The sequence below is a fragment of the Rhea pennata genome, chromosome 7 (genome assembly GCF_028389875.1).
Source record: "Rhea pennata isolate bPtePen1 chromosome 7, bPtePen1.pri, whole genome shotgun sequence".
NCBI lineage: Eukaryota > Metazoa > Chordata > Aves > Rheiformes > Rheidae > Rhea > Rhea pennata.
This window is the reverse complement of record NC_084669.1, coordinates 35,472,812-35,527,884: the sequence shown is the minus strand read 5'-3', so window position 1 is coordinate 35,527,884 and position 55,073 is coordinate 35,472,812. Positions and strand designations below refer to the sequence as shown.

The 55,073-nt window shown below is 37.7% G+C and overlaps 1 protein-coding gene across 10 annotated transcripts; it reads left to right on the top strand.

The window, feature by feature from the left end:
- Nucleotides 1-12,464: 12,464 nt before the first annotated feature.
- On the top strand, nucleotides 12,465-50,622 carry HERC4 (HECT and RLD domain containing E3 ubiquitin protein ligase 4). Of its 10 annotated transcripts, XM_062580041.1 has the most exons (27): nucleotides 12,466-12,610; nucleotides 13,452-13,557; nucleotides 14,878-15,167; nucleotides 17,992-18,151; nucleotides 19,607-19,683; nucleotides 21,877-22,098; nucleotides 23,560-23,651; nucleotides 26,044-26,174; nucleotides 27,121-27,281; nucleotides 27,671-27,747; nucleotides 29,279-29,403; nucleotides 29,925-29,984; nucleotides 30,504-30,615; nucleotides 31,103-31,292; nucleotides 32,780-32,952; nucleotides 35,144-35,260; nucleotides 38,225-38,248; nucleotides 38,734-38,832; nucleotides 40,649-40,816; nucleotides 40,943-41,086; nucleotides 42,040-42,206; nucleotides 43,090-43,156; nucleotides 43,392-43,474; nucleotides 45,784-45,967; nucleotides 46,710-46,812; nucleotides 49,339-49,488; nucleotides 50,305-50,622. In XM_062580041.1, the coding sequence occupies exons 3-27, from the start codon at nucleotides 14,942-14,944 to the stop codon at nucleotides 50,373-50,375; spliced, it is 3,183 nt and encodes a 1,060-aa protein (XP_062436025.1). In that variant the 5' UTR covers nucleotides 12,466-12,610; nucleotides 13,452-13,557; nucleotides 14,878-14,941; the 3' UTR covers nucleotides 50,376-50,622. The 10 variants fall into 10 exon arrangements, with proteins under 10 accessions (XP_062436029.1, XP_062436025.1, XP_062436020.1 ...); XM_062580036.1 differs by lacking the exon at nucleotides 50,305-50,622 and having other exon boundaries at nucleotides 13,452-13,524; nucleotides 49,339-49,614; XM_062580035.1 differs by lacking the exon at nucleotides 50,305-50,622 and having other exon boundaries at nucleotides 49,339-49,614.
- The last annotated feature ends 4,451 nt before the right edge of the window (nucleotides 50,623-55,073 follow it).

The window sequence follows — 55,073 nt, the reverse complement described above, 5'->3', positions numbered from 1 at the left end:
ATTGAGATACATCCCTAATTAGAATGTCTTAGCTAACGGCTTGTTGCTGGAAAAGAATAAGGAGAGATCATTCATGGACAGTCAACATTTTTTAACAATGTCTTGAGCACACTCAGATCTTTGTCAATGATGTTTATGGCAGTCAGTTCAGCTCTGGACTTGTGTTAATCGGATCTCCTTAGCTAGGCAGGCCTGGGATAAAGAGTTTGGAGGACAGCAATGTAATTGTTCAGAGTGAGGTGGCTGGAACAACTAACTAAGGAGGAGAGCCTGAGATGCAGGAGAGGATGGTAAGCTCCAAGGACAGTAAACTCCAAGGCAAGGAGAGGGTACAATGTAGTACAATGGTGCAGTAGGGTGGCAGCACCACATTGCCTGGCTGTAGCTAGGGGGAAGTGTGTGTTTTCCCAGCTTTAGGTAGTCTGAATTCTGCAAAATACTAGTTAGTGAGATTTTAAGTAGAAGCATGTATTTAGACTGACTGTTAGGGGTTTAAAAAGGTAAGCAACGCTAAAATCTAAGGAAAAAATGGGGTATCAATTAAAGAGTGTCTGAGACTGGCAAGTTTGAGCTGGATGATGTCTGCTGAGTTCAGGTACTCTGACGAACCATTTAGAAATAGAACAGTCAAGTGAACTAGAATAGATTGGGGAACTTTTCTAGCCGTTATAATACAAGGAATTTTCAGTTGTCCCTATATTATAATTTCTACCACTTCTATATCCTATATACCAGATAGAAGTTTTTTATATCAAGAGGGGCAGCAGGGAAAGCTAGTTACAAGGTTTAGTTGGAGCAGATAAAGGTGTTTTACAGGAGATAGTACTTTGCAGACATATCTTTTCTATACAAGGTGAAGGTATTTGATTTTCACTGTCATCCTCCAAGTACATCCCAAATGAGTTTATAGGCAGTACTAGCTGCTATTAATTTGACCCTAGGTGCATTCAGAAAGCACAGACTTTGCCCTGCTCTCTGATTGTACGGGCAAGGCAAGAGAACAACTTCTGCAGCTCTATGGCTTTTAAAATATTCCTCCTCTATATTAAAACAGTGCCACTGTTCAGTCTAGCTGTTTTTGGCATCATTCTCAAACTCTGTATCTCTTTAGCTGACTGGTCTGAGAAACTGAATGTTTCACCAGCACTTTGCTGTGACACTTTATTATAGTCGCTTCCCCTGAGTTCAGTTTACCAGCCCCTCCCAGTGATTCTGGCACTCTCACTCATGCTGCCTCATCTGTCTGGAACTCCTTCCCTCAGGCTACTGAGTCACCTTCCCACTTTAAATGCTCCTTTTTTTCATTGCAATTTTAACCTGACTTCATTGGAATATGATTTGTGAAAATTTATTTGGAGATACACTGCAAAAATGATTTCTGTATAGTTACTGCTGAAGCTTCAGAGAGAACCTGATTTTTTTTAACTTTTCTTTACTCACAGAACTAAAAGAACAAGCATTATTCAGGTAATGTAAACTTACTCACCAAAGTAAGGATCATGAAACAGAAGGTGAAGCAAGAACATGAGGTACTAGCCATCCTGTCTGTATGGACTAGCAATGCAAATTGTTAACTGGGCCAAATGTGATTTTTGCATAAGAATATAAGAGAGAGGGAGAGAGAGAGGGAGAGAGAGAGAAGGCTGTAGCTTTTCTATTAGGTAACTAAATAAGACCTTTAAGTCATTTCAAATGAATCACCTACTAATCAAAAGATGTTTATAACTACTTTCCCAAGCCACATTTAAGCCAGTGGTTTTGTTCACACAGTTGTCAGTATCCTGAACTATCTAGTTTCTAAACACTCAAAGTATCAGTTCACCCAATGGAAGGAGTCAAAAGATGTATCACAGGATTTAAAATATATTCTGATCTGATAAACCATGCATATTACAAGCCAAGTTTAGACCAACTAGTACATCTGTGACATATAGTAACACCATGTACTATCACACAAGTTATAAAAAGGAATTTTCTTTCTGCCTAGGGTGCCTTGGAAGATGCTTTTTTAAATATCTCACTTCTTTATGCTTTACAAAAGGAAGAGGAAGACTCCAAACTGTGACACTAACTAAATATTATGGTAAGTATTTCTCATTTAATCTAATGAGTAAAGGCCTTTCAAAACACACACAAAAAAATATGATATACTTACCTGTGTGTGTGTGTGTGCATGTGTATGGAAACTCAATGCTTGAACTAAGTTTTAGAAATGTGTATTTAATGTTAAATCAAGAAAACATAGTAAATTGATAAAACATTCATTTATACAGAAATATTTTATAGTTTGTAAGTTCAAAAATAGGACATGAAGACAAAGCCTATGGCATTGTTAAATAATTAGAAACACATAAAAACATACTTTTAAATTCCATACAGATTTGTTGAAAAGCTAAGGGACTACCTGTGTTGATCCATTTGTTTATTCTCATTTGGTATGTTTGTATAACTTCATATTGGCCAAGATTTTGAAAACTGATTGACTAGAGGCTTTTTCCTAAGTCTAGACTCAGTTTTTTGAAAGTCAAACTACATGTATTTAAGAGACTTGCTTTGGAAAGTCTCAACCATAGTGTTTATAACCCATGCATATCATATATGCAAACTATTACTCCTGTATGGAGAAGATCTCTTTTGTTGTGTATTGAGCTATTGAATAAGATTTAAGGTGTTTTGACTGAATACAGAAGTTTAAGTGGGGGCTAGAGCAGGAAAGGGAGCCAAAACTCTGCTGTCATCATGCTGTGACAGATACAGTTTACAGAAACGCATTTCAGTTTGCTGACTGTACTGCACAAAAGGAGTATAAATATGTATTTTTTCATACTTGACATATTCAGTTGTGTTTCTGTTAAACTGTGATATAAACCCATCAAGACAGGTAGTTTAAATTGGCATTAGTTCCACTGGCTTCCATTGAGAAACAATTAAGCGGAGCTCAAGGCTTGACCTAGAGGCAGAGGAGGCAGGGAAAATGACAGCTTTGACTTACTGGCTGGGGGGGAGCAAAAGAGAAAGAACTCAGTGGGAAGAACTTCCTGAGTTTTCCCAGCTTTATACAAGATCATGAAGTTTAAAATCTTTGAACATTTTGACTTCCAAAATAAGGCCTCTAATAATAATCTCCACCTTGCAGAAATAGCTAACTTTCTGTGCCCTCCCAAGGGCTCCTTTTGATTGTACCATTGAAATTTATTAAAGAGGGATAGCAGTGCTCCAAGTGGTATTGTTTTCTTTCCTGGATTTGAAAAGCTCAAGAAAGAAACACTCCACTTAACTGTACTCTTCCTAATCCTGAAACACTTGTTCTCCATTCACATGGAGCAAAAGAAAACCTTCAGTTCATTTGCAGAGGTATGAAGACAATCATTCAGAAAAGACCTCTCTAGTCTAGATTCTGAGATGCAGAATTTGATGCAACCAAATATCTATGCCAGAAAAGATGTGACAATGAACATGTTATTAGTTTCAGATGTTCTTCTTTTTATGTTGATCACTATATGTGCAAAGAAATTATGCCAGAGGCAAGCTTGGTTTTTGGATCTTTGAATTTTCAAATATTTAAAAAATGATAATATTCCTTGAAATATAAACATAACTTTATTTGGTAATTTATTGAGTTTTTAAATCTCAGTTTAAAATATGTAAGTTTAATTTTTTAAAAACATTTAAAATCTATTTATTGAACATTATTTCTTTTAGCTTGCTGTGGTTTTGTTTGAAAACATCAGAAAAATTAAAATAATCAACAGACTCTATTTTATAGTTATTAGGGCAAATAATGAGATCTGTATGCAGTCAAAATAAACTGTAAAGCTAATGATAAAGAAAGGACTGTAAAAGTGAAGACTTTAAAATTGTATTTATTACAGTTAAATTTTCCAGACTAAGTTTTATCCAAAAGATAGCAATTCTCATAAGCTTGACATGACAACGTGCAAACACCGTAACCCAAACACTAGATGATGAAGAGATCATAGCTGATATAACTCATTGGAAATTATGATTATCTGCAATGGTTTCAAACAAGACGCTTCTAGGTTCAAGTCCGTTATAAATTCTGCAGGGAAGCCAGTAGGGATTGTTCTAGTTATAAACAGACTATTTTAATGCTTACGGCTATTATAAACTCAGAAGTGAAGCCAAGTAGGTTTATAATGGTGATGAACTATTTAGAGGCTCAAACTTGAAGAACAAGCCAGGAAAAATTACAAAGATCACATCATACGCTTCTCAGGAAAAATTATTTTTAATGCTCATGCTATTTATTACAAAACAACCACATGAAAATATCAGGCCAAATAAGCATTATTTTCAGTCACTTTTAAAATAAATTTAAGTTATACTGGAAGGAATTTGATTTGTAATATTTATATAGGTTGTTAAAGGGTATGTGCCTGGCTGAGTATGCCACAAGCTTATCAGCATACAGTGCTGTTTCTGTTGTTCATATTTGCGAAAGTTTTGGCCACATTGGGCCCCATATTTTTTGCAAGTCTGCTGGCTAAAAAAATGTTGTGGACCAGTTTGTGGTAAAACTCGATTTTCAAGCTAATTTGAAATAGCTACCTTGATAGCTGGCAATCTCTCTGATTGTGGATGCCTCCACTGGTTTGTTTGGTGCATAGATGCTGCTACATCTCAGTTTAACATTAGGAAAATGCCGTTTTCCTCAGATGTTTTTAAGAGCAGTCTCTCTTCAATCTCCAGGGATCCAAGCCCTAGGACTACTCTCAGATTTATATATATGTATGTTTAAGGGTCATTTTTCTGCTCTAGAATCCTGTCTAGAAGCAGAAAACAGCCCTGTATTGTTCTTTTGTAAGAGTAAGTAAATACATGCGTGTTAAGGGGGACTATCCAGTGCCCCTCAAACAATCATTTCTGACTAGGATCAGAGATCATACTTAGTGATGTCTTAGTGGCTTGCTGACATTAATGACAAGAAAGCCTTCATCAGTCCACTATGAATCACTGACACCTCTCTCCCTGTCCAAGGGAAAAATGTCAGCTAAATGCAATGGAGGTTTGGCACAGGTGCCTACTGTAGAGTATTTCTGTTTGAAGGTGCTATATAGTTGCTTTGGCTTCCCCTTTACAAGCCTGAAGCTTTACATTTAAACAAATTTTGTATGATGATAGTCATAGAATCATTGAATCATAGAATCACTAAGGTTGGAAGGGACCTCTGGAGATCATCTAGTCCAACCTCCCCGCTCAGCAGGGTCACCTAGAGCATAGTAGACAGGGCTGCATCCGGGCGGGCCTTGAATATCTCTAAAGAAGGGGACTCCACAACCTCTCTGGGCAACGTGTCCCAGTGCTCCGTCACTCTCACAGGGAAGAAATTCCCCCTCACGGTCAGGCGGAACTTCCTGTGCTTCAATTTCTGCCCATTGCCTCTTGTCCTGTCACACGGGGCAACTGAAAAGAGTTTTTCCCCGTCCCCCTGACACCCTCCCTTCAGGTACTTGTACACATTGATAAGATCCCCCCTCAGTCTTCTCTTCCCCAGGCAGAAGAGGCCCAGCTCTCACAGCCTTTTCTCATAGGGCAGGTGCTCCAGTCCTCTGATCATCTTTGTAGCCCTGCTGGACTCTCTCCAGTAGCTCCATGTCTCTCTTGTACTGGGGAGCCCAGAACTGGACTCAGTACTCGAGATGAGGCCTCAACAGGGCTGAGTAGAGGGGCAGAATCACCTTCCTCGACCTGCTGGCAACAGCCTTCCTAATGCACCCCAGGAGACCATTGGCTTTCTTGGCCACAAGGGGACATTGCTGGCTCATGGTCAACTTGTTGTCCGCCAGCACTCCCAGGTCCTTCTCTGCAGAGCTGCTCTCCAGAAGGTCAGCCCCCAGCCTGGACTGGTGCCTAGGGTTATTTTTCCCTTGGTGCAGGACTCTGCACTTGCCCTTGTTGAACCTCATGAGGTTCCTCTCCGCCCAGCTCTCCAGCCTGTCCAGGACTCTCTGAATGGCAGCACAGCCCTCAGGTGTGTCAGCCACTCCTCCCAGCTTGGTATCCTCAGCACACTTGCTGAGGAGGCACTCTGTCCCCTCATCCAGGTCATTGATGAAAAAAGTTGAACAGGATGGGACCCAGTACTGAGCCCTGGGGGACACCACTAGCCACAGGCCTCCAACTAGACTCCACGCCACTGATCACAACCCTCAGCTCTGCCTTTCAGCCAGAGCTCAATCCACCTCACTGTCCACTCATCTAACCCACACTTCCTGATAAAGAAGCAAAGGTATCCACAAAACATTGTCCCAAAATTTTCTGGAGAAAAATAAGGAGCTCTAAATCATTTGTATTAAAAAATAGCAACAAAATTGTCAATACTTGTGCAGAACTCCCATGTCAATAAACAGAAACATAAGATCAATAGCTTGCGACCATTTTACTCTCCTAAATGGGATCTTAGTAAGTATTGAGAGGGAAGATCTCCAAGAACATCAGGAGTCAATAGGTTAATGTACATATGAATTGTGCACTTGGTAGCAGCTGTGATTGCATTTCTCACACAGTTTTGAGGATTAGATTGCTGTTCTCACACAGCTTATTTTCCTTCTCTCTCCAAAATCATACCAAAGTTTTTGAATTCTTCTATTCCAAAGATTGAGACTTACATCATAGGAAATCCAGAGTTACAGTCCTCCAAGGACTCCAACCTTTGCCTGCTCACATACAATATTTGTGGAGGAGCCTTTACAAGAAAAATGTCATTTTCCTTCTGCCTGAGAGTCTTCATCCACTGTTACTATTTAATCCATTTTTTGAGCAGAGGTCTCCTGTTCTGAAGCTGATACACGTGGCACAGATTCACTGCCTCATTGACACTAACATCTCAGTCCATGCTACACGAAGTATCTATCAGTTGCTAACTGCACCAAGGTAGATCTTACAGTATCACGCCCCTCTGGGTTTCAGTAATGTATGTGAAGTCATGAGTCTTATCCTGAATTAAATCATGAAAAGTGCAAAAGCATTATCCAACAATTTTTATCTAATCAGAAATATCTTGGTTACAAAATATTCCCATATTTTTGAGACATAACTACCAGCAGAAAGAACAGAATGTAGTCTGAACTTATTGGTTACAGTTATGCCTCAGCACTAATTATTTTTTCCCATCTATTCTTCTGCAGCCTCCTGTAACAGGAAAGGAGAAATCAGTAAGTCCTGACAATCATCTAGGCATGGGCACCCAGGCCATGACAGCTAATGGATGGCTGAGCCCTCTGCTTCTTGAAAAGCACTCTGTGTCTTCTTCCCTAGAAGAAGTCTGCCCTAACAGTCATTTCTTGTTATGCCTGTTACGCTCTCTGATACACAAATGTTTCCTCACAGTCTTTTTCCTCCTCATCTGCAAGTTTTATTCTAGTCTAGCACTTTTTCCTGCACTGTTTCTGTTCCCACACCCAAACACATCCATGCCTATCTTCCCACCTGCCTTGAGGTTTTTTTCTCTCAAAATCCTACTTGTTGTAAAACCAAGGGCTTTATCACCTAAAAATGGAGGTAGAGAGAGAGCTGGATGTCAATATATATTTAGTCTGGCTTAACAGAGAGCAAGGGTTTTATCATGGTGTCTCTGGTTTCCATGCCAATACTATTTTTTTCCTCCATTCCCATTTCTGTTCCCTTAATGCAAAGCTTTAATCTGTGAATTAATACCAGCCCCTACCCCACCTCTGAGTAAACAGACCATCTCTCTTGTTTTCACAGCCAGATTTCCCCCCCTGCTGTCTCCCAAGCCCCCTGAGAGAACAGCTCCCTTCCTCTTCCATTTATACCAGTACCATCCTTCCTGCTTTTGCAATCAGGTCACTCTGCACTTGGGGTAAGAAATTACAGGAAACAGTCCAACATGGAAATTTGCAAAGAAGCCAACAGTGCTCACCATGAAGTAGCGTGACCTGCCTGTGTCCTGGTGCTGTCCTCTGCCTCTTTGTTCTCCTTGGTGCAGGCTGCTACCTTTCTGCTTGCTCTTTACAGAGTAGTAAGAAGGCTAATTTTAGGGTGCTTCATCATCCTGCCATGCAAAGACACAGTGTCATGTCAGAATCAGCAGCATGTGGCACCACTTGGAGCTGCTATTTTATAAGCCGAGGTTCAGTGTGTTCTCAAATTGGTCTTTGCAGGGCAGAACTGGCTCAAGTATTGGTATTATATTACTGTAGAAGTGCACTATAAAAATCAAAGATCAGTATTTCTGCCTGACCAAAAGCATTGTTTTATGACATGGGGATGTCTTAGCATCCAACGCTTAAACAAACTCCCTGTGAACAGAGTGGCATGACAAAAAATAGAAGTGTACCTGGGAATATCCTGGTGCTGCTAAATAGTTTAACAGAAGAATTCATGTAATGCAAGAAAGGGCTCCATTCCTAGCTTTTTTTGTGGGATGCTGGAAAACGTTCAGCATCTTCAGCTCCAACCGAGGGTGCCCAGGCACTTGCTGTGTGGCTCCTGCCATAGTGCTAGGACATGGGGTGGTTGCTCTGACACCAGCTGCTCTTCTTGTGGATTTGGGGATATTGGATCCATGCAGAAGTTTGTGAGCACAAGAGCTGCATACCCAATGCAAAGGTCAGCTTGTTCCCCACATTGTGGTCTTCCTGTTCAAAGTTCATGGTTGTCCTTCACTGCTCTTCTATTTTCTCTACATCCATCATCCTATGAATAGCATCCTTTTGGCTACCTCAGCTATATTTTGTGCCCTGGGAGGATGAGTGCAATGGGTGCTGCAAATTTTTGTTCTTGGTAATCTTAGTTGAAGGTATGAATGCTCAGCTTCTCCTTAAACAGATCTCTTAATAAGGTCTCTTGAGTTAGACACAGAAGTTGGAATATTTTAGATTTAGCATTTATATAGTGAGTTACCGTCACAAATAGGTCAAAAAATGTTCATTTTTTGACCATATCCCCCTCAAATAATAAATAATTGGCCTTACTAGTAGGCACATTTACATTTGAACCAGACAGAATCACTACTATGAGCAGGATGGGCAGACAGAGAACTAAAACATGGTTTTATCTATAAAATAATAGAGCGAATAAAACAGACATACTCTCTATATATGTGTTAGTATGCCTGTCTACATAGGTACTCTCAGTAAATCACCAATATCCAAATATTGGTACTGTGAAGAATATAGGATGAAATGGAAAGCTGAAATGGCATAAAAAGGTGTGTTCCTACCTTGTTTGTAAGGTTATTTGCATTCTAAAGCCTTTCCTTTGTCTTAGTCAAGGAGAATCTTCCACACAAAGGCTTTTCATCACAACTAGCAATTTCTCACAGCAAAACGTTGACATCTCTAATTTCACAGTATCAGCTGTTTTGCACACCCATTTCTATTTTCTGTAGACTGTGACACATCAGAGTATAAAACAAAGAGGTTTGAAATGAGGAATTAGTGTTTAAAAAGTGTGTACTGACTGTTGCCAGGAGAAAGTAGAAGGAGAGAGCAAACAGTCCACGAACTTTTGTGTTTCCCTGTATTAATTATACAGAAAGTTTTATTGCATAATACAAAAACCTTCTGAAACAAAGATGTTCTCTCAAAATAAAGCATAAAGTATACATTAATTAACACTATATATGACTTTTTTGTTTTTGTATTGTCTGAACAGGTGATTAACTGAGATACAATTTACAAAGACAATTGTGCTGACAGCAATCACTGGGCAGTAGCCAGGCATTGCTATTTTAATAATGACAATACAACTGAAAATAGCTTCCTACTTGTTATGTCCATTAATAAGAAGGCTGTGCAATTGTAACAGGAAGCCCTCTGTGCTAAGGTACTTAGAAGGGATAAATCCCTTTGCTGAAGATTTAGGCTTCCTTTTTTCACTCTCAGTGCAAAATACTATTTTTTTTTCAAGCACTAGAATGGGCATTGGAAATCCTGAGGCATCCAGACCCATCTATTAAACTGTACATACACAAAAATGAAATTATTTTGATGAGTCAGTCAAAATTGATAAAGCATTGGTAGAAATCCAGAAAACAGTAAACTCAGTGAGGTTGCCATTGTAAAATTCCTACCGTATTTCTCACAGGGTAAGACATGGACTGTCCCCCCTCAGTGGAGTGAATAAAAGTCTCTGGGATGCTGGAGGTCTGCTGCGAGGCTGGGCCAGGCTGCGGGGATCCCGTACCCTCCTGCTGTCCTACCTTGCCCCTGCTCTCCCAGCTTCTTTCTGGCAGCACAGTTGGCACAAGACTGCTTGCTCCCATGGCGCTGTTGCCCACTGCAACTGCAGAGCTGCATTGGGGCAGAGATTTAATGCTGGGTGCAGCAGCCGTCACACTGAGGAGCAGCGACTCTGAGGCGTGCTGTGCCGTCGGGGTACGTACTCCTGTCCTGCCGCCACTTGTGTAGCTTTAGCCCCATGAAGGAAGGGGCTTTCTCGAGGCATGAAGGTAGTAGCCAGACATAGTATGGCTTATCTGGCACAGAAAAGAAAACCTCTCAAGACAGGTCGCAAGGGAAATAAAAATATGATTTGTACTTAATTTCAAGAAAATCTGAATTATTTAATTAACAGTAATCTGATCTTAGCACTAAAATAATTACTTTAAATAAAATGGTTATGTCTGTGGCACAAGGAAGGTGAATTGTGGGATAGCATTACATGTTGTTTCATGCTTAACATGTTTCTTATTTAATGCATTAGGCCAGTTACACCAAAATACTTTTCTATGTAAAACTTCTGCTAGGCATGTTAATGTTATCTTCAAGTGCATGGACACATCTCCACATGCTGGTCAAAGGACACATTGCACAATGAATGATTGTTAATATTTAAAATTGACTCCACAGTGTAACTACTTGCATTTACTAATCTGGGGGTCTCATCGGTAAAGGGAAAAGGAGTTCAGAAGATAAAAAATGAAGTATTTGTTTTTCTCCATTCGCGACATATAATGGCCACTTTCCATTCATACATGCAGAATGGAAAAAGGTAAATCAGTCACATCTCTCCTTTAAATAACAAACCTGTATATTTGCTACCCTAAAAGTGCTATATCATTCAGGCTTTGTCAGCTATGCAGCTATCTCATTTACTCTATGTATGAATTTAACATTTGTGGTTTGGATCTTTACTGATAAAATTACAACCCCAAGTGCTGAGAGGTCCCGCAGTTTTACCTACTGAGATGCACACAGGAGTGTTTAAGCTATCCCATTTACTTTTTTTATATACATATATATATATATATATATATACATACATACACACTTTTCATTGAAGAGCAAACAACCTCAGACATATCAACTGTCTTATCCCATAGCTGGCAAAATCATTTGCTCTAAAGCACGCCTGATCCTGGCCCTTTTTACTTCCTGACCTACATAAACCTGGACCACAGAACTGCTATAGAGGCTGCTAAATAAGGAAATTGTGCATTTGGATTCCCAATCCAGGTCACTTACATAAATTGCAGTGGATTTTTTTCCCTTGCACTTAGCAAGATCTTATAAAAAAGCTAAAAAATGAGTCCAGTGTGACTGAACTTAGTTGTCCCACTAAAGATACACACTTAGCAAAACAGATGTTCTGACATGCACAGCTTACATACGCTCTGGTATCACGTCCAGCTTGTAACCTGAATGCTAAATATTCGAGCTACCAGAAAATTGCATCCATTTCTATTGGTCTCATACAGTTTCAATATTAGAATGAAATATGGGAAATGCATTGCCCCAAGACCCCTTCTCTGTAAACAGAGGGAGTGGGCTCCCCAGGTCATCTTCTTGCTTTAAAAATATGGTGATGCAAGACAATGATGCTAGCACTTGTAGTGTTTGAATTCTTTTTTTTTTTTTCAGTTGTTTCGAAACCAGAATAATTAAAACTGCAGCCATCGACCCAGAGAGCATACTCAAGGTAACAGCACCCCTGCAATATTCAGACTTTTATTTTCCTCAGTCTTGCTGTATTTTTTCCCCAAAGCACTGGGCAGATGCCGTTTTCTCAGCAACTGCACTGTCCCGCCACGTCTCCTTTCCCGATCGTTCTCCTTTTCGGCTGCGCGTTTCTCAGCTTAGCCTCCCCGTAGGCACACAGCAGTACTTAAGTCACGCGGTCGCTCACGCTCAGCAGCCATTCCCCAGCACCCCTCCCAGGAAGCCCTCCCCCCTCTCCCCCCCCCCCCGAGAGGCCCCCTCAGCGCCGCCAGCGGCTCGTGCGGGCCGTTAAACGGCCGCCCCCGCCCCTGCCCCCGCGCGCCTCCCACGGCCGCCGGGCAGGACGCGGCGAGCGGCCGCACGCGGCGCGGCCCTTGGCCCCGTGACGTCATGGCGCGGCGCCGCCGCCCCTCAGCACGAGGCCGGGGTGGGAGGAAGTGGAGCGGGCGGGGCGGGGCGGGGCGCGCGCGCGCGCGTGCGCAGCAGCAGCCGCCGCCGCCGCCGCCGCGCAGCCGGGCCCTGTCACGGCTGCGGGGTGGGCGCCGCTCGCCCTCGCGCGCTGGCCCGCGAGTGCTTGCGGCGGCCGGGCCGGGCCGGGCTGGGCTGGGCTGGGCTGCATCGCACCGCGGCGGGCCGGGCTGCACCGCGCAGGGCTGGGGCGCGGAGAGGAGCGGAGCCGCCGCCCGGTGAGTTCCGCCGGGTTGTGACGCGCCGCTCGCGAGGCGGGCGGGGGCCGCCTGCCCCTCTGCGGAGCCGGCCGCCGCCGCCGCCCTTTGGCCCCCGCGGGGCGCGGGGCGCAGGGGAGGGCGGCCGGGCCCGCGCTCGGCCCGCCGGAGCCCCGCTGCGGGGAGGGAGGGGCAGGTGCGGGGCAGTTGGCGGCCTGGGGCCGTTAGGACCGTTACGGGAGGCGCCGCGCGGCAGCTGTGGGCTCCCCGCGGAGCCCGGCGCCGCCCCGCCTCGGCGGCTGCGACCCCAGCGCGGCGGCGCCCTGCCGGAGCCGCTCCCCCAGCGCTGGCGCCCCCGGGGCGCGGCAGCCCGGCCGCGGCTGCGGGCAGCGCCCTGCTCGGCGGCGGCAGCGGCTGCGGGAGGGAGCGGGAGGTGCAGCGCGGCAGCGCGCTGGCGGTGCCCTCACCAGTGTGCTCCAGCGCACGGCAAACGTCCAGACTGCTCCTGTGATCCCTTCGCTTGTCCTGCCCCAGTGGGGAAGGAGCTGGGTACTCCGTCTCTGCTCTTCGGTGTCGGCGTTGGACAGGTTCTGACGCCACACGTAGTGTACAGTTGACAACAGGAGGTAGCTTTCGTGACAAGGGAAGAATACCTGGATTTGAGATCAAAGTACAAAGTGGTTGATTGCTTACTTAAAAAAAAAAAAAAAAAAAGAAAAAAGAAAACTTCTGTGAGGAAAAAAATACATCTGGTTCTTTAGAAAAGAGACCTCCTCTTCTTCTTTTTCCCCACCTGGAGATAGATCTCAACTATGGCAATCCTGAAGCAGTGTAATCATAAGTCTTTTCCATCTTCTTGCAGGTTGAAGCTTTTATTGCAGTCATTGTTACGGACGTGTGAAGGTTGCTGTTACACAGCTGTGTCTTAACCAAAGGTGTCTTTGTTTTGATGTCCCCGTCTGAATGTGGTAGGATATACCTGGTAATAGCTAGAGAAATATTTGATCATGCAGCATGTCCTGAGATAGGTAAACTAAGTGCAATCTATTTTAAGCTGTTTAGCTGGTTTTTTTTGCATTAGATAATGAGAATAGGCATCTTGTTTACAGCAAATAGACTCCTGCAAAGAAAAATAGTTCATCCTGTTGTGCTGGCAAAACTTTTGCCATTCTTTGGTGTTTTAGAATGCTTCAGTGGTATTGTATGTCATTGTATGTCTCCTATGAACACTTCTTATATTTATGTAACTTATAAATGTCATGACTCTTCATAAGGCAAGACTGAATGCATTAGTAGTATTTGTAGTGCATTTTACTCTACATTCCATTATTCATGCGTTCTTAATTATAATGATCACTGATGAAAATTTGCAGGAATTTTACATTGTGTTGCACTGGTTCTTGAATTCCTCTGAAAATAAGGGGAAATCACTTGTAGTGGGAATGTGGTGTCAAGTAGCATTGAGCATGTCATCAGAAGTTCTCTGCAGTAATGAATACTGATAATGAAAGAGAGGCATAGGTTTGTATCCCCTCCAAATAGGTACAAAGTCTGTCAGCACAAATACTGATAAGATGTGATCTAGGCATTAGGGATCAGGGTTTGCATGGATGAATTTGCGTATGTCATGTTACCACAGAAGTATCTATGAAGCTGTCGTCTGTGTTGACTGTAATGCAGACTAGGGCCTACATGGCCGCTATTTATGTATATATTTATATTTAATTGAAAGCTCAGTTGACTCACAGTTTAGATATAATGAGTGACACGTCATTTTGTTCTTTGTGTTGCATGACTGGTTTGGTCAGGATTGACCAATTTTTTTCAAGTGGTGAGTCAAGTGCTGTTTTGGGGGATCTTCTAGAAGCCACTCACAGTGCTATCTGCTTTTCTGTGCTTCATGTTGCACCGCCTCGTTAAAAGGCGTTTGAAGTCATTTGCACTGGGTAGAGCTGGTTGTGATTGCCGTTCGTATGGTTCTGAATTGGGGATTAAGGAAGTTTTATGAACGTAGTTACACTTAAAATTTTGAAATGTATAAAACCAAGGACCTGTACATATTGCATTCAGGTGCAATATATATATATTGCATCTGAAACAAGAAAGAAAGCCTCTTACTTCAGAATTCATATAAATACTGTCTGAGAAAGTAAATTAGACTTTTAAAAATCTTTCAGTAATTCAGGTCTTGGTATAAAGAAAATGAAACTTGTTGATGACATGCTATATAGGAAATAACAGATTTTGTAAGCAATATTGAAAATTTGTACTTTTTTTTCCTTGAACAGCTACGCATAAGGGAAATTTTAGAAAAGTGAAGCTGGAAGATCTCTGATCAAGAGAAGTGTAAACATGTTGTGCTGGGGAAATGCATCTTTTGGACAGCTTGGATTGGGTGGAATTGATGAAGAGATTGTTTTAGAACCCCGAAAAAGTGGCTTTTTCTTAAATAAAAGGGTCCGAGATGTGGGATGTGGACTCAGACATACTGTTTTCGTCCTGGATGATGGGACTGTTTATACATGTGGCTGCAATGATCTAGGACAACTAGGACATGAAAAAGCCAGGAAAAGACCCGGTAAGTTTAGGAGTATTGACCTGCAGAACCTGTATGTATATGTTTGTACCTGCATTTTGTTATGCTATAAATAGTGGCAGTTTGTGCATGTGCTGAATTGTGTGCACAGTAGTTCTTCCAAGAACAAGCGTATTTTCCCTTGAAAAGCATTCCATTGCTTGCATCATGTCTTGTGACTGTTAGAAACAGCCAACTGTGAGACGTCTGTATTCCCAGATTTTTGCTCATCGTGCAGCTGGACAGTGCCACTATTTTTTTTTTTATTCCCAGTGTGGAATCACTTTATTCAAGGTTGTGGGAATCAGTGGCTGTTTTTAATCTTGAGGGGAGGTGATTTAGTTCAATACGTGGGCTACTATTGTACTCTATTATATGTTTGGCTATTGGAAGATGGTAGAAAATATTTGATATACCATAATTGGGAAATATGCTGTGCGCTTTTTAATTGTCCAGTGTGTGATGTGGAGCAAGTCTGATTAAAGCAGTATTCTTTATTTTCTTGCTTTTTTTTTCTTTTGGAGAACTAAAAGAATTAATAAGGCATTTCAGCCTATACAGTATTATAGGAATAGTATTTGGACAAGCCTAAAGAATGCAGTATAAAACTTATTTGGTCTTTTTTCTTCCTTATCTATGTTATGTATGTATTCCTAATTGCTGCTGGTGCTGTTCTGTGGCATGAGTTGGTAAACATCTTGTAGGGACTGCAGAGGAGTGTGCACATGGGCTCCCTTCAGAGCTGTGCATGTGAGTCATTCCTGTGTGCCACTGAGAGAGATGAAACAGTGCTTCTGACAGTATTTACAGCATAATGAAAGCAAACTGAAAAGGCTTAGTAAGAGTTTATTCTTACATCTCTAGCAGCAATTTTACAAGTTACTTGGTACAATAAAACGTAAACACTCAAGTTGAATGTTTTTCAAGCAGTTGCGATCCCTCTAGTATGTAATAATTTAGCAGTTCTCCTTTATTCAGAATTTAAGATTTTGTACCAAGTAAAGATTTTCTTGCATAGTTGATGTGTAACTTTTAAAATGAATCCTGACTTCTATCAGGAAACAGTAAATGGATATTAAAAGTGACAAACTTTAATCCTGTGTAAACATCTGCTTCATGAACGTGAATAGAGACTCAACTTGTGGAACTAACCTTTAATAAATTCAAAATACTTGTAACCTACTTTGATACTGAATTATTTTTTTAATCTAAAATTTGCCATAGAGAATCTTATTTTTTTTGTTTTTATGGTAGAGCTTGTCTGAACTTTTATCTGAGCTTTGCCATATAATGGACAAGTAATTGTTGTAAATATTTTTTCAACATGCTCAGACACAACAGTTGTGAGGATTGTAGTGGCTTCCTCTCTAATTTATTTTCCTCCATCCAGAGGTTGCTGACAATATTGTTGAATATTCCAGTGTGGAGGATGTACGTTGGGATAACTTTCATTGGGCAATCTTAAGAGGTTCAGTGCCTTTAGAAATGAACATATGCTCTTTTCGGATGTATTGGTGATAACTAAAGATACTTTTGTTGCTAACTGCTTGTCTTTGCCAGCTCATTGTCGCCAGTGGTGCTGTTCAGCCGTGCTCCCCTCTTTCCTCCCCACGCAGCTCTGCTGGCTGTAGGGGTTGTGTGAATACTCCTTAATCCGTATTAGGCGAAGTCGGCCCAGCTGGTTTAACAGGCAGTGAAGACAGTCCGAGCTAATCTGCTGATGTTGCCTGAATTGAAAAGCGTTTACATGATGTCTTTCACTGGCAGAGCTATGGAGACTAATGAGCTGAATTGGGGTGGTAACCTCTTTAATCAGACCAGCTGTTAGCAAAATGAATAGGTTTGCTGCTTTTGTTGTTTTATTTTTGAAACTGAGTGTCTACATGTTGCAGATACTGTTGGCTGCTGTTTTGAAACTGACTTAAACTATATTAGGCTGTGATTACAGTCTGTTACATTGATGATACACAGGCTTTTTCAGTGTGTGTGTGATTCTGAAGCTGGAACAGAATTTTGAATGTTTGAAAATTGGGCATAAAATGTCCAAACAGGCCCTTACTTAAGGGACTTTGAAAATTCTAGCCTTAGTAACATGCTCTGATATTTTCCCCTTTACTATCACTGAAATGAAAATATTTGACTTCTGATCACAAGTCATATGTACGAATACAAAGCCTGAGCTCATCCAGATAAACTTAAAGGTCTTGATGCAGACTACTGGGAGAAATCACAGTACTGTAGTATTTGCTTTCCAGAGGTGTGCATTGCATGCCTAGAAAATTTAGGCTTTAAGATTAGTTTCTGTAGCAAAGAGGATATTATGTAGCTCATTACAAGATCAACGGTTCTGGTTTTTAACTTGCTGTGCCTTGTTTTGCAGGGTTTTTGTTTTGTTTTGTTTTTTAAATAGTGAATAGTGAACATAAGTCCCTCTTGTGGAATGTTTTCCTCTTGTATAATGTCTATGCATGTGGACATTTGATGATGATCTATTTGACCTTAATCAAGCTTGTGCACTCACTTTCAGATGTCAAGGTTAGAAGAGACCACTAAGATCAAACTGCAGTTTTTGTGCATTTATTTATACTGGTGCTTTAAGTTATCTCCAGATAAAGTTGTTGGATTACTTTAGTGCATCAAATTTAACCTAGTTCACCTGGGATAGCAGGCTTATAATTTTAGGTATATGGTGTTTTGGCAGGCTTCTAGATTTATTTGTGTGATTTCATTTTATACCTTAGTACACAAATGTCTATCAGCTGTGATAAACAAAATTTGCTTGTTAGTATCAAGCTTTTTTTTTAATGATTACTTTTCTTTTTTGTAGAGCATGTTGGTGCACTGGATGCCCAAAATATTGTAGCTGTATCATGTGGAGAAGCTCACACACTTGCATTAAATGACAAGGGTCAGGTATATGCTTGGGGTCTGGCTACTGATGGACAGCTTGGCTTGCCTGGAACAGAGGAGTGCATCAGAGTGCCCAGGTTAAAAAATAAGTTTATAATTAAATTACTGTGTTTGAAAAAATGTGCTTAAATCACATGAGCCAAGCTATTCTGCTGTTATAGTTAAACATTAGAAAGTGTGTTTTAGATATGGCATTTGAATGCTATGGCCTGTTTATTTTCTTTCTCCAAAGTATCTATCTTAAATGTGTTGTGGATTTGTGGGTTTGTTTTTTTTGTTTGTTTTTTTTTAGTAGTAGTCTCCTAGGGGTGGAAGTTATGTAGGAAAAGTAGTATGAGTATTTTAAGAATATAGGTGGGGATCAATAACGCCATTTAGGAATTAGAGAGAGAGAGAGAATGTTAAACTTTTATAACCAGCTGTGGGGTTGCGTTAGAAGAAGGCCATTTGCTATCTGATCTTCATACTGTATTTTTCACTCTGAGGTTTTTTAGCTGCAACTGAATAGTAAGTCTCCTAGTTTTGAAAATGAATGATAAATGAATTTGCTTTATAGCTCTAAAGAATTTTTATCTGTTGTAGTATCTGCACTATTCTGTAAGCATTTCAGTAAACTGAGGTCCAGCAAGCATACATTTTTACTGTGATGAATGGATTCACTGAAATCAGTAGAACTGTCCATACCAGTAAATCTGAATCTTTACAGGCTGGAGGTTTTCTTTTCTAATTTTCTTATTATTTTTTTTACATAGAAAAGTAATAATTCCTCAGAACAGTAGTCATTTGTAACCTGACAAGGCTATATATGACATGTATAAATATGAATAATGTATAACTAAAATACAGCTTTTATATCAGATTTTAAAAAGCCCTTTTAAAGGCTTTTACAGACTCCTGTTTTTCCTCATCAAAAGCTGAAAGTATGCTATCATATTGTATACTGATTTCGTACACCTTTGCAAATATTTTCAACTTCCTGATGAAACTGAACTTTAACAATGCTTGCTACTAGCTCAAGCTGAAGTTTTGGTTCCATTGAAGTCAATGTTACTGAAAGGAAAAAAGAATACATTTTGATCTGTTCAAATTGAACAGAATATAATTCAGTCTTTATATCAAATATCAATATGAAAAAGAGTAATACACTAGAAAACCCTTTTTTCCCTCTGAGGACTAGAAAGTAAATGTCTTCTGATTCTTACTTTCAGTATTCGTTCTCTCCTTTCATCTGTGACGTCTCCTTCTTAGTGTCTCCAGAGTAGACAATTCTGCCTGATTCTTCATTAATGGTCTCTTACTGACTTCGTTAATTTAAAAATAAGACAACCTGTTCTTTAGAGGAGCTAGCAGAGAAGCTTTGACTTAAGGCTTGTAACTTTACTAGATAGCTTTTAATTTAAATTAGAAGCTATAAATTACCTTCATACATACATCGTGAGAAGACTTCACTTTTTTGTTATCCTCTCATATGACTATATTTCATACCATGACCTTAGTAGCTTAATTCTTTCTCTATTTTCTTACTCCACTAGAAATATTAAAAGCTTATCAGAGATCCAAATTGTGCAAGTTGCTTGTGGTTATTATCACTCACTTGCGCTCTCAAAAGGTAAGCCAGCTTGTTTGGAACTGTTGTATAATCTCTTGTGCGATAGTCTTAAAGGTTTTGGTATTTTTTGTTTGTTTATTTCTAAAGGAAATGTCTTTTAAAACATGCTACCACTTACCACAGAGGGGATTTCACATTGATAGTGGAAACCTGATTAAATGGTAAATACTTCAGTTGAAAAAATAAATGTACAAACTCTGTTCTGATACTAGAAAAATTGAGAGTATTATGTTAATTGTTCTGCTTTTTCTATGCTTTTTGATTTTTATTGTCTTGCTGTTACGTAATTTCCTTTTAAGTTCATTGTTGCTTCTCATTTTTCTCATCCAACCTCTCTCGTTAGCCTGCTTCTTTGTTGCTAGTCTTCTAGTTTACCCTGCAATTGAAGTTACTGAGCCACTCAGGCAATGACTTCTTCCTCTACTTTTCTTTTGCAAAGCCTCTGTTTTGTTGGTGTCTCTGTGGTTAAATGCAATATCCCCCTATAACTCGCACTTTGGCAGACTTAAACTTCTATCTTTAAAACCTTTCTGGGGCTTTGAAAACATGCTTATTTAGCTTCATTTGTGTCAAAGCTTTGCATGTCTAATTAATGTAGCTGTCCAGATTTAAATCTGCTTCTTGTTTGCTTTATCATAACAAAATAGAGCTGTGCCCAAAATTTCCATTTGAAAGAAATGACTGCAGAACTACTGCCGTTTTTTTTATCTGATTATTTTTAGTAGTTTATACTGACTACATGTGCCTTGATTCTGTACATAACTCTTTGTAGGCACATAATGAGTGTTTTCTGTGGCATTCTATATTCACAGGTGTCCTTGCCCACTATAACCTAGTGGAATTCCTTTGTTTACAGGATATGTAGACTGATATTTAAAAATAACCCTTTGTCTGTATTAAAATCACAAATGCAACGTAGGGAGTAACCAAATAGTGCTGTATAACTATTTGACTGGTCAAAGGTGCTAGAATTTAGTAGTAGCTTATCATTCACTTAGTATTCTAAATAGAAGCTTCAGTACAGCATTGCTGAAGAGTGCTATTTCCAGATTGTGGATTTGCAGCTCTGTTTTTGTTCTTCAGATGCCTTGTGCTTCCTCCTCTTTTTTTCTTCTTCTTCTTCTTCTTCTTCTTAATGATTTTAAGAGAACCTGTCCAGAACCTAGTACTTGAAATGTAACATGGTTGGCCACAGTCATTGGTTTTGAAAAAAAGAGTCCTGCAGAGGAAGGAAAATGAGGCAGTTTCAGAGGAGACTTCATATTATTTTGAATCTGCATATGGAATATTGATCAGACAGATTAGTTCATGTGATTATAAGTGTGACTGACATAGAATCTTTGCTGTTAAGATTTTTTTTTTTTAATTTTAACCTTTAGTACAAAAGAATCTGGGTAGCCTATACCTCAGAGGATGAGCTTCATTGTTTTCTCTCCTGATAAAACTTTTATTGGAAAAACAGAGGTAGAAGAGACACAGATAAAGTCTGAAACTCATCACATCAGCAACAATAACAGCAAAATATCTTTGTGATTAGGTGTTCATTTTTAGGATAGCAAGTAACTTGGTAGAACATTAGTTGTTCTGTAGAGCTTTTACTTCTGAAAGTCTTAATATAAATAGCTTTTTAATTTGTGATTCTTCAATATATTTCTTTTCTTTATAATCCATCAAATGCCATTATAAACGTTGAGCTTTATTGATCATATCTTCAATGCAATATTCAAGTTTAAAATACATTGCACTTAAACTATATATGAAACATAAACATGTGAATGTATAAACATTTCAGTGCTTGGAAACTGGAAGCTTTTGCATGTCCAATTTGCAGCTTCAGCACATCTTCTGCAGAACAATACGTGTGCTAGTAGAACTCCCAGTGAATCAGAGTCTTCATAACAACCAAATGCCATTTAGCTGGCACTGTTGATACAGGAATGTTAAGAATAGTCTTGAAGGTTTTGAACTTGTTTTAAATACTTTCAGTCTGTTTAAACGTTTTGGTTGAATGTCTGCAAATTACAGTAGAAGGTTTAGCTTTGACAATGAACAAATCTGTTCAGTGTGCTTTTTCAGACTTAAAAATTTGAAGAAGTGTGTATAGCTGTCTTAACCTGCTTTCTATTAAAGTGAATAAATTTTGTGTGATTAAATTATATTGACTGTATTTCTTTATTTTTTTTCTTTAAACAGGAAGTGAAGTGTTTTCCTGGGGACAAAATAAATATGGCCAGCTGGGTTTAGGTTACGAATATAAAAAACAAACATCACCTCATGTAATTAAGTCTCTGCTGGGAATCCCTTTTGCACAGATTGCAGCAGGAGGAGCTCATAGTTTTGTACTAACTCTTTCTGGAGCCATTTTTGGATGGGGACGCAACAAATTTGGGCAGCTGGGTCTTAATGATGATAATGGTAAGTAATCATTGCTTCAGTAAAATAATTCATGCTGAAGGTCTCCATTTGTGAATCTGAAGGTAACAATGTTCCTAGAAAAGGAGCAGACAAACTTTTGTTGAATGTAGTTTGATAGTGTCAATGTCCTGTGATTCTTATGCAAGAACAATTTCTCCCTCCCCAGCTATTTTGTAATGAAAATTCTGACAACGTTATATTGAAATTCTGGCCTGCACGATATGTTGTCTTTTCCTGTCCTTGATTTTTCTATAACTTTGACTTCCTGAGTTGGATTGAATTATGATGCTGTGCAATAGTTAAAACTTGAACTAAATTTTGGATAGATTGGATTGCATGACAAAAACAGTAATTACCAAAGCTATTTAGTTGTTTAGTAGACATATTTAAGGGAATCTCATTGTTTATTACTGCCTTTATTTTCCTTCCTCAGATGGCTTTTGATAGCCATTTATGAATTTCAACTATTTCCAAAATTTCCTCTCAGAGTACTGGTAACTCATTAACAGTTTCAAAACAAGTAGTTAGGCTCGATTAGACTCTGTTTCTTTGTTCATATGCACGCTCTCAGGGCAGAACTCCGAGGTGGGAGTATGTGCTGTACTATTCTTGCAATGCACAATTTGGTATAGAATAATCTATAGCTAGTTTTATGGATTAAAGCTTTCTCATTGGTTCTCAATGCCCTTTATAAAGGGATAATGCAGTGCAGTTAAAGTGTGTATCAGAGTTAATGCTTTAAATCTGATCACACATTCATAATAGGAAAGTCTTATGTACTTTTCAGACAGCAAGTTTTCATGGGAACTTCAGTTGCTTGTCTTTGGGATATGTATGATCCAAATCTTCATACAGCATTACTTCTCAGTAAAATTCCTTTTTTGTATCTGGTTAGCTTCTCTTCTAAGTGTCTTTGTGTGCCCTGACAGTTATAGAGACATTAGTATTAACAATTACAAAATTTCTATTGTGCAACTGGATCACAAAGTTGATTTGTTCTGACAGCTGAAGGTAAGTTATGTGTGTCTCTTAATTAGTCGTGTTCTCTTCTATTACAGGTTTAATAATATTGAGTTGTGACCGACTAATATAAACTCTTGAGCAACTGAAAAACATGAAGCACGTCACTCGAGATCTGTCATTTGTTTCCTTTTCTTATGGCCAGTGGCAGGACTAATGTACTGTTATATGTTTCATGGTTTACACATTGACATGCAAACCTGTACTAGTGAAAATGAAGTCTGCTTGCTACAAAATATTTCAGTATAGTAGTATCTTTGTTTTTTCTGTAATAACTTCCACCTCAAAGATACTCAGTGACTCAGTCACCATGATTGCATTACTTTAACAAATTTAAAGTTTGTTTGATTGGAACTAGATTAGAATAACAAGCATAAAATTACTTGCCTTCTGATTTTTATTTTCAAAATAACTCATCTATTTCTGTATTAAACCTTTTAGACAGATATGTTCCTACCCTGCTGAAGTCATTGAGAACTCAGAAAGTTGTTCATATATGTTGTGGAGAAGACCATACTGCTGCTCTTACAAAGGTATAGTATTTAAAGATATGTTTATGTCTTGATTTTTGTTTATTATTTACTATTCGGGTAGCATTTTCTCCTAAAATGTTCTAAATTCCATGTCTAATTTTTTCGGTGTATAGTGGAAGAAATTGTGACAATGTTGGAAAACTGGTTAAATATTTGAAAAACTTAACAAATATGAAGAATCACACTGTAGTTCTAGATTTTTTTCAGATTTGGTAAAGTTGAGTATACCAGATTTAGCACTGCTTATATGGCAGAGCATGTTGCATTATTAAAATTGTGCAGGTATTGTGCAGGTATTGAAATTTGCATTAGTATCTAATAAAGATAATATACACACACACTGTTCAGGATTTTCTTATTGAACTACAATTTCTGCTTATGTACTATTGGTAGCCAATAGAAGGAATTGAAGATTTACATTATCTGCAGGTAAGTATTATAAAGTATTTTCACTATGGGGTTCCATCAAAGGTTGGTTGTTATCTCAAGGTTGATTTGGAGAAAAAGCGTATATTCTGTGTCAGTGTGGCATGTTCTTCTAGCAATACAGGAATCGATCAAAATAACTGGAGAGCTGAAATGTGTAAAGTTGCCCTGTATGCAACTGTTGGCTAAATGCATCATTTGCAGACTTGGTTAAGATTTGGAAAATTTTAGAAGCAGCATGCAATGTGTAATGCAAGGGCTCTTTCTTACACTATTCATCACTAAGATTGTGCATGTCAAGCTTCTAGTAATCAAAAATACCTTTGTTATTTTAGGGTGGGTAACACAGTATGTGTATGACTTTCAGTGATTGATTCCTGTACCTTCCTTCCAGTGTTCTGATACTCGCATTAGACTTAAGCACTTAGGTATAAATCAGTATATATTAATACTTTGTTTCCTATGTTCAGCACTCTTAAATGCATCAATTAAAAAAATACTTTGAAACTTAATAGCAATGGAAAAAAATTCTAATCATTCAGAAAGGTGACTATCAGTTTCATTTCTGAATCTGTTGAATTCAGAATATTATGAATGACAAATTTCTTAAAGTTTGATTTCTGAAGAAAAAACTATTTCTGGAAAACGTACTTTTTTTTAAAAAGTATATTAGTTTGGATTACTACTCAACAACAAATGAAAAGCTAGTTAGAAGAATATAGTCTTCCTCAATGTGGCCATCTTTTGTTGCTTAGATAAGTTTAAGTTTCTACACTTAAAAAGAAAAGACTGTTCGAAAACAGTTGCTTTTTTGTCATAAAATAATCTTTTGATTTGCCTGAAAAAGATATGTTGCAACTTCGCAATCCTGAAATTGATGATTGTGAAAGGTTAGGGAAATACAGAATGTAAACAAAATGCAGCAATTGGTAACTTGCATTCTAAATATTTGTCCTTTTTTAGTATGTAGAAGTTAACTTCAAATTTGCTTTAAACCTGATGAAATAGATTAAGAATTTACTATAAATTATATGAGTTATTTGTTACTCATTTGTGTGGCTTTATTCTCCCTTTCATGATAGAGGGGTCTTGATTTCATATCTCTTATGGACAATACTGTGTATTTTTTCAAGTCCTACTGAAATTCAGAAATACCTGTCACTGTTTGTTATCCTGATTCAGTGAATGAGACTATTGGTTTTTCTCAGCGCACGCTGCCATTTTAATGATGATTTCCAGCAGAGGTCCAATCTGATGCAGAGTAGGACTGAAAGAAACAGCTTTACAATTGCAAAGCATTTGAAAATGGAAAGTTGCAAAGTTGTTGTAAGGTAAGTTGTACAACTTCTAAAAAAACAAAACAAACAAACAAAATTCTGGTTTAACATTCTTCCATTTAGAGTTTTTGATTAATTTTTTTGATAAATTAATCAAAAACACTTTAAAAAATGATTTGCCTTACAACAATGTTGAATTTTTCTGGCTTATATTTTCAAATAATAAAGCTGACTATTTCAGTCATACTCTGCATCGTCTATCTGAGAAGGGCAACTTCCTATTTGGTAATTATTTTAAAATTTATATTCAGAATTTAAAAGCAAAAGTACATGTTTTAGTAGTCTGAGTTTGTGTACCATTATAGTTCATCAAGAAAACTGGAAAAGAGGAAAAACAAGGATTAGGATCTATTAATTACACAAGTTAATGGCAGGACTATAGTATAATAGTGTGGAATTTACAAGAACACAATTTACAAATAAGGTAATACCTGAAAATTGTGCCACATTTTCATAACTGCAATTAACTTGTGACCCTTAGATATGTCAGGATCCCCTTGTGTATGTTTTCTCTTCCTTCCCCATGATTTGAAAACTCAGATGAGGAGGTTTGTTAAATCCCCTAGTTCTGAGATGTTTTTTGTTCTGAGATGTGCTCTCATTTTAACTCAGATAATTTATTTGTTTAGGAAGGTGGGGTTTTTACATTCGGAGCTGGAGGCTATGGTCAGTTGGGTCATAACTCTACTAGCCATGAGATAAACCCAAGGAAAGTTTTTGAACTTATGGGAAGTGTTGTCACACAAATCACTTGTGGAAGGTAAGTATTGTTCTAACATGATGAGTCTTATAAATAACTTGTTTTGTAGGAAAGATTTATATATGATAGGAAGTGCCTTTATTCTAATTGCAGTGGGAAAGGGAAGATAGGATAGTCTCTAACTAAAAATATTTAGACACTTGTGTTTTTAAAGCATGAAATAGAAGAACTAAAAGAAGCTATACCATTTGAGATTTCTCGTTTTCTAAACTGAAAATATAAATAATTATGTACTACTTGTTTCTGTCATGTACTCATTTCCTATTAAAGAATGAATGCATTTGAGGAGGTATGTGTACTTCACTCTGGTTCCTAATGGGTTTTTAGTTTTTATTGTATTTATTATAATAGCACGCAAGAAATATAGAAAAAACTTCCAACGCAGATGAAAATGTCCTTGTCCAAAAAATTGCATTCTAAGATGACAAAATGGAGGAGGAAGATAAACACAGAGCAACAAAATTTTTGAGGAGATGGGCACACTTTAATTGGATTAAAAAATATATATGTGTGCAAACATGTTTTTGTAGTGGTTTGGTTGACAGTGGTTGAATCCATTCCTTTTAGATAATCTGCATTAATTCAATACTACTTCTTCTCAAGTGGGAGAGGGCATCTAGAGTTAAAAGGAAAAAAGAGATGCAACCCACCTTGCAGAAACTTGAAAGTTCTGAATGTCCAGAGATGCCCTAAAGGTTGGGTTGTCATTAGGCAGGGGTCTGAGGCAACACGTGGCATCTTTGCTCCCTGAGCTTTTCCATGAGAATGAAGTTTTGCCTATTGAAGTTTTGCCTATTGGCAGTATTGCTAGTGGAGGCATGAAGCATTTGATACAGACCTTTAACATGGTGTTTAACAAAACTTTTAGTCTGGCCTGCGCAAAGCGTGTTAACGATGCTTAGATTTTTGTTACTGATTTTTTTTTTTTTTTTTTTTTTTGCCCTAGGCAGCACACTACTGCATTTGTTCCTTCATCTGGGAGAATATACTCTTTTGGACTTGGAGGTAATGGACAATTAGGTACAGGAACAACAAGTAATAGGAAAAGTCCCTTCACAGTAAAAGGAAACTGGCTTCCTTACAGTAATCAGTGTCCACTAACAACCGGTAAGAAAACATGTCATAATTACTTTTTGGGTTTGTTTTCCTTTGTAAGTGCTTTGCAAGTCTTGAGATAAAAATTAAATCCGTGTTATGGTAACTTTTTTCTAAACAGTTTGTTTTCACTATGTTCTATTTCCTAAATTTTATTTCTGCTGTGGGAAATGCATGCTAAAATTACTTGTACTGTTGGGTTAGATGAGTTAGCACTAGGCCTAACTCTAGTTAGTGTTAGTGTTAACTCTAGTTAGAGCTGTTAGTTTTAACTATAGCAGAGATTTGCTTTCAGCCAGGTTATGTAACAAAGGAACCATTTCCTAATTGAGTGTATTAATTGCAGTGTCTCAAGTGTTTCTCAAGATTTCATAACTGCCTGTGTTTTATTCTTACTACAGGTAGTGAGGAATATTACTGCGTAAAGAAAATCTTCTCTGGTGGGGACCAAAGTTTTGCACACTACTTTAATCCACAGGTAATACATTAAAATAGCTTTGACAGACTTTGATTCCAAAGTATAAATTTCATATTTTGGTGCATTTTGAAAGATCTTAATATTGAACATACATGCAGAGTTGAAGATGCAGGATGAAAATAATTTGGATGTGAAAGAAAATAGTGAGATTTTAGGGAAACCTAATAACTTGTTTGTTATCAAGAAAAACTGAGTACAGGTAGGCTTGTAGCAAGCCTTTGATCCCACAGCCTCTTCTGGTTGTGTGGCACTAATAATTTGCACTTCCTTTTTAATAATTCTGGTTGGGTTTTGGTAAACTATTTCTGTACTTGAGAGAAGCTGGTTGGCAGGATGTAGACTGGAAGAAAGACTGACAGTAATATTGGCTCAAAATATATTAAAACTTTTTTAATGTGTTTTTTTGTGCAAGTTCTGTAATCACAAGTATATTCTGACTCAGTGAAGTTGAGACTGTATCTTATATATAAATTTTATACAATTGCTGTGTGTTTTCTTCTGTACAAAAATGATGAAATTTGATGCTGCAAAAGTGTCCCCTTTAGTACTCTTTAGTCTAGAAGTTTGTATTGAATTCTTTCAAAGTCGTTTGAGTACTGTACTCTTGAGACTTGTGTGTCCTTGCCAGATCAGGGGTCTCAGACAAACAAAACCTGTTTGTGTTTTCTCACGTTAGTTTTTGGGGCAGTTCAGCTCCGTCAATCACCCTGAGCTTAAATGACACTCCTGCTGGCACAAGAGAGACAGCAAGAGGTTTTCTCACTTTGATCCTGGAGAAAGAGATCTGAATTACGGATTTTGACAACAGCTAGTCATTAAGATGTCAGCTGTGTTGTCGGACTGCATGCTCAGGGGAAATATGGCACTATTTAGTAGTTTAACTTTGTTTTTGGTGATGTTTTCTGCCTCTCTTCAAACCAACACTGCTACTCAAAATTAACTTCTTTCTTCTAGTCTGCTCTTTTCTGTTAAACACCTTACTGGAATTTGTTCAGTATGAGCAGTACATCAAAATGTAATAGCAGCTCATCAGGTGATGCAGTAAATCTTCAGAGAAGCATGATACAGTTTTGGGTCCGTCCCTCCCCCGCCCCCCAGAGGACTCTGTAGGGAGTGGGGTGGGAGAGCAACTGTCCAAAAAAAATGAATGGCTCCTTTTGGGCATGCTTGCAGCCTGAACTAAATGGCTGGTAGTGAAGAGGGAGAAGAGGAGAAAATATTCTGTGCTCATGTCTGTATGTTTTGTGTTCACACTATAAAAAAAATACTTGTCTAGTTAGGAAGATTACCATGAAGTAAATTGTGGTATGAATTGACACACTAATCCGGGTGCTTTTAGTTTGTGATAGCTTACCCTGCTCCCAGGGTGAATGCAGAACTGCTAATTAAATTAAATTTATCTCTGAGTTTATTTCACCGTAATTGTCAGGGTAGGCAAATTGTTAAAGAAGAGAACAAGAGTTTAAACACAGGATTGCTTTTCTGGGAATAATTTATGTGCCTAATGCCTTACACTTTCTTTAAAATTTAGAACATGGTGCCACCAGATGATTTCAGGTACCCTGACTTTTTGAAGCAGATTTGGACTGTGAATGAAACATTTATTCAGAGACTGTTGACTTTCCCATCTGGAAGACTTCCTGCAGAGATAGCTAAGTAAGTGCTGTTAAGGAAAGACATCTTGCATAATTGCATGCATGTATGATTTCTGCATTAGTGTGGGTTTGAACATACATAGCAAAGCTCTTTTTAATTACTGATTTTATTATATGTAGAGTTTTTGCTATACTTTTACTGTCATGCTTATAAAGCGATTTAGATCCTTTACTTCTATGTCATCTTTGTCACAGTTTAGGTCACCATTTTATATAGGATTCAGATATGCATGTGGTTGCACATCAGAAAATAACAGCTGATGTAAAGGAAGATCAGCAACACAAATCTTACTGCTTCCATTTCATTAAGGAAAGGACCACAGAGGAAAAAACTAATATTTGTGTCTTGAAGAGTCTTGAGTCTTGAATGGATATTTTATCTGATGTTGCTTAGTCATAGTAAAATCAGTTATGTTCTATGTGAAATGTAATTCATTAGATATTAGAGATTCGGTTCTTTATAAGAAATGCTAATCTAAGAAGAAAACAAAGACATAACTTACTTCATATGGACAATTTCAGTGAAATCGATGGAACATTTTCCTCTGCTGGGTGCCTGAATGGGAGCTTTTTGGCTTTAAGGTAAGTGATCTGGCTTTTAAACAAGCACTCGTGTGAGCTGAAGAATTAGCAGTAGCTACCTAGTGTCTCGTTTCAACTAGAACACTCTCCCCCTAGTTCTGTACCTTACTGTTACTCTGATAGCTTAGCTTGCTCATCAGGCTTTTCTGTTACTATGTTGTTTGTTGCTTGATCCAAATGCAGCGTGTCTCATGCTAGTCTCTGAAAGTGTGCGTCATCTGGCTGCTGTTGCATGAGCCAGCAGAACTTGTTACTTCTCAGGCACAGATCATGCATAATCCAAGAGGAATATATTGCATAGGTTATTGTAAAACTTATTTTCTTTAAGCTACTGCCTTGCAGTCAACTTTGGAGGAGATTCTTCAGTGGCTTTAGAGGTCACCTGAGAGATGGGAGTCTGATGCTATGATCTCTCATATTTCAATTTCTTAATAAATAGGGCTAAATAACAAAGGTGAAGAAGTTAGGATGATGAACACGAGATTCAATCCCCCCCCCCTCTTTTTTTCCTTGCTGCAGCAATGATGATCATTACAAAACCAGTGTTAAATTCTCAGGGGTTGATATGAATGCTGCTAGACTGCTGTTTCACAAACTCATACAGCCTGACCATGCTCATATATCGCAACAGGTTTGTCCTGCGTGTTTTCCTTACGTTTGGGATTATTTTTCTTCATTATACTTATGCTGAAAGGCAGTTGTCTTGCTTGGTCTGACCTTTTCATTTTAATAACTTTCTTTATGTGATCACATACCAACTAAAAATAGGTAAAACTATAATGTTGTAGGAGTTAGGTAACACCATTAGCATGTTGTAAGTGTGTGTATTTTAATATTTAATGCACTATCCTGTTTTCTAAATTTACTGCAATTTTAGTTTAAGCTTTTTTGTAGTTTTTTTAATTTAGCAGAGGAAAAAGTACTAAATAGCTTTGTTTTTGTTTCTGTGCAGATATGAACAATGAAATTATCAAATCATCTCTTTGTAATACGTACCTGCTAATTTCAAATAAGTTCTGAACTCTTAATCTTTTTTTCTGAAAGGTTTTTTTGTTGTTGTTGCTTTTTCCAAGTGTACAATAGTATTAAAATAAACTGAATTTTATTCTGCGCTGTAGGTTGCAGCTAGTTTGGAAAAGAACCTTATTCCCAAATTGACGAGCTCCTTACCAGATGTTGAAGCCTTGAGGCTATATCTCACTCTACCAGAGTGCCCACTGATGAGTGATGCAAATAACTTTACAACGTTAGCTATTCCTTTTGGAACAGCTATTCTGAACCTAGAAAAAGCTCCCCTGAAAGTTCTTGGTAAGATATTTAATTCTTCACTGTTAAAACTAAGGATCTTCAGATGAAAAATCTATAGAAATTACACCAGTGAAAACAGTCTCAGCGCCACCTGCTCTATATTCACAGTTCTGTAGAATTCCCTAATGAGAAAGTTGAGCGTTAATGTTGTTCATGTGCAAGAAAGCATCATTCTCTTGTTTCTGGGTGATCTAACCAGCAGTCTGTATAAATTGATCTGCTGTTGTAATCTCTGGACTAATCCTTCTTGGAAGGAATGAAACATCGTAGTTCAGTGTATGTGATGCTTATCTCTGCTTTTTAAAGTGAAGATTATGGTCATGTAGCTAATGAGCTCTAATCAATTTACCAAAGTGTTAAAATAGGAAACATTAAATTATGTCTTTGTTTCGATGATAGTATCTACTTATTTTTCTATGAGGTCCCTGTTTTCTCCCTGGTTTAAGCTCTAGTCTTCAAAGCAGCTTTTTCTGCTTTACCTGCTTGCCTGTTTTTTACTATGTCTCTTGTCACCTGAATTTTGAAACCTGAGGTTTCAGAAAACTTCACTTTCAAATAATCACTTTAGCTGAAGGCAACTTCTCCCTAATTTTCTACTTTTATTTGTAATTAATCTTCTGTCTTTTTTTCTTTTTGGGTGAGAATAAAGTGTGCTGTAAGTAAAAGACTTGTCTGCTATTATGAAAAACTGACTAGTCATTTCTTTGGATTGTAGATTTTTGTTGTTGTTACTTTACTGTGACAAGTGTTTCCATTGTTCTCAGTAGGACTGTTTGCTTGAGTAAAGGTTTCAGGTTATGGGTGATCTATTTTATGTCAGAAGTTACTTTGTGATACTCTAGTGGATTAACAGACTTAATTTAAAGAGCTGGTCTATAACAGTAGAGCATTCAAAAGAGGATTCATCATTTGTGCAGAGAATAGTTCTGTGCTTAAAATTTTGCAGCACTCTTGTGTTAAATGTTCTTTATTAAAAGGAGTGGTTTATTTGAAAGCAGTGGCTCATTCTTCTACCTTGCTTTTCCCTTCCTGTCTCTACCTCCCGTTACTTGTTCAGAAAGGCAGTTCCCACACTTGCCTTCTGCTCTCTTAACTTTGTGTCTTTACCTATTTTCCTCTCCAAAGCTGCCCCAATTCAGTAATGCTTATACTTAATCGCTGGTCAACTTTATGTTGGTTTAAATTTCAGAAAGGGGAGTGTGTGACTCTAGAATATGTCTGTCTGGCTCTCTATATACATTTTTATATTTATAAATTAATTTCATGTTCAGTTAAATATCTATAGCTTCCCAACCTTACTGATATGCAGAGAACTGAATTTGTATTGGGAGTGTCAATCCTTAGTTGTTCGTTCTTTGTCCACCTCTCCTGGTGTGTTTTTGGTAACTGACAAATGTGCTTTCCAGTAAAACTTTTTTTGTAAGAAGAATAGTGTAATATAACATTGTATTGGCAACTACATTTATCTGTTCACCATTTGTTGACAGAAAATTGGTGGTCTGTACTTGAACCTCCACTGTTTCTCAAGATAGTGGAACTCTACAAAGATGTCGTAGTCCACCTCTTGAAGTTGTACAAGATTGGCATTCCTAGTTCTGAAAGAAGAATATTTACCAATTTTCTACACACTGCTTTCAGAGTTCTGGAAATCTTACATAAAGTATGTTTGCATCAATTTTAATCAATTACTTTATTTGTTCTTGTCAGCATCTCTATATGGTTTAGTCCTTAAAAGAAATTAACTAATGAGTTGTAAATATTTAGGCTTGGCTTAACATCTACAAAAACATCTGTAGTTGTTCCATCTGTACCTATGAACCATTGGAATTCTGGATTCCAATCTGTCATGGTGACAGAATTGCCTGTTTTCTTGGGAGCAGAGATAGACTCAGTCAATTGTGTCTATGAGGGTATGCTGGAAAAAATTGTCTAAGCTCGAATAGGATCAAATAAGATCACAAATGGAAGATCAAAGCAAGCTCTGTTTTAAACAAAAATCTGAACAAGTGTATCAAATTTCTTCTGATTTGTTTATTCAGTGTGTTAGTATTGCGACTTAATTCACGAAAAATGAATTTGTACATTTGTACATTTGTTTCAAACAAAAATAGTACAAATTATTTGGAGTAACCACACTGGGTGCATCACAAAGCTAAATAACTCAGCAAAAAACCTAGTTGTTGCTGAGGTTTCTGTCCTTTTTGCCTCCTACCTGTTTATACTGGTCATACTGCATTTTGTGCTTATATGCCTAAAGAGGGTTTAAGAAACTCTCCTTAAGGGTGCTTATCCAGTTGCTGTGTCTGTACAATCTAGCAAAATGGAACAGGCATCTAAATTGGACCTGTGTGTGCTGTATATGTAAAATGACTTAAAATGAAGCAACAACAAACCCACCAAATCTGCCAACAATTGTGATGATCTACTTTGAAGCTTAATCTATGTATCCATTTGAATCCAGTTTGGAAGAGAATATGTTGATTTCCCGTTGGCCAGGATCATATTTTCGTTTCCTAGAAATAGAAATGTCAATTATTCTTTGCAAAGATGCCCACTTACAAGATATTCCTAAGTACTACATGAAATCCATGAAACTAGTGGAAAATGTTGATCATTATTAGAAAGTAGACTTGTTTATGTGCAGGCAAATTTCTTTTATGCTGTTCTTGTCCAACTGCCAAAGCAGTGTGTTAGGTGCTTCAGTTTTTCTTGTTTTATGTTAGTTTGGTTTTAACAGTTAAAACACTGATCGCTAGCAGCAAAAGTCAGAGGTGTTCTTCTGTTTTGTGGTTTGTTTGGGTTTTTGCTTTTTCCTCAGGAATAATGAAAATGATTTCTGCTTTGAAAGTTGGATGCTGTGCTTTTGCTTTCATTTATTCTTCATAGTGACCAACAAGCTAAGGCTGGGAATAAGACTGTTTAGTAACCATCTTCTCTATAAGTACAAGATGTTGATTACAGATTCCCATTTGGAAAGCTGTTGATGCTTAATGAATGATTATTTTACTGCCTTGAGAATTTTCCTCTCTGTTCAGGCTTGCAAGAGCTGTGAATCTTAATAACTGAATTTGATCTTAAAGTCTTGAAGCCTCCAGGCTGGCTGTCGTCTTCTAAATTCCCTTTTTGGGAAACCCATCTATAATAACAGGTGTTTACACAGTAGAAATAGCTACATTTGTACCTGCCTTGCTGCCCAGCTGTTTATATTGGTGTTTTCTACATAATCACTTTCTGTGGAGTAACATAGGAGGAACTAATGGGAAAACATTGTGGGATATTTGACTGTTCCAGTAGCTGGTTCTTTTGGGGTGTTGGAGAGTTGTTGAAAAACAGCAGGCTTAGTTTATCTGGTTATACCATCAGAAGATCTTAAATTCCTGACAGTTAACAGTGCTTATCTGTCTTTGGGAAAACAAATGCATATTGCGATTCCATAAAGTTGCGTTCCTCTAGGAAGCTCCTAGATTAAAATTATACTATAGCAAAGACCTTTATATAAAGTTTCTTTTGTACTATGACTGTCTTGGTCATGGTACAAATGACTCATGCATACACAAATATGGTTTCTGTGAGATCACATGGCGTTTCAAAATGGCAGTAGTGCAATGCTGTATGCGCAGTTAATCTTACTTTCCCTTGCATCTTAAATGAGATTGTTGAATAATCCATGTTTGTATGTTTTAAATGTCATTTTGGTATTCTTGTAGGCACTAGTTTTACATTTTTTTTATTATTTCTTAGTAGCTAGATTATCTGTGACTGATATCTCAATATTTGAAACATATGGAAAAAATGCTTTTAAAAACTCTTGTACGAAGTGATAATGAAAAATAAATTGTAACTTTTTTTAGGTAAATGAAAGAGGACAAGTTATACAGTATGACAGGTTTTATATTCATGAGATACAAGATTTGATAGATATAAGAAATGACTATTTCAACTGGGTCCAGCAGCAAGTATTTGGAATGGTAAGTCTGTCGGTGTTTGTTTTTTGTCTTGTTTCTATTCCACTGTAGAAGTCAGTAGATTCTATAAATCCAGGTACTTTCTTACGTCGGGCACGACTTACGTCAGGCACTACGGAAGGAAAAATTACTAAGTAGGTGTACTTTGTGTAGGGTGCCATTCTTAAGACTGATACTGTTCACCATTTTAATGTATTTATTAAAAAGCGATTTAGAATGATGTCAAATCAAGACTTGTCATGTTGAAAGGTTAGGAGAGTAATTTATGATAGGAAAATATCCAGAATAACTTGAATTGCTGTATAAACTAGTTCAATGGTAAGTCTTGATATCAGGAAAAAAAAATATAGACATGGAGAAAGCAGAAACTATCCTGGAAAACAAAATCCCGTAGTGCACTGAGGGAGTTAATAGTGGATGGATAACTGACATATCTTAGTGTGAGTGTAGCAACAAGAACTGAGATAATTAATTCTTGGTTCGATAAACAGAAGAGTGGTAAGTGGGAGTAAATGAATGACTATGTGGAGAATTAGTGAGGTGGGTAGGAGGATTTTGCCATGCAGTTTTTTGCCTAATGCTTTGGGAGAATACCAGCTAAGCTAGTGTGCCTGTTCTAGCCACCTAAGTTTAATTCTGGAAGGTCTTGAACAGGGGTTAAAACCTACTTGTGCTGTGTGTTCTGTGAATACAAAAAAGTGATAATCCCTCTCTCAAAAAGTCTAAAATTTTAGTATCAAAAAAGAGCAGCAGGGATATTGAAGATTGTGAGGAAATGATCAGTCAGTATTGACAGTCATGATGGACAGTTGTTTCAGTCAAGCAGCATACTGAGCTTTCTGCAGTAAATCAGAATTTTGAGAAATATTTTGAAAGAGAACTTGCTGGTGTTGGGGATGTTCCCAGAAAGCATCCTATAAGTATGAATAATTTTAGAGTGGAGGGGGAAAAAAAATCAGAAGCGTGCTTGTCTGGAAAGTAACGAGGGTACGATCAGGCTGGTGCTGGTAGCTGAGAGGGGCAGTATGCTAAATGATAGGTGTGAAGTGGGGATGAGTATTGCAGGGCCTTGGAAGGGGAGACAGGTGGTGTATTTGGAACAGAGGGTGCACAGAGTGGAATGGTGGGATTAGAAAGATGATGCTGATAACTATGTTTAAGTGGATATAAACAAATCAAAATTGCCTTTGTCACGACCAGAGAAGAAAATATTAAAGCATGGTGAAATGAGGGTTGGATATCTGAGTTGGAATGAAACTCTTAAGCTCTGTCTGTCAACCAAATCAGAAAATTGAACAGCAGCTTGACATTATGGAGGGAATACTAGATACGGACTTTACCTTTGATCGTTATTTTGTCATCCATTTGTCCAGCTTTATGTCAAACAGGAAAAAAGTTACTGGGTTGATTCTAGGACTGAAAGAAACTCATGTCTTTAGTCTGTTCTCCTGCCTAAACATATGTTCTTTTTTTTTTTCTTGCCCTTGTATCTGTTAGTTTCCTGTGTTCTTGCTTTTAAAACAATCGGAAACCCTAATGCTTATTGAACCAATAACAATGAATCAGATTTTTTTTTTTTTACTAGTTCAATTTTTATTGTCATAACTTAGGGCGTAACTGCTTAATTCCTTAATTAAAGCGTAGAGGAGAAAAGATTAAAGAAATGAGAAACCTTGCTATGGTACCTCTACTTGAGATGAAGGGCATGCTTTCTGTGAAAGCAGATTTTTGGTCTTGCTCTGCATTAAGTCATGAAGAAAGAAGCCCCCTTTTCCTCCACCACCTGTAAGTGAAGTGTTCACTCTAAATACAGAGGGAAGAAGTGAACAGTTGTTAGCACTGAACTTCACATCAAAACCTACCAATTTTTAGAAGAATTACTATGTCAGCACTCCTAATGTGTCACTTCATTTTTTTTTTCAGCCTATGTCATACTGTTTTCCTGGGTTCTAATGCACATTACTGGAAAAAACTCTTCCATTCTGTTTTCAACAATAGAGAAATGAGTGGGGAAAGACTGAAGCTACTAGATAATGAACTATTGATTTGAGGAGATTTCTGAAATAATTCAGATACTGCTTAAAGGAATTGAAAAGACCATTTTAATTAGGAAAAAATAATGGTAGATACAGTAAGAGTACAGAATTACATTAACGTCCTTGTGATGTATGATGTACTTAAATCTGGCATTTCCTATGAGGAGTTAGGGATATGACCAGGAGGCAAACTGTGTAGATGATGGTGTTTTGGCTATTTGCTTTAAACTGTAGATACCTATGTGCTGATCTGAGTCTTAAAATTTAATAGCTTGTTATTAGCTCTATCTACCCCTTTTTTGTTTGCTTAATGGAAATGTATTTAGCTTTCAACAAAAGGTAAAAACGGTAATGTAATACCAGATGGATAACTCTGAATTTCTCGGAGTTTGTCTAGCTTGTTGTGAAATTCTCCACATAGTTCCAGCAATTTGATTTGGTCTGTCTTGAAGTTTCCTGCACGATTTCAAGACTTGATCAGTCTCTTCATATGCAATGCCGTAGAACCAAATGATTCTTGGGGTTTTATGCTCAAGTGGGTTTTTTGTATCTATTAATCTTTACTCATTAGAAATGTCTTGCATTTAATATGACATGCTACAATCATTTGAGAATGAAAAGTCTCAATTTCATTTATCATACATTAGTATGGAAATAAACATTTGAAATATTTATTTTCATTCAAGAAAACTTGATACTATATACTCCCTTTTTAAAGACTGATATATAGGGTGTTGAAGGACATAGTTGTATCTAGTGGACTAATTAAAATGTTTATGGTGGTTATTTATTTTTCAGTAAACATTCTTCTGGGGGGAAAAAGCTCTAGCTAAATATTTTTAACTCAGCATCAGAGATGAATAATTAATGCAGACACTAATGCTGCTTTTTCATCTTAATTATTGCTACCTTTGTGCAAATGCTGTCATAGGATGTCAACCATGGATTAACTGAGGTAAGATTGGTTGCAGTCTGATTGCTGTTGCAGAATGTAAGGAAGTCAGAAATACAGTTGTCAAGGATTGTTTGATGTGTTCTACTGGGAATAAAGCTTTAAGCTAGTATGGCTATAATCAGAAGAGTTTCTATAACTGTCTTGCTAGATAAAATTGATCAGATTTTTTTTTTTTTTTTTAGTGGGGTAAAAATATTTAATTTTCTGTGTTGCAAACTTAGAGTTTGAAAATAAGAACTTATTTGACTGTATCTACTAGTCACAGTAGAAGTTCTAAAATTAAAATATACTAGATGGGGTTTTTTGCTGAAATACTAAATGATGGAAAATATGCTTAACAGAAAAGCTCTTTGGTCCTGCATTGATAGTGAGTAAAGATTGCTATCTCTTTTCCGTAAAACTGATGTGTTAAATGAATAGCATTTTCTTTAACTTTCATTGTGGTTTTGATAAGCAGAATTATGACATGATTTTCTTCTTTCTAGCTAACAGATATTCCTGTTACAATTTGCACATACCCATTTGTATTTGATGCCCAAGCAAAGACAACTCTTTTGCAAACAGATGCAGTCATACAGATGCAGGTAAGCGTTCCTCTTAATGCTCTGGGTCTTTTTGTTTGTTTGTTTTAGATTTTTTTTCTAATTCAGTGTAATTTCTTCTTCATAAGCATGAGATCTAATTTTTCTCTCTGGGTATGTACAAAATAGGAGCTGGTGGTTTTGTGGATTTGAGATTTGAAGCTAGACCATTAAGCAATTATATAAATTTCTAAGGAACTTTTTTCCGTTCATTAACTAGATGTTGTCTTCCAGGTATTAGCAAACTATACTACAGATGTTTAAAACAAACAAAAATAATGTGTGTGTGTGTGCGTGTGCACATGTGTATATGTGTGTGCTTGTATCTATACATATTTTTAAAAAGCTGAGTTTTAAATAACGTGGTAAGGCCAGTGTAAAGTCAGGAGCTGGAAGTTAAGGTATCTTGTTAGAGGGAGCAGCTAGTTTCTGTTACTTTTAATTTCTCATCCTGATGGGGCCTGGGAGTTGATGCTGTTCTCAAGACTGGTTGTATCGTACCTCTGAGAGGCAACATATTGGCTACACTTGAATATTTACTGCACCCCTAATCTCTGATTTTATCTGTCATGCCACCTTCAAAACGCTACTAAAGTCTGAAATCTATTGAGTGTCGGCAAGGCAGTGAAGAGGCTTACCTTGAAAAAAATTTTAAATGCGTCACGGGATAGCAGGCGTAGATTTCCTGCTCTGATAAGTCTTGCAGATGGCAGTAGTTTTGGGCTCTTTCCCTGTTAAATGCAATTATGTGTTACTCTTAATTTGTTCAGTTCCATTTTAACTTAAGGACTTTCCTAGGAATAAGATACCTAATACTAACCACTGTGTATCGTAATGCACATCTCTTATTGGTTAGATACCCTAGACGACTGTAAGGTCATTGAGTCTCTTATGTGTTTTCATGATTCTCTATACAGTACTGAGAACATGTGATGTGGTGGGCTATTTTTTGTTCAGTGTTTGGTGTTTTCTATAATCCGTATCTGTTCAGTTGCTGTAAGGGATAATAAAGCCTATTCTTATAAAAGGAAAGAAAGAATGAAGGGAGGCTGCTGTAAAAGTAATAGCAATAAGTGTTCCAGCTCTACTGCAGAAACTTCTCCTTCCTGGTTTGTAATGTTTAAAGTAATAAAAGTTGATGTTCTGAATCTGAAGTTAGGCAGAATAATGCTCGTGTAGTGGACTGTGGTAGAAAAACAATAGCTTGCTTCTGTAATTCATAGTTTCTTTTGCCTTTTTGAAATACATATTTAGAGTTGATATCAACATGTGATGAATTGTAAAGGGAAATGTTCTCATTGGAAGTTTCTATTAACAAATGGTATTTAATAATATTACACTTAAACTTTTAAGAGTTGTATACTTTATTCAGAATGCTTGCAACACAACTTTATTTTTGAACTGTAATGAAGAATTAACTCAAAGAAGAAATAGTTGATAGATGAAAAATCATTTTTCTTTCTGAATCACTTCTTAATGGCTGCTTTCATGCCAGATTTATATTATGCACATTACTCTTTGTTAGACAGTGTGTAGTATTTTTTTTTCTTCCTTCTGTTATTTCATATTTTGATTGGAGTGTCAAGAGCTACATTCCAAGACCTGCCTGAATTTTAGCGTTGATGAGGATAATGGGAAAAGGAAAATAGGTTCCTTGAGATTAAAAGAAATAGGAAGAAAATTTGGCAAGTTCTTTAGCTCCCATGATGGATATCCCCATTCATGTCTCCCCTCCCTTTAAGCAAGACAGATGGACTGACTTTACTGTTGACAGGCATGTAATATTACCTACTAACGCTTTCACTTTTATTTTTCCCAGATGGCGGTTGATCAGGCTCACAGGCAGAATTTATCCTCTCTCTTTCTGCCAGTGTTTGAATCTGTGAACCCATGCCTGATCTTAATGGTGCGAAGAGACAATATTGTAGGAGATGCTGTGGAAGTCCTAAGGAAAACAAAGAATGTAGACTACAAGAAACCACTTAAGGTATTATCAGTATATATTGCTACAAGTCTCTTTCACTGACAGGTGCAAGTAATTAAGAATATTTTTCAAATAAATTTGCTTCACATTCCATTTTTAAGATTCTGTGCTAACTGAAGTGTGTTTCAGGTTATTTTTGTAGGGGAAGAAGCTGTTGATGCTGGAGGTGTTCGCAAAGAATTTTTTTTACTTATCATGAGGGAACTGCTAGATCCCAAATATGGCATGTTCAGATATTATGAAGAGTCTAGACTGATCTGGTTCTCTGATAAGGTAGGGTCCACTCTGCAGTGATTGAAATTTTTTTTTTCTTTACTTTGAAGTGTTTATGCTAACAAAATATGTATTTAGTAGTTTATGGTAGGGTTTTTGGAGGAGGAGAAGCTGAAATAATTAATCTGAAAAGATGTTTATTTTTGTTGTTACATCAAAAAAAATTTTTTTTGACCTCCACATTGTACTTACCAGTTGTCCCCAGCTTAGACAAGTTTGGTTGGAAGAAATGCCAGCCAAAATATGCTGATTCCAAGAGCAGAAATAAAAATTGGAGTGGCACATAAAAATAGTGGAAGTAGCATATTGAACAGTTCTTTCTGTATTCGGTCATACTTTTAGATCCTTTTTGTATGCAGTGATCTGATCATACTTGTGTAAAAGTTTTGATCATTGACTTTTCAGTTGCTTCTCAGAGGCCAACACTGACTGGGGTGTCACCGGTATGAATGTATGTCGCCAGTACCTGAATGCACAAAACTCCCGCGTTTGTATATTGTGCCTTAGCTAGCAAGTCCAAGGGGGTCAATGATGAGCTCATAATCATCTTCATTAAAAAAAAAAAGTGATTATCCTAAACATTTAATAAATTAATAGAGTAATGACAAGTCACTGGCAAAAACAATCTTATTGTAGTACTTTTAGCAACATGCAGTACTCAAAACACATTTTCTGCTGCCAGTGTCTGGGTGTGTTTTTTGGTTTTGGGTGTTACTGGTTTTATTTATTGGTTTTAGGAGTAGGAAGAATCCTTTTTCTCTATTCTGATCTCTCACACAACTGGTTAAAACTTCATTTTGTTTTTTCCGGTACTAATAGTTATATATCTATTTATGGAAAACATAAATGGAGTGTATTTAAATTATAATTCACTGTATTTTTTTCTGAACTCTATAAAGTTGAAGTAACTTACTAGTTTTAAGTTATTTGAATTGTCTCCTTTCTGTTCTTAGACCTTTGAAGACAGTGACTTGTTTCATTTGATTGGTGTTGTCTGTGGGCTAGCAATATATAATTTTACTATCGTAGACCTTCATTTCCCATTGGCTTTGTACAAAAAGCTATTGAATAAGAAGCCATCCCTGGATGACTTAAAAGAGTTGATGCCAGATGTTGGCAGGTAAGCAGGAAGGAAGGATGAGTAATTCTAGGAATTTTAATTCAACGCTCTTCTAAAGATTAAAGGAAATATTTAATGTTTAGTATTTGTATTAACAGGATAAATAGCTTTAAGTAACTTGCAGCCATTATGCCATCTGAGATAGGATTCATGCTATTGTTAAGCACTCACTTTTAAGTGCTTAGTTTTCAATCTTTGTATCTTCTGTTTATTATTCTACAAGAATTCAGGGAAATTTTTGAAAATTAAAAAAAAAAAAAGAATTTCAACCATTAATTTTATAAGCATAAGTATGAGCAAAGTTCTGAACAGCTTATTTAGTCTAATGAGGCAATGTATTTGCTTATTTCATGAATAAATGCATGCTTAAATATCTACACTTAAGTAGGGATTTGAATAGAGCTAATAGGAGGTTCAAATGGAGGAGGTGGCGAAGTGGAGGTTTGATTGCCTTAGTGTTGTGCATGCTGAGTTTTTGTAGGTTCAAGGAGAAACTGAACAGGTTAATGGAAAAGCCCATCACTGGCTGTTAAGACTTAGCCGCCTCTGTCTTGGGAATCCAATAGTCAGAAGCTAGAATATGAATCTTCTTTTTGAATCTGGAGAATCAACTCAAAAGGAACTAACTCCACAAACAACAGTGAATGTAATAGTTGTTTGTCTTCTAAAACCTCTACTTACCATAGTTTAAAAGCAGCATGAGTTACTTGAAATTTCCCACCACTGCACTATAAGATGCAATTGGTCAGCTAATAATTTGAATGTAACAGTAGAGATTTTTTTTCTCCTCCCACCCCGAGTTATCAAAACATAAAGCAAACTTCAGAAACTTAAGTTAATCTTTCTTCTCACTACTAAAAATACTTTGTAATTCATTTTGCAGGGGTATGCAACAGTTACTGGACTATCCAGAGGATGACATAGAGGAAGCATTTTGTCTTAATTTTACTGTAAGTTTTAAATGTTGCTGTTTAAAGTATTTTTCAGCAAGTTTTACAGTCTCTTACTACTGTCTCTGATTGAATTTGTGAGGAAAAAAAACATCAGCTGCTGATTCCTATGAATTTTAGCATTTTCTACTTGTGTTAAGATCAGTGTGTGCCCTTCATATTGCTCCTAGCTATGTGGAGGGAAGAAGTCCTCTGATAGTAAATAAAATCTGTATTTTTTGTTTGTTTTAAATAGATCACTGTGGAAAATTTTGGTACAACAGAAATTAAAGAGCTTGTTCCTAATGGTGCTGACATTCCTGTAGTCAAACAAAATAGGTGAGTGTAATGGGGCACAGGGTAGGTCAGTGTTACTGTCTGCTTTGGCCATGTAACTGGGCTGTTATAAACATACTTAGCCAAGTTGTTACAGTAGTGTTGGAGGGAAGGCTACTTTGGCTGTTTTTCCAAGCCATTCTCACGTGTATTGTTAAAACAGCTTTTGTGTTTATGAATGTGCCAGCTGTTGAGAGACTACGTAATTCTTCTCAAGAGGTGTAGTATTTCTTTTTTGCCTTGACTTCTTTAGGGCTCGTTTTGACTACATTGTCTTAATTCTGTAAGACGAAAATGGCTGTGGTTTTGCAGGAAGTTGTACTTTAATTAAAATTTACTGAGTAAAAGTGAAAACTTCATCCTCATACATTTGTGTAGCAGCTCTACATAATTAAAATAGAATTTCAGGGAAGGTTTGGTTTACTTGTAGAGCAAGTAACTTAGTCTAATGTTAGCTAGCGTCATTGTAAAATTAATATGAGGAATGTTCCCCCCCCCCCACACACACACCATGGATTCTGTTGTTTCTGTTTACAGAGTAGCCTCCTCCACGCTTTGTTTCCTTTCCGCATTTGGCGAATGGATGGTGTGTGTGCCTGGTGGCACAGTTGTCCCATTTTGCAGGGTTCTTACCGATTTTCTCTGTCCATTCCTCTTATTTGTTTCTGTCTGTTCTTTCATTTCCCTGTCTTCTCTGTACTTTTGATTCTGTCTTCAGGGAGAAGTAAACAGAGAGGACATACTCTGAGAACAGATCGCATGGCTGTGTATTGTAGGAATAAGAGAGAAAATGTGCCTCTGAACATGTTCCTGCCTATCCTTGTTTCTGTGTTTTGGGCAATTTTTCCTGTAACTAGGTCTGCTGTAGATGAAAGAGGATGAGAGAAGATTGAAGGTCTCAAACACAAGCATAGCTGTATGCGGTGGCTCCCATAATGGGGTGACTCTGTCCTGACTTTTCATTACTGAAAGACAGACATGGGGTTGCAGCTCCAAGTGTAAGGACAAGACTCAGTGTACTTCAGGGAAAGAAAATGCCCAATAACCTACTTTTCTTACGATGCTGGTACCATGCCACAACTGCAGTCACCACCTATAGTTGCTTTTATCCTTGTCTGATAGCTGAGGATCTGTGGTGTTTTATCTTAAAAAAAACCCTAGCTTCTGATTTCTCAGGTGGTGGTGTAATGTTCTGTTGCAGAGTGACTGTAAAGTTAGAGTTCAAACATGAAAAAGCTTTAGTGTGCCCTTAGAATGTATGCCACAGTGATCTCACTAGCTGTCTTGCAGCAATGAAGCGTTCCTGTTTCTCAAGATTCAAATTATCCATGGTGCTTTAATTCAGTCTCAATAATGTTAGTACAGAGTATAATAATGCTAAGTAGGTTATGAATTATGAATTTGTCTAGAGAACACTTTACCTTCACTGTGAGTATACCCAAGTTACTTGTCTTTCCACTAGTTATATAGCATGCCTAGTATAGATCTCATTGGATGCTGATCAAAGAGTGTTGAATCACACTGTCTTTCATTTCCAGTATTTTCAGTTCAACTCAATAAATACATCATCAAAACATGTTCAGATGAATCTTTATTTGTGATGCTATTCAAATGCTACAAATTTCCACAAAGAAGGTCACTCTGAAGCCATATCACTGAAGTCACTCTGATGCCAACTTGTTAACTAAACTTTTTTTTGGTAATCATAGTCATAGCTATTTTATCACATCAATGAATTTTAGTGATCTCCTTAGCTACTATGGAAGAAGATGAATGTTTCCAAAAAGATACGAGAACTCGTTGTGTTGAAGTACAAATAGTGGTTTATTTCTCAATAGCTTAGCTCCTTTGCCCTAATCTCTTTACTGTGTAGTACTCCACATTCCCTTTGAAGCTAATTGGCATTTTGAGTACATACATGGTAATCCTTTTAATTAAAAAAGTACAGCAGTGCTTTTGACTAATCAGTTTCAGAGCACTGCATGGAATTCAAGCCTTCAAGCCTGTTGTCATTCAGTCTGATTCACTACAATGCCTTCAAACAAGAAATGTTCATAGTACCTGCAATAAATAACATCAACTGTTGCTGTTCTATCTGTTGCACACTGCAGATTCTGTTTTAGAAAAAAAATGTAATTTTTGTGCCATTTTCATTCAAATTATCCTAACTATATCTGCAACATGAGTCATAATACAATATGTTAGAATTTTTTTAACCTGATTTGCTATGCTCTGTTTTATACTTAAGTGATTACTGTTTTTTTGATAGGACATGTTTTTTAACATGACTACTTTTTTCTTCTTTCGAACAGGCAAGATTTTGTAGATGCATATGTGGATTACATCTTCAATAAATCTGTGGCATCCTTATTCAGTGCATTCCATGCAGGCTTCCACAAAGTATGTGGAGGCAAAGTTCTTCAGCTCTTTCAGCCCAGTGAGTTGCAGGCAATGGTGATTGGGAACACAAATTATGATTGGAAAGAGTTGGAGAAGGTAAAGCCATTGTTAGCAATTTTTCATGTATTTTCTTAATTTCAAGATGCAAAAGCAAAATATCTGAAGTGTGCTTTCTAGCCCTGTTTTCTCCATTAGTATGTGGTTAATGTGATTTTTCAGCCTTTATTGGGTTGACTGCATAATTGAAGATTTTTAATTACTGTCAGTGAATGAAGACACTAAAATATTATTTGCCTTCCTACTTAGTTTTCTATTCTAGTTTCTGAAGGCAGTTGGATTTGGAGGAAGAGAAAGGAAGAAAAATTGCATTGAACTGAAAGGCAGCTGTATACAGTATATTTTGTTAGAAGGGGAAAAGTAAACAAAAATGAACCTGTTTTAAAAAAATCTTTGGTAGCTGAAACTCAGACTTTATTTTGTAATTTTATTGGGATTGAAAATGCTTTGGTCTACATGCACCTGTCTTCATAGTCAAAGTCAGACTGAAAAGCTGAACAAGCGATAATATCCATATATATATTTTATAGTGAGGTCTCATTTGATGCTTATTTGGAGTTGCGTTCATAAATGCATATGTGTAGTTAACTGGGTAGGCTTTGTGATGAGGCCGAAGCTTAGGATTTTGCATACAACTCACTAAGGAAAACAGTAATATAAATCACTTATGATGGAGGATCCCTTTATACAAACCACATCCCTTCTGCTTTATTGTCAGATGTTTCAGATTATCCTACTAGTTCTATCCAGGAGGAATAACCTCATCTTCTGTTCATTTTAGAATACGGAATACAAGGGAGAATACTGGGCAGACCATCCTACAATTAAAATATTCTGGGAGGTTTTTCATGAGTTGTCCTTGGAGAAGAAAAAACAGTTTCTGTGTGAGTATTTAATGTTTTTTTGCAGAAATTGGTAAATTACCAAGATTGCTGTGGTCTTAGATTCATTCTGAGAGAGGTTGAACTTTAAGTGCTTCTCTATAATAATGTGAATAATTTTACATGGAGGGGAAAGTAACAGTAGAGGAAACTGATTACGAGCTTGTCTGTGATTTGGGAGGTTGCCTTAAATAAATCTTAATGTGGGGGATTTATAAGATCACATTAAATCAAAACAATTTTTTTTAAGCAACAAAACAGGAACCCAAATTGCTAGTGTCACTTACCTGATGATTAGGAGTTTTCTGTGTTTTGGCATCAGGTTCACATTGTCCAGTAGTTACATTGCACATAGGTAGAAATACGGAGGTACAATTGATTGTAAATACTAAATTACCCATAGGAGAGGAAAGGTGTACAGGGAAAGAGAAAGTTTTGCAAGTTTCCTGTGAATGAGCTGTTGCTGAGAGTAGATCAGAGATTTGTTTCCAGTTCAGGAGATCATTGAAAATCACGTTCTGTCTTTACAAGATAATTGCAAATGTGGTAGTGGTATAATTTTTAAATAATACATCATAATACAAGAAAAACTTTATACTTCTTATCAACTATTTGGCCTCACTTGCTAAAATGTTTTCCTTTATTTATCCTTGTTGTGTCACAGTTAAGTGTTTCTATATGCAAGATGGAGAGCAAATAAAGCCATTGCTTCCTGTTTTTCCAATTTATCTGAATAACTTCAATGTGAAACCATTGTTAGAATAATTGAAAAAATGCAAGTAATGATTAGAACTGTGGTGTATGGGATATACAGTATTAGCCTTAAACTACCTTCAGGACTTTTGTTTGTTTTTTCTTGACAGTGTTTCTGACAGGCAGTGATCGTATTCCAATTCTTGGAATGAAGTGTCTTAAACTAGTCATCCAACCAACAGGAGGTGGAGAAGGTTATCTTCCAGTAGCTCACACTTGCTTTAATCTTCTTGATCTTCCAAAATACACAGATAAAGAAACCCTAAAATCTAAGTTGATTCAGGCTATAGATCACTATGAAGGTTTCAGTTTAGTATAACTTCAGAAATGAGAGTTCTGTGTAATGCGGGATCATTAAACTAACTTTCTTTTGTCTTTCTTGTGGTGGTAAATTCAGTGGATTAAATGATGGAGATGATAATATAACTGATTATTTGCAAAATGTTCAGTGGTATGGATATTCATGGGAGCCAAAAAGTACTTACAAAAATGAAGAACTGTCTTAATACATCCATTCTTGTACAGAACCATGTGTTTTTTGCCATCTTACAATAAAAATGAGAGTATTGTGAATGAAAGTCAAGCTTCACTAACATGACTTAACATTTCACCTTCTACAAATAATTGGATGTGTGAGTGCATGAGAGACTTGCCTACATCTTTCAAATCACTGACTAAGAACGTTTAACTCTTTCCCTGATAAATCTACTTGATAACTTTTCATTTTGTAAATAATAAATTTTTTGTGATAAAATAATTATGTTCCAATAGCAGTATGGTTTCTATTGCTTGTAATTGAATATGAGCTTATTTTATGGCTTTTAACAAGAAAGTGACTACTCTGATTTCTGAAGATATATTTTTCTGGTTTCTTTTAAGAACCTTAATAATGGAAATGATTGCTTAAGACATTCATCTTCAGAATGTACAATCCAATGATTTCCGTGAAGCAATCTCTTAGTGCTGGTACAAAACGGCAAATAATGGCTTTTATAATATATGGATGGACAAGGTGACTTCTTACACTTTTATTTTTAAAGACTGATTCTATAATTATGTGGACACAAAAAAGAGGTTAACTTACCAATGGGAACCTCTGTAGCCATGGGTCAAGAATACAACTTAAGAGCAAAAGATGCATCAGACAGATGTTACTGTCAAGAAGTTAAATGTTTATTTTTTAAATGCTGAAAGCGTGGATTATGGTTTCTAATAGAATTTTCACTGTTTTCCAGATAAATGCATTTGAAATAACTCTTTAACACACCCCACCCCTTTTCTTAAAGTTTATTTTTAGTATAATTGCCCTGAGACAATTGTGCTGAGCTGAATACTTTTGGATTTGACTTTCCTCCTCTGGTTAAGTTCCAGATTGTTTGTGGTGTTAATGCATATGTGACTTGCAGCTGTGAAACAAATATTTATTTTTTTTAGATTTTTAAATGCAGTGAAAACAATTCAAGCTATAATAAAAGACTTGAATGAAAACTTTTCTTGGTTGATGTGTATGGATGCTTGCATCATGCATACTTCTTCAAGGAGAGGATAACTTCTGCATGTATTAAATCAAGAGTACAGCTAGGATACTGAGATCTCACTTTAAAGCAGGAAAAGTCATTCATTGTAATAAACTTTAATACATGTAGTTATTGTACTGGCAGTAGATGTACATATAATACAAAGCAGTCGAATGGCTAAAAGCATTCTTTCCGTAACACTGTGTGTTTTCACAGCTTTCTGATGCAGTATAACCTCTAGTAACTTCTTTGTGTGCAGCCTGTATTTCGTCTTTTTCAACATTGTTACCTGACTGGCAAACTCTCCCTGTTGTGAAAGACAAGAAACCAACAAATATTAAAGCAACTCAGTTTTATTTCACATGGAAGAAAGAAAAGAGAGGGGAAAAAAAAGCCTTCATTTCACCAGGTAATGTAAAACACTTTTACAATTATGAAACACCAAGGTTGCAAAGGCAAATACTAAAAAATGAGGAAATAACTAATGTAAAGCTGTCTTTCTTGCTTCTTTCCTTGTGTATTATTACATGATCACATGCTGTTTTTTTCAATGGACCTCTTGCTCAGTTCTTTAAGCAATTAATGGTGTTTGTTTGAATGATACTTAAACGTTTATTTTTTATTCTCCATTTGTAGATCTAAGCCCAATTTAGTGCACATCTAAACTCAGGACTGTACATACATATACATGTTTTTTTCATTTCTCTATGGAATTTTTTGTGGATTTTGCTATGTTGAATTTTTTATCAAAATAGGGATTAATCTGAGATGAGTAGTAGCCTCATTGTGTAGATAAGGGGCTCTGAGAAAATCCAAAACATATTTACTGAACGTGTGCTAGTTTTCAGTGCCAAAATTTGGATGTACTAGAGAGCTTTAAACATCCTTAGTCAATAGTAACTACCCTTCAAAGACAAGAGTTGCTGTGGCAATTACTTCACATTCCTGCAAATGTTTCCTCAGCTTCAGCAACAGATACTACGCTCTTCTTAGTGGAAATTTGAAAAGTTTGACATTTGTTGATGAGGTGCATTTCGGATGATTGGCCAAACACCACATTAAGAACTCACTGGCAGAGCAGGGCTAGAGTAACGTTCCTCAGGACAGCAGTCACCTGAGACAGCCCTTTTTTCAATTTTGGCCTTGCTAATATCCCCCTCTTAGAAATGGGGTTGGGTCCTTCAGAGCGTGAGTGTGTTGCTAAATGCTCCTGATTATTTTACAGGTATTAGCTCGTTCTGTGCAGTGAGACAGGTGCCCTGTTGCAAAACAGACATAACCTACATTATAAGGTAAAAGACTTTCAATGTAGTCTTAGAGGTGAAAGAATTAATGACTAGACATTGTATTTCTTGTGTCAAGTAGATGTTAATACTTCAAGACAATACCTGTATTGCTGTAGTTATGTTAAGTCATAACAGCCATGTGAAGGGCATCTACAAAAATTGTATTTGTGTTTCCCCAGACTAGAAAAAGGCAGGTGGCAGGAAGTGCACGTTTGCTTTCTTGGATCAAGTGTCATTTTGCATGTAGTACTGTGTATTGTGTGAGGAATTAAAGTAAACCCCTTCCATTCTACGCTTAACTAAAATAGCCATGATGATAATGAAGAAAGCATAGGACTTTTTTTCCATGTCAGATCTTCAGTTACTGCAGTGGGAAAGTGCATTTTACAGTAATTAAAAATCTGTAAAGAAAGTACTTCTCTCTATAGTCAGGTCAGCATTTTGATACATAGTCAGAATTAACACTGAAGAATGCTATTTGCATGTCAAACGGGTGGAAAAGCAGAGCTCGTTTTTGTCCTATCAGAGTAGCTATATCCTGCATTAATTGCATCTGTCACATTAGTACAGGACTGTAGATTGAGTTCTCAGGCCAGAACTACACAAGCAGTTTCAACTACATACACTGTAACAGTGTGTCCCACATTTGCCTGGGAACATTTAAGAACTCTTGCTCTGAGTCTGTGCACAACTATTAAACCTGTGAGCGGTAAACTGTTGAGTAGCAGATTCTCTCCTTTGGCACTGTATGGGAGTTGCTACTATTAAGACTTGCCGAGCGTCAAGATGCACTATTCCCTTTGAGGAAGTTTGTATTCTACTTGTATCTTAATTCATTACACTCCTCTATGCTACAATAAGTTTGATTTATCAGGAATAAATTAAGTTTAATGAAATCAAATATAAACTACTATAAAAATAAACTACTATAAAGTTCTTTATTTAAAGGTACACGAGGTTGTGCCATTTAAATAGAGTAACATCTTTTAATACTCTAGTTTTCAGCATGGTACGTGATTTTTTTTATAGTGAGCACCACAGAAAGGCTATGTTCACTTTCTTCATTGTGTAACCAGAACTATGCAATTGTGTAATTGTAGAGCTCTTACACAGCTGTGTTTTTTTTAAAAAAAAGGCAAAATATTGATTTGTTATGATAAATGACAGTTTCTCGTGCTTATTGAGTGGATATTTCTTAATTTGTAGGTCAGTTTGGGGATTGGGTCACTCAGTCTTCAGGCTATTATCTTGTCTTTGAATGTGCTGTTCAGATTTGTGTTGATCATGTTCAAAGCAATAACTTTAAAATCTTGCCTATACCTCTAAAGACATAATATTGCATTTGCCAGACAGTAGAGCATGTTTTAATACTGTGGCTTAGAGCCTAAAGAAACCCTCACGAGCATTTTGCTGGATATACACACTTAAAGAATCAGTAAAGTAACACCTATAGCCAGGGAATTCACATGTACAGAATCTATGGCCATTTGCCCGAGCTCTCACTTTTTTTTTTTTTTTTTTTTTGAGGGAGTAGGAAAGCAGCCTATGCACAATGCCTGCAGACAAGAACCGAGTTCTTAGTTAACATACTCCTGTGCCACCAATTCTCTTTTAACTTCTTTTCTGCAAACGGAATATGCCAAAACTTTTAACTGGACCAACCTCTGGCGCTCTGTTTCTGCACTGATGCAGAGCTATTGAGCTGATATCCTGTGCTGAACACAACACAACTAAGGAAAACAGGGCTTCTAAAACCAGCTGTGACAGTAAAATGCACATAAGTGACCTCTGCATATTTCTAGCATGTACAGATGTGACCAACTGAGCTCTTACTACCAATGGGCTAAACAATCTGAGTTACTGCATATCCTTTGGATTTGAACGTACTGTACAGTTCCTTTACAAAACAGCAAAGTTACGATTTGTCACTGGTAACAGAAGCGTGATCAAAGGACCTAGGTGACCTGGGGTAGCAGTAAGCAGTTTTTTAGCCAAACACATGTGTATCAGTCTCAGAGTTACTAGAGAAGAAAATGAGGCTCTACAGATCTTGTTCCTGATATGAACTACAGAGCAAGTATGTTCAGGATAGTTCAGTGTGTCTGGTAGTAGTGACAATGTTTTTTTTACCTCACCAAAGCTTCAGGCTAGTCTTAGCAATTGGTCATGCGCAGAGTACCTGAATCCTATACACTGTGTAATGCATTTTCATGAGCATATATGAACCTCTGTAAGTGCTCACAGCTTTTCCTTACATCTCTGGTTACATAAGGAATTTTGTTGGGGGGGAAAAATATCAACATTAGGTGAATGCAGAAGTGCTTGAGTTCAGATTGAGTAGGGAATACTTCAGAAAATAAAGTTTTTTTTTTATTATTATTTATTTTTTTTGTGCAAATATACTGGCTTTTTGCCTTAACAGGGCCAGGGGTGGCAGACAGCAAGCAAAAAATAACTTCTTCTAGAAGCTGTATTTGTTAGGTCTTTGAATAGTTTTAGGGGTGAAGCTAATTTAATTATTTGTGGCTTAATCCTGCACAGAGGCCTTGCGGGTGCACTTCCTTGTGCCTGTGCTCACGTACCCTGGGAGCTGTGCCTTGTGTCTTAGGAAGCTGGAGGCTGGTATCCACTGGCATGAAATGAATGCTCTCACGCTCCCAGCTGCTGAGATTAAATTGGCAAGAAGTAAAGCGAGGGAGTAACTGCAGACACAAGGGAGATAAATAGTGTCTTTTTGTGAGGGAGTAGGTGGAAGAGACCTACAACAGTCTGGGGAGCTGCGTGTTGCCCATGAACAGAGCAGCCATGTTCTGTTCGCAGCTCTGCAGCAATGTGTTAATACCTAACAAAAAGTTGTACTGGGCCAAGCTGGCTCTCTTTAGTCCAGTATCTTGCAGGGTTTTTAAGACTGGGCTAAGAACGAGGCACCTCCCTGTTCATCTGCAAATCTCAAAGTAGCCCAGAACATTTCTACCTCATTGCAACTCTGTTGAAGGCTGGTAGTATTGTCCAGAAAATGAGCTCAGGGATTTGACTGACACAGGGAATGTGGACATGTAGCAGCTCCTGAGAAAGTGCTGCAGAAAAAGGGGCTTATTCTGCAAGGAGCGCCTGCAATGCGGGGTGGTGCTGGAGCCCCTGAGCCAGGCTCCCTGCTCACCTGTGTGCACTGCTTTGCACGTTAGCTTACATGGCAACATCTGCTCTTCCAACTGACGGATCTTTGCAGCCAGCAGGATCTGGTGCTCTGTTGTCATTGCATTCTCATCTGAAGAACATGATGCCAGGTTGAAAAAATTTTCCCAGCTGATGAATAACCTCTAGGTAACCAGCCTCGTTTTCCTGAGGTTAATGCCATCTTGAATGCTGTAATGCTGAGGATGGTGTAGTCCCAAAAGCCTGTTAGGAATTAGGTTCTGCACAGCTGATGTGTGTTGGCAAGCTGCACTTCTCACAACTGAAGGCCGTTACCAGCACTGAGGGCCCCCAGTCCCTCCTTGATAGCTCCATGGCTTGCTCCTATTAGGGAGGATAGCTGGGGTGCTGCGTGGGGGATGGACAGAGGGATGAGTGGGCAGACATATGAGTGCACACTAGGTGTGGGGATGCAACCTGTCTTCTCCAGCTGGTTCCTGAGTCTCCTCTGCAAGCAGTAAGTAATGCTAAGCACAGTATTTTATAGCATTGGCTGAGAGGGGTTCAGCTGCAGCAGGACAGGTTTGTTGCTGTAAGCAGTTGAGTTACTGGAGGCTGTTGGGGATTCATCCCAGGCCCTCTGTGTACTGTTGAAAAGATGGTTTTCTTCAGCAGAAGTTTCTGCTTAGAAGCACTGCTTTCCAATTTGAGAATGTTGAGAGTAGTAATAATACAGTGTCCAAAAAAAAAAAAAAAAAAAAAAACCAAACATGTATGCTGTGGTTTTTTGTTTTCAAAATTTCATTCACTTAGTAGAACTACTACTAATCTAATCTGTATTTTGTATGTAGCTGGTTGTCAGCAGCTCCTTCACAAGTAATGCTGGTGCTGGGTTGGGAGTGTAGGGACCTGAGGATGGGGAGCTGCAGCACCAGGGCGGGGTGGGAGAGGGGTCTTGTTCCTTGGGAGTAAACCCAGCAGTCCCATGGCCATGATGTGCTCAGATTTGCATCTTTTAAGGAGCTTAGTCTTCACAAGGCTTATGGTCGTCCACTTTCACCACCTTCGAGGCAGGACGAACATACACCTTGCAAATGTTTGCTTAGTCTCATTTAAAACATCCAACGTAAAGAGATGTAGCACAACTCTGTGGGACAACTGTTTGTATTTCACTTGAGATATTTCATGGGTCACAGCAAGATACAAACTGTTGCCACTGGTGGCATGGTCCAGGCACTTGTAGGTGAGTATGTGGGAAAAGAGCAGGTGGGAATCCTCCTCGGTATTCCCTTTGACTGCTAGAGGACCGTCACCAGACCCGTCCTCTGTGAATCCATCTGCTGAGAGCTCGCAGCGTCCTGGGGCAATGGGTGCCACGATTTCAGTGTGCATTGACAGTGTCTTTAGCTCACTCTGCTTTTCTTCATGCTGTTCCACTGAACATGTGCGCCTTGGGCTTCCTGCTGCAGTAGTAAATAGTGACTCTCTTCGTGCTTTTTTTTTTTTTTTTTTTTTTTTAAGATGGTTATACAGTGCATCGAATCTTATCATCCCCAAGTTGGTCCTTTCCTAT

What these genes read in the sequence shown, in the direction of transcription:
- HERC4 (XM_062580039.1), top strand. Translation starts at nt 14,942, where the DNA reads ATGTTGTGCTGGGGAAATGCATCTTTTGGACAGCTTGGATTGGGTGGA. An exon ending in AGCTCCCCTGAAAGTTCTTG is followed by an intron (nt 31,293 to 32,779) that starts GTAAGATATTTA and finishes ATTTGTTGACAG; the next exon opens with AAAATTGGTGGTCTGTACTT. An exon ending in CCTGTAGTCAAACAAAATAG is followed by an intron (nt 43,475 to 45,783) that starts GTGAGTGTAATG and finishes TCTTTCGAACAG; the next exon opens with GCAAGATTTTGTAGATGCAT.